Source organism: Tasmannia lanceolata, unplaced genomic scaffold, assembly GCF_043159265.1.
Source record: "Tasmannia lanceolata isolate RefF3 unplaced genomic scaffold, GAP_Taslan_0.1 ptg000003l, whole genome shotgun sequence".
In the NCBI taxonomy this organism is placed as follows: domain Eukaryota; kingdom Viridiplantae; phylum Streptophyta; class Magnoliopsida; order Canellales; family Winteraceae; genus Tasmannia; species Tasmannia lanceolata.
The window spans coordinates 34818144-34890232 of record NW_027518680.1 but is presented as its reverse complement, the minus strand read 5'-3'; the positions used below and the strand labels follow the sequence as shown (position 1 = coordinate 34890232).

At 40.3% G+C, this 72089-nt stretch overlaps 1 protein-coding gene across 1 annotated transcript; it reads right to left on the bottom strand.

The window, feature by feature from the left end:
• Positions 1-55124: 55124 nt before the first annotated feature.
• On the bottom strand, positions 55125-55709 carry LOC143869736 (uncharacterized). Its single transcript, XM_077376297.1, has one exon. The coding sequence runs from the start codon at positions 55707-55709 to the stop codon at positions 55125-55127; it is 585 nt and encodes a 194-aa protein (XP_077232412.1).
• Positions 55710-72089: the final 16380 nt, after the last annotated feature.

The following is a 72089-nucleotide window of genomic DNA, read 5'->3' as shown; positions in this document are numbered from 1 at the left end:
CACTTAGCATCCACGAATAAAGAGCTTAACATGTCAATACTTTGCTAGATATAGGTCAAACATGTTTCACACACTCCATCTAACAAAAACTAACCAAGAGTATTCACATAGAAGTTCGATGGAAATTTATGTCACTCCAGCCACTTGATCTAAAATGGAAGAAAAATAGGAATAGATTTTTAGACGTCCTCACACGACCTATGGGACAAATTTACAAGCTCATTACAATCCCATAAAGAAAGGAAAAATAGGAGAAAAATGAATAGACCACAGGATCCCTTGAAAAATATCAAAAAATTGAAAACAAGAGAGTGGCGGTCGACCGAGTCTCAGAGGACGACCGCGGTAGGACAAAATCACAAAAATAAAAAGAACAGGTTATATGCGGAGGTCGACCAACCCACTGGAGGGCGACCGCGGATGGTTGTGAATCGAACCATTATCTCTGGAAGGAAAGTCATTCTCAGAGACTTTCAAGCCTATGATCTCGCCTCTTGTAAGCCCAGGGGCTCATCCACTTACCTTGTTTTGATGATTAACAAACCCAAATTGATTAGTTCTTTATGGGCTAATCGTTTGCCTTGAGTGTTGTGCTATGGATAGGAAAGTCACAGGTCAATCCAGGCTAGCACACACACAGATGGCCTATGCTTGAAGATGGACCAAGCAATGGACAAAGGAGCTAGAGCTCAACATCATCCACATCAAGCATTTGGACAATCAGAAAAAATCAATGAAGGCCAAAGCTGGAGGATCAATAAGCAATGCAAAGACAAAGGAGCTTGAACCAAATGGTGGCATCATCCTTGGAAGGTGTCAAAGAAAGAAGAACTTTGAAGATCCCAAATCAAGCCAAGCATCACATTGAAGATCAAATGAAGATTGGCTCAAAAGAAGTTTAAGAAAGTACTTAGAATGGTAGTATGTATCTCTTTTCTCTCTTATGTTTTCTCTTGATCAAGGCACATCTTAAAACCCTTAAAAATATATTTTTCAAAGAGACTAACACACCCTTCAAGGACTTAAATGGATAAGTGAATGGCCATGGTGGTGTACCAACATGTTGGGACCCATATGGCATTCAACACAACATTGAACAAAACAGAGTTCCAAGTGGACAACCTGGATCAGCAACTAAATCCTATCCAAAATTGTTTAAAATATTTTCAAATATTTTTAAAAATAATTTTAACAAATAGCTATCATTTTTCTCATATATGTAGAGTATAAGAACGTCAAACTCTGACGAGAAACGAAGGAGATATGATTTTTTGAAGGCAGGTGCTGAAACCTGAAATTCCAAGTACGGAACTCCGAGAATCATTCTCGGAGCTCCGAGATCGGAACTCTGAAAAATGTTCCAGGGAGTATAATCCCATACTCTATTTGATTCTCGGGACTCAGAGAATTTGCTTGGAACTTCAAGAATTTTCTCGAAACTCCGAGAACGGTGTGACTGCAAAAAAATATAGCCGTTGGAGGCCCAACAGCTAGTTATTTTTTTACCCAGAATTGACCAAAATACCCCCCAAACAGTCATATTGTGTTGGGACTCTATATATACCCATTGTATGGGTTCAAAACTTGATGATGAACATGTTCCAACCCTAAAGAACCCTTGAAATTCACTTGCAACTATTTTTGGGCAAAATCTCTCACCAACCTCTTGTGCCTTGATTTTGGAGAAAATCATTTGAGATTGGTTAGGCTATAATTTGTATTATCTTTGAGAGTATTCTTGAGAGCTTAAACTTGTAATCAAACCTAGTGAAAGGCTACTACATCTTCTTCTTCTTTGTTCTATCGGTGGCAAGGGCATCCGGTGTTAATTCCCTTGGGAAAAGGGCTTAGTTCTCGACCGTGTAGGAGAGACATTATGGGCTTAGTTCTCGGTCGTGTAGGAGAGACTTTGTAAAGGTGGCAAGGGCATCCTCATTTAATTTCCTTGATTTGTAAAAGCCTCGGAGCTGGGCGTCGTGAAGGTCTTAATAGTGAAAATCCTCAAGTGTGACCTTGAGAAGAGTGGAGTAGGCCATTGGCCGAACCACTTAAAAATCCTTGTGTCACTTGTGTGATTGGTACATTTCTCTCGCTCCCTCTCTCTCTCTCACTTGTATGCTTGCTTGCATTTACTTATCTTGTGTTGAGTCAATAGTTAGCATTTTGGTTTTGACTGAATAATTGTACCTTGCTAATTAGGCTATTAATCACTTAATTTAAGTTTACTAATCAACAAGGGTTTTGAACTTATATTAATTTGTAATATTATTTTTAAGTTCAACTATTTCAAACTTAATTAAATAAGGGATAAAACTATGGTGAAATTGGTAAAAGTTTTAAAAGGCAAACGTTTTATAAACATCTTATTCACGCCCCCTCTAGGTTGCCAAACCGGGTTACTCTTTGGATTTCACCTCTCTCTTCGTATCACAAGGTTGGTGTGGGACCCGATCCCGAGAGAGGGGCGGCGCTACCTGCCCCCCTCTCTCTTGGTCTCTCGTACCAACGCGGTTGGCATGTGCTTTTTATTAGTGATATAAATCTTCTTTCCCGTGAACTTAGGATCACTAAAGCAATCTGAATTCCACCAAAAAAGAATAACAGAGTCGCCACCTAGATAAGATATCTAGGACTCATAAATGATCAGAAATCTAGATTCGCTACCTAATTACGAGAATGGAAGGTATGTGAAATTACCACCACAAGCACCATTATTGCCCGATAATCCGGTCTTCAATTCCAAAAGTTAACTCTCTTGAATTTCTTTTAAATTGCTCATTTAACTCTTTATTAATGTGCGAACTATGTGACATACATCCTAAAATCTAATTTCAATATATTCCCTAATGTGTATCTTGATTTTCCTAATTTGTTTGGATCCAATCTAAGTGAATGTTCTCCTAAAATTCTAATTTGAGAAAAAACCTATATATTTTAATTAATTCAATTAAAAAAAACTAATATACAAAACCCCACCATTTGTGGTGGGCCAACTCGTGCTCGGTATGTCATTCAAAGCTGCCTACGTATCCAAGCCTCACTGGAATCAGAGTCGATCGTAGTTCGGTGACCTAAACTAAGCTATATGCCTAAGACATCTAGGACACCAATATAGACTGGATTGACTGTTTCAACAGTTTTCAAGAGATTATTTAATTCAAGTTGAGTAGATTTTATTATCGTAGGACTCCATCTAAGATGTTATATGGTCATATCTAAGTGCAAGACATTCCTTAGACAAATGCAGGTGAACCTACATCCTAGGTAACTAGGCTTGTCCTATGGGAAAAGGGGGTAACTAGTGTAAGTAGATCTATGACTCAATTGCTAATAATAGCAATTGGTCGTGATGAGGCTGAACTTCCTAACTCTAGGATATCGTAAATCCTAGAATACACCGTGACGTAAGTGTTCCTATGGGGCCTTAAAGGTTCCTACGATGGGAGGCCGCAATCCAACGGTTCCCAAAAGACATGAATTAAATTAATTCAATTTGTTGAAGATAATGATTTCAGATCTTTAAAGGTTTTCAAATCCTAAAATCTAAGGAATACCAATGGCTCTAATATTGGCAAATTTCAGCCTTGAGTTGTATTCACGGAAGGAAATCGTGCTTTCCACCATTGCATAATTTGGCACGTAAGTTATAGTACGTTATTGCCTGGCATAATTCTCAGGATTTCTGTGGACAGTGGACCTCGGAGCCAACAACATACGATAATTTAAATGCTCAAATTATCAAGGATTGATCGCAAATTGGATATGATAATGAACACAATCTGGGCAGTTAAACTATCATAGCATTGCAAATTAGAAAAGGAAATCAATGACTCCTAAAGTTTCTATTTCGATAGTTTAAAGATTAAATACATGATAGAGCATTAGAATTTTTTTGGAAAATTTTGATAACAATTCGAATTTATTAACAAAAGAAATCGAAAGAGAATCATAGCTACACAAATAGATCAGAGTGCGAACGTACCTGATCAGCTTGATTGAAATTTGTAGTAACTTGTAAAAAAATGATTAGATCCAGCTGTTGTTGAATAGAATTCTTGCCGGAAAACAGAAATTGAGGTCTCTTGGGGATGTGATCCAATCCAAGTGAAGGTAACAACAAGATAATAGAGATAAGGATAAAAGAGATTAGATCTAGGGTTCTTGCCTTAGACTTAGGGTTTTTTGCAGCAAAAATTAAGAGTTTAAGGCAAAGAGAAACAAAAACAGATTTGCAAAGGCCCTGGACGGATCTTGAGCTCTCCGAAGAAGGTAAACCGGCTAGAAAAGTTGACCAGAAAACAATCGGAAAAGAATGAAAAAGGGGTTAGGTGTTTCAATTTAAGTGGAAAAAAAACTCTGTATCTCTCTCAAGCTCTCTCTCTCTCTCAATCTCTTTCTAAAAAATTCAAAAAATGTAAACCCTTGCCTTCTCTTGCAAGCCACTCCCTATTTATAGAGATTTTGGAATAATTTTTATCCCCTTAAGTTGGTTAAGACACCCTCATGTGATATTTGTTCTTTGCTTTGTTTGGATAAAGGGTGGTCCACAGGAAAAAAGTTAATGAAAATTAAGAAGATACAATCAAACCTTTTCAGTTGTCTAAGGAGAACCTCCTACAACTAATTACTTTAACTAGTCCACCCCCAAGTTGGATAAATAGGCTGTTGGAAAAATAGAAGCTTCTAAAAATGGTGACAATTATCAACAACGTGTATGCATGTGGCTGCTAATCATAGATCCCTTCCACTTGCAATTCAATTCTTTCAAACTTTTGGGCCCACTAACAGCTTTGGCAACAACACTTTTCCTTTTATCATTCTTCTAAATGTTGACAATGGGCCTTCCCAAAATAAAAAGAAACATTGGACAACAAGTGCAAGTGGGTCCCACCAAGGTGGACAATTTTGGTACTCAACCTCTCCATCTTTAATTTCAGCTATGAAACCTTCAAGCTAAAAATAAACTTGTCAACTCTCATTAGCAATCTGATCTTTTATGAGTTGGACCAAATACTTAACAAATATTCCTTCAAAAATCCGATCTTTTAAACCTCGGCGAATCCTACCAACTTGGGTAAATTCCCAACGCTTCGTGATTGTATATTAAATATTTAGCGAGCCTCACTTTTAAGCTTTGCCGAAAATGCATGGAATCCATCAAGAAAATGGTGGGCCCCCTGATCCAATTTGCCGAGGAATGATCCAACATTGTCCATTTGATGGGGCCACTTGACAATCTTGATCGTTCAAATAATGGGTTGTAAGGTGAATTGGTTGACGGCACCCTTAACCCCTTCTATAGGATGATCCTAGCTATTCAATTGATGGGCCGCGACGTAAATTGGCCTCCAAAATCATTTCCTTTGAGTGATCAGAACTGACGGACAACAATGCGAAATGATTGCACACCCCAAAGTCATTTCTACAAGCAATTCGAATCATTCATTTGCAAGGCCACAATGGGATGCGCACAAAAATTAACTCCATATGATCCGAACCATAGATTCATTAGAATACATCAAAGACAGTTTCCCCCTCACGAGCAACCTCAAGTATTGGATCAAAGTAAGCCAAAATTCATTTCTTCTCTAAAAAACTGCGCCGGTCCATTCGATTGACTCTTCCCGAAGCAACTTATCCCAAAGCTCTCTCTCTTATTTAGATTCCTGTGAATAACCCTTCTCAACACCCAGCGAAAAAATGCGAAACACGGCGGAAATGACCGAAGAGATCGAGAAAACATAAAAAGGCGGACACGGAAAGAAAAAACACTAAAAAACAGATAGGAAAACACTAACTTCTTTGTCGATTAACGCGGAGAAAAATGGGGGTGTCTACAGAACCCAATCCAATGAACCCAAATAAAAGTAGATGGAATCCAATCCAATGTAAAGGCAGTTTACACTTACCAATCACCACTACTTACACCCAATCCAATCACCACTACTTACACCCATCAACTACTATTTACACTTACCAAACACTATGTAAAGACCGTTTTAGCCACTATTTACACTTACCAAACACTATGTAACCACATCAACTACTAGATAGTGGTTCACTATCAATAAATAGTGGTTCAAAACGGTATTATCTCAGCCCATTTTGAAGTCTAGATTGAACTCTACATAGTGGTTCACTATAGCTACTATCAATAGATTGAACTCTAATAGTGCTTCATTATGACACATGGCTCTACATAAAACAGTAGTTGAACTCTAGATTGAACTCAGCCCATTTTGAACTCTAGATTGAATTCTACACAGAGGTTCACTACCACTAAATAGTGGTTGAACATAGGTTTAGCCTCTACACAACACAAAACCAAACATGAAGAGAGATATAGATATATATTAGAGAGAGAAAGAGAGTACCTACACAGCAACCTTGAAACGCCTCTCATGGAAGGGGAGAAGTGAAAAAGAGAGGAGGTAAAAAGCAAAAGGTTGAAGATGATACATGAAAATGAGATGAAAAGAGATAAAATCCTACTTTTTACCTACTGACAAGATGTTTGTCAGTGGGAATGGGCGGGAAGGGCATTTTCGTCTTGCAAAACTCATGAACAATAAAAAGCACTACTCTTTGGTCTTTTTCAATCAGCATTGCTTTCTTAATATTCGTGCAAAAGAGAGCTTTTTTTTGTCATTTTCCCAATATTTTTCCTTTCCAAACTTTTCCAGAAAATTTCTGCAATCCAAAGGAATTCATATTAAGGCCCTGTTTGTTTTAGATTATGCCAACCGATTGTTGAGTCCCCAACTGATTGTTGGACCGAAAATTGCACTAAACTTGAGACCAATAATCAGCTGGGGACTCAACAATCCGCTGTCATAATCTAAGACAAACATGACCTAAGAATGGTTCTTTAACTTTGCATTTAAGGTTATAAAGTATTGAATGGTTCTTTAACTTTGCATCAGCACCACCATGTTTTGATTTCTGCACAAACTCATCTTGTCTTTTCTTTTTTAATTAGTTTCTAGAACTGTAATAACCTTTGACAACTGCTTAAATAATAAAGCATAATATGAGTTAGTAGAATTATGAAATCATGGTAGTGCCATTATCAGTACTTCATTAGCATTTAAAGTATTAAATGATTCTTTAAAAACGGCTACTGTTATTTGCACTACAATTTTTCATAATTGCACCGACTCTCATTCTCTTTTCTATTTTAATCGGCATCTGGGAGACATTTTAGAATTGTAATAATCTTTGAAAGCTGGTTAAGCAATAAAAGACAAGGCAATTTCATGCAATTATCAAAATATGGTAGTGCCAATATCATTATCCTAAAAAATTTGATATAGAAGAGCTGATTTTTTAACACCCTCTTTGTCTTGGTAGCTGTAATTTTCAGGAGTCAACAAAAGTCACGTAGTGAGGAACTCGTGGTAGCAAAGAAAATGTGAAGACGAAGAGCTCTCCTTCTCAAAATCCTTCTCTCCCTCTTCGCCCTCAACATTATTTCCCTCTTCTTCTGCTTCTTCACTTCCCATTCCCACGATCTCCCTTCCAAAACCCCCACGGAAAACCACCAAACAGAAAACCTCCGTAACAAAACAAAAAATCGCTTTCCTTTCCATGGAAAACCCTGGCCAATTCTCCCCTCTTTCCTTCCCTGGTCTACAAACCCTAATCTCCTCTGAGATCCTGCGAGGCGTATTTCGGTAACAGATTTTCCCGCTAGATCGATCTCCTCCGGCCACCGGAGAAGATCGATCCGGCCTCCCTCATCATGGACTCATTAAGGATATTCTCCTCGTGAAGAGCCCATATGTTATATTTACGATTGGCGTCCATCCGGGGCCCTAGCTACCACCTCAACGGCCCAGCCAGGGAAAAATGTTGTGGACCCCTCGGCAACGTCACTACCAACACTCCCCTCTGCTCGGAGATAACTATCCGTCGGGAATGGAGTTGTGTTCAGATCAAGAATCACCTCGTCCAAATTCACCCCGTCCAAATTCACCTCATCATCACTATCTATGACCTCTACTCTAGCGTCGGGACTTGCCATTGTTGGCTCGAAAGTCCTAGTCGGATTATTTTGGGCCCTCCCTGACGAACTAGACCCTGAGCTACTGGAAGATGACTCCCCTGAGCCGGACTCCGAACCGGACTCAGAGCTAGAACTTCTACCGGACATGAACGTAGAAAAAAGAAAGGCTCAAGAAGATTACCGGTCATAACTGAGGGCTCCTAATCCGCAGACGAACGCTCACAACCACGAACTACGCGAGCCGAACTGGTAGAGCAAAAAGCAAGAAAAGAGAAGGCAAGAGTGAAAAGTAAAAAGTAAGAAATGAAGGGTGAAACCCTCCTTTTATAAGCCTTGGCTAAGGCGGTCTGCATTTAATGAAGGGCACGCACTTCGAAGGCGCTTGAAGGGTACCACATGTCCTTTCATTAATGATGGACACACACTTGAGGCGAGGGCGTGAGTAAAAATGCGCGTATTTCCAAAGGCCTAAGGACAACCGTGGAGCGCTCGTGTATGGGGATAGCCCTTATAGTGATTGTGCCAGTCACAAAAGTCAATCCGACCCAAGCCGGACTGGATATGATGCTTTCGCTAAACGACAAAAGTCAGTCCGGCCCAAGCCGGACTGGATATGACGCTTTCGCTAAACATCAGTCCGGCCCAGGCCGGACATATGGCCTAAAACCGGACTGATTCGCAGGCTGAACTGACAAATTTCCGGACTGATTTCCAGGCCGGACAGAGAGATTTTCCGGACTGATTCCCAGGCCGGACTGACAAATTTTCGGACTAATTTTCAGGCCGGACAGAGAGATTTTCCAGACAGACTCCGCCCGTTCTGGAATGTAATTCACCACACTTTCCCAAATCACTACAATGACTTGGAGAACTGGGGGGCAACTGATGGGGTATCAAAATAGCGACCTGTAGCAGGCCGCCACCTGTTCTGGAGTAGGTGAACTCAAACCTATAGCAGGCCGCCACCTGTCCTGGAGTAGGTGAACTCAAACCTATAGCAGGCCGCCACCTGTCCTGGAGTAGGTGAACTCAAACCTATAGCAGATCGCCAGCTGTCCTGGAGTAGGTGAACTCAAACCTATAGCAGGCCGCCACCTGTTCTGGGATGGGTAATCCCACGTCACCAACTTTCCCTCTATAAAAGGGGGTTCAAAGCTCAAACCAATGGGTAATGAAAAATAACCCTCTCTCCAAAAAAACTCTTAAAACTAGCTCTGCACTCCTGCTCATACTAACTTGAGTGTCGAAGGGTGTCGAAGGGCCTGTCCGGAGTAACACCTCCGGGTTGGTCTTCTGACCTCGTTTGCTTCTGTGCAGGACACAGTTCCTTCATTTCAATCTCGCTAAACTCGACTCCTTCACTTCGGTTCCTCTGGTCCTCCAGCTCAGTTCTTACGTCACTGCCGTACCTGTTACCGATTTTCGGCCTAACATGCCTTCTTTTGAGGCAAGTGCTTTTGAGATTGAGATGTGAGAGAAGAATTTTAATGATAAGAAATTTCTAGATAAGAATTTTCTTGATCGATTTGTGCCAGGTGGTGCTGTTTCGACACGTACAATGCGCGGTTTGCTCGATTCGATCCGTGTTGTGAGATCAGATGAGTTTAGTTGCTCTCAGGTACGGTTTTGATGCTTATGTTTATTAAATTTTGTCTTTTTTTTGAGTTGTTCAGTTATTTTGATTAATTAATGACCTCCAAGTTTCTAAATTTAATTGCATCTTGAAACATTCCATTGCATTTCAGTTTCTGCTAAAAATACTAAGATTTATTCGTGTTTTTGGATTTTTTTAAAACATTGGTTGGGTGTTAAATGTGACCATAAAAAAAAGTCCAGCTGTTACAATTTAGCATTTTAGCAAAGCTTGATACTTCCATGATACTAACTTGTTCGGAAATTGATCTCTCCCAAACGTCTAATAATGTTTTTTTAAAGATACCTGTTGGGGGTAAAATTGGTATGCCCGGTACCGAACCTTAGACCAAACCATGGCATACAAATGGCTCAACATAAACTCACATAGAGAACTATCGGTACCGACCCTCGAGAAGAACCAGATACGATCGCAAGAATCTCGCCGTTAAGCGATCAATCCGGGCAACCGTTACGCTTAAGGCGCCACATTCGAATTTGAATTCAAAACATTCCGCCAAGACCACCTTCCACGATATCCGCCCAAAATTCCAGGAAATCATAGCCCCAAGATTTTATCCTCCACCCAAATCATATCCCCACAATTTGATCCTCCACCAATCACGCCCCACATGGGTTAAATCAAAGGCCTGATTGGAACCATGGAGATCATGGGTCTACCCTTCTATAAAAAGGTACCCCCACGCTCAAAGGTGACCATCTTCCTCCACCCCCAAAATGCTCTCTTTCTCTAAGAATTGATATTTTGCTTAGATGTCTGTTGGCGCCGATTCCTGACTTGAGCGTCGGAGGGTGCCCCCAGAGTCCCCCTTCGGGGGGCCTTCTAACGTTGTTTTCTGTGAGCGCAGGCACCCAATGATCGGAGCTCTACCAACCCGAACAACTGCATCCGTCTACAACGCTCATCCGATTCTCAGGTACAAATTTTGGCGTCATCAGAATGGCGCCATCCATGTGACACGAAAGAAAAAATAAATCCGATCATGACATTGATTCGAAAGAAGGGTGCACTGGGGCACAGATTAAACCTCTCTCTCAAATCTCCATCCAGAAAAACACTGGGGGCAGAGATCGGACCTCTCTCTCAAAGCTCCATCCAGAAAAGCACTGGGGGGCAATTAGGCTCTGGAAAAAACCTCACATATAAAAATAGTACAGGGCCCTCCTCGGCCCACTGATGTCTATCTCCCAGCGACCGGGAAACGAAGCCCAAGGAAGAAGGTGATTGTATCACTTTCAGGCAAACTGATTCCTCTATTTCTCAATTAGCAACCAGAAGAACAAGATTAGAATGGAACACGAAACTCCCGAGAAATCTGATTTCATTGAGGAATTGCCAGACGATCTTTCATCTTCATCCCCTGCAAAATTGGCTCCACGGTTGAGTCGATTCTCCTTTCGATTTCATCATCGTCCTCATGAAGTGCAAGAGACCCAAAATCCTTTGTTGTGTTAAAACAAAAACTGGCTAGAATCTAGCAACTCTGGGCTTCCCTTCTGAGATCCGATCCATCATCAACTAGCGTTGGCGACTACGCTGAGAAAACCAGGTTCTATCTTTCTTTTTCTGGTCTTATTTTGCACCAATGGTATATATATCATATTTCTAATAAAATATTAACATGAAAAAATAACAAAGGATCAGGTTCAATGACTCTCTTTTACAATAAGAAAGAATTTGCACTCGCCGTAATCTGAGGTATCGACGATTTCCGACCACCAGTGCCTTTTCGGGCGGAGGTCCGGACCCGACGGAGACCGGATAATTTGATGCGTGATTCTTCTTCTTCTGACCTATAGTTAATATTTAGCTTGCTTCGAGGGAAGCTACACCTCCAATTTGCCATAAAAATAAATAGTTGCTTGCATTATTCATGAAAAAGAGTCTTTAAATACATATAACCCATTTCCAGAGACAAACAGAAATGGAAACTGCTAAACAGAAATAGAAGCTACTAATACTATCCTATTCAAATTACTAAAACTCAAAAGGAAATAACTAAGGAAATAATGCAACTATAGCAATAAAATAAACAGCAATATTCGCGAAATAGGATTCGTGAAATATTCCAGCTGGATCCGCAGGTATCATTCCCCCGGGTTTGAAACAACCTGGTCCTCCAGGTTAACTTCAGGGAACCGTTTCACCAAAGAATGGTAGACCTCCCAAGATGCATTTTCCTCTCCTATCCCCTGCCACTTGATTAAGACTTTTGTAACAGCATGCCTTCCCTTACGAACGATGCATCGATCAAGGATCCTTTTAGGTAGTGTCAGAAAGATGCCTTCTTCATCAACTGGAGGAAGAGTGACATGTGTTTCTATCTGAGCAGCTACTCTCTTATTTAAACATGAGACATGAAAAACAGGGTTCACTTTTGAATGCTCTGGCAGCTCAAGGTTGTAGGCAACTGCTCCTTGTAGACACCCTCATTTTGCTCCGCTTTAATCAACAAAGAAGTTAGTGTTCTTCTATCGGTTTTCTAATGTCTTCCCTTTCCGCGTCCATCTCTTACATTTTTAAATCTTTTCGGTCATTTCCGTCATGCTTCGTGTTGTCCTGCTAAGAAATGAGAAGGGTTATTCATAAGAATCAAAGCAAGAGAGAATTTGGACCCACTGGATGAGCCCGCATTGGACATTTCGGTTAGAATGAGATCAAGCAAGTGCGCCCTGCATTGATATTCAGAAAAAATGATTTGGGGATTTAGAGGTACAACTTGTTTGCGCCGCAGCTCCATTAATTTGATAGCTCAAATTTGCCTATAGAAGCGGCTTCGAATGTATAACCGATTTGCACCATGTGGCCCATCTAAATGGACAGTAAAGATCATGCTTCGGAACCAATTTGGGGGCACAACCAAGATACATTTTGGTCCCTTAAATTGGATGGTTTGGATCATTTTACGAAGCGATTTAGGGGGTACGACGCATTTACATCGTGGCTCGGCAATTGGATGGCTTGGATCATTCTAGGGAATGAGTCCCACCAATTTCCGAGATTTTTTATGCATTCGGCCACATTTGAGTTGGACCCACCATTATTTAAAACATGAAAAGAATTTACCACAAATGAGACCCATTATTTCATTTATATTCGGTCAAATTAAGGAAAAGGGCTATTAGTGTTTTGAAATAATTGTGGGGGGACTCATGTATTTGGGCAACATTGGAGTGGGCCACCATAGTTAAAATCTTGGTCGGTCAAGCTAAAGGTAGGTTCCACTTTGAAAAAAACAATATTATCACCTTGTAAGAAGAAAAGAAAGAGAAGTATCTTCATTTAGAAGAAATTCTTTGCAAGATATTATTGTGGAGGTAGATTGATTGTTCCTAATTTATTTTTATATTGAGTGTTGAGAAGTCAAAACTATGGTTGATTGAAAAAGAACGAATTTGGGAAAACTTTTACATTGAATATAAAATTCTTTCCCTTGTAACATCTCATGAGATAAATAGCTCATGATTTTTTGGAACCAAAATTCTCTTGCTCTGGAAACATGCTATTGTGGGAAGGACGTTTAGTGTGCGGTGTTGGGAAAGCCATGAAAAAAAAAAGTTTCTTTTTTTTTTGAAGGGTGGAACATCTCTCTCTCTTGCTTGGTTTTAATGAAAGCAAGTAGCTCTCTCAGATCTTTAAAAAAAAAAAAAAAAAAAAAAGCTCTCCCTCAACAGCAGCTCAGAAAAAAAAAAGAACAAAAAAACCAAGAACAGAAGATCCTCCCTCTGTTTTTTTCCACTCCCCATCACTCCCTCTGTTTTTTTCTCTATCTCCCGCACTCTCACCTTCTACCTCTTCCCCACTCTCCCTCTGTTTCTCTATCTCCCTCACTCACCCTCTGTTTCTCTATCTCCCCACTCATCCTCTGTTTCTTTTTGCTCTCCCCTCTATCCCTCTGTTTTTTACTCACTCCCTCACTCTCTATCCCTCTATCTCTCGTTCTCTTTCACTCTCTCCCATTCTGTTGCTCTCCATATCTCTATCTGTCTCTCTCATTCCCTCTGTATCACTCTCATCCTCTCTATCCCTCCATCTCTCGGTCTCTTTCACTCTCTCCCACTCTGTTTCTTTCCATATCTCTATCTGCCTATCTCGGTTTATTTATCTCACTCTTTATTACTCTCAATCACTCTCACTCTCTCACTCTCAATCACTTTCACTCTCTCACTCTCTCACTCTCTCCACTGAAAAAAACAAAACAAAACAAAGAAAGAAAAAGAGAAAGAAAGGGGATTGAATTGCACGTCGGCGAGGTTTTTTGGATCCTTCGGCTCTTGGATTCGGCGAGGATTTCAATCAAAGGTAGGTGCATTATTCTCAGATTTTTCCAGAATTGTTCTATATTTTTTTTATATATTTTTGCATGGTTTTAGCATTTAATTGTATTTAATTCAATATTATATGTGTGTGCTCAAAATCATGTTTTACATGAGTGTTTCAAGTTCGATTCGTCTCGAAATTTAATACACTGATCTATTTAAATAGACTAAAAGAACCATCGGATCGGATCGGACATTGGGTCAAAGGATTTTGAGAATTTGAGTGAAGAATGGAATTTCATTTAAAATAATGACCGAGAAATTAAGAAATTGGAAAAAATAGCTATCTCAAGATGATCTAGTTTTTAGAATTTTAAAATTTTTTTGTGTTCATCACATCATAACAAGGTTAAAGGACATTTTCCGAAGTCGTAATTTTCTCAAAAATCATGTTTTAAAAATAGAAAACTCTTCAAAAAAATATCTTTTTGACGAAGAAAAATGGCAAATATACTAAATAGGTTCCAAAATTAATACAATTTCGTGGGAAAATAATATGGTGCTGATACATTCTACCATGAATTTTTAAGGATTTTTAGATTTTGTTTGGTATATTATTTGATGCTTTCTTTGAAAACAATCAGATTTTGTGAGATTTTTTACTGACATCAAATCACAATTAAAATTCTCCAAATTTTTACAGTAGTCTTATATTCCATATTTCATGCTGCTGTAAACTTTTCAATTGATGTGGAATTTGTTTCCTAAGTGATGTAGTGTAAATTCATAATCTGGTCTGAAAATTCAAAAATCCGAAATTGTTTACTCATAGCTTACTACTGTAGAAATTTCGATGAATTTAGTTTTCTATTTCTAATAGTTTCTGTCTTATTTTAACAATCTGGTCGTATTGTTATTAAATCAGAAATTAATAGGAACTTAATATAAAAATCTGTAAAATTTTTCCAGTAAGCTACATTCCTTCATATCTTGTTGCTGTAGAAATTTCAGTTTATTTCGAATTTTTTTGCAATAAGTTCACTTGTAAAATCACTTATGCGGTCTGAAATTGTTAAAATCCACTAAAAATTGAAATTAATTAAAAATCCTTATGAAAATTTCTAAAGAACCTTAAATTTCTGTCACATATTCATTCCTTAATTCATTAAAACAGAAATCTTAGGAGTCTTAGATTTCCCTTGTAAAATGGCCATAGCGTCCATAATCGTATCCCAATTGCAATCGATCCTTGACAATTTGAGTATTTAAGTTCTAGCATGTTATTGGCTCCGAGGTGTACTGTCCATGGAAATCCTGAGAGATATGCCAGGCAATAAGGTGCTATAACTTAAGTATTAAATTGCACAAAGGAAGAGCGCACGATTCCCTTCCGTGGGTGTCATTCGAGGTCGAAATTTGTGAACCGTAGAACCTTTGGTATTCCTTAAATGTTCAGAAACCGAAAATCCTTGAAATCTGAAATTTATTAACTTCAAGAACTCGAATCAATTTACTCCATGTCTTTGGCACCGTTGGATGGCGGTTTCCATCGTAAGAACCATTAGAGCCCTATTTAGGAACACTTACGTCATGTCGTGTCCTAAGTTTTAGGGAGTCCTAGAGTTAGGAGTCCAGCCTCATCACGGACGTTTGTTATGGATAGCAACCGTGCCATAGGTTTAGTTACACTAGTCACCCAAATTTTTCCTAGGACAAGCCTAGTTACCTAGGATGTAGGTTAACCTGCATTAGTCTAAGGGACAACTTGCACTTAAATAGGATCATATAGCATCTTAGATGAAATCCTAGGATAATAAAATCTTCAACTTGAATTAAATAACTTCTCTTAAAACTGTTGAAACAGTCAATCCAGTCTAGATCGGTGTCTTAGTTGAGTTAGGCATAAGTAGCTTAGCTTAGGTGCACCGAACTACGTTGACTCTGATCCCAGTGAGGCTTGGGTACGTAGGCAGCTTGGATGTCTGATGGCATACCAATCATGAGTCGGCTCCACAACAAATTGTGGGGCTTTGTATATTAATTTTATTATAAATTCTTAATTAAATCATTTAGGACCTTCCATGAAATTAGAATTTTAGGAGAACTTTCACTTAGATTGAATTCAAACAAATTAAGAAATCAAGATACACATTTAGGATCTACATTGAAATTAGATTATAGGATGCATGTTATGTAGTTAGCACACTAACATAGAGTTAAATGAGCCATTTAAAAGAAATTCAAAAGAGTTAACTTTTGGAATTAAAGACCGATTATCGGGCAGGAATGGTGAATGTGGTGGATAACTCCCCATACCTTCCATTCTTGTAACCATGTAACGAGTCTAGATTTCAGGTTAATTATGGGTCCTAGATCCCACATCTAGGTGGCGACTCTGTCACTCTCTTTTGTGTGAAATTCGGATTGCCTTAGTGATCCCAAGTTCATATAAAAGATGAATTAAAATCAATAATAAAAAAGCGCACGCCAATCGCATGGGTACGAGAGACCGAGAGAGAGCATGGCGGCTCGCGCCCCACCCCTCTCGCGGGATCGGGTCCCACACTCCTATACGTTGTAGAATCTTATAGGGGCCATAATACTTGGGTGATAATTTGAATGCTTTCCTTGTCACCACCGATTGCTGCCGATACGGTTGCAGACACAAATAGACATAATCTCCTATCTGAAATTCTCTCTCCGTTCGATGTTTATCTGCTTGTTGCCTCATTCGTTCTTGTGCCATTGAAAGATTTTCCCTAAGAATCTTCGATACAGATTCGCTGCTCTTAAGCATGTCTTCCATGGCTTGGACCCTAGTGGTTCCCTTGACATAGGAGAGAAGTCGTGGAGGAGTAACACCATAAACAGCTTCATACGGGGTCATTCCAATTGATCCATGAGTAGTAGTATTATACCACCACTCAGCTAAAGGAATCCAAGTAGACCAGTCACGTGGCCGTGCTCCAGCAAAACACCTCAAATAGCCTTCAAGGGTACGGTTCACTACCTCAGATTGCCCATCTGTTTGAGGATGATATGCTAAAGATAATTTCAATTGAGAGCCTTGCAAACGAAATAATTCTTGCCAGAAGGAACTAGTAAATGTGGCATCCCGATCAGTAATTATAGAAGAGGGCATACCGTGCAACTTGAAGATGTGATCCAGGAATAATCGATCAACCGACACAGTTGTATAGGGATGAGATAAAAGTAAGAAATGAGCATATTTAGAGAGGCGAACCACCACTACAAGAATGACATCGTGGCCATGTGACCGGGGCAATCCCTCAATAAAATCCATAGTAATGTTAGTCCACACACGTTGTGGTATAGGAAGAGGCTGAATTAATCCTGCCGGAGATACATTCTCGGCCTTATTACACTGACAAGTGTCACATTCTCTGATAAATTGATGGACAAAAGATCTCATTCCTTGCCAATAAAAATCCTTCTTGACTCGAGCCCATGTTTTGTTGAATCCTGAGTGTCCTCCCAAAGGAGATGCATGAAGTTGTTGCAATATTTGAGTGCGTAAGGGAGAGTTCGAGGCTATATAGAGGCGTCCCTTATAAAACAACAGCCCGTTACGATGCGTATAACGAATGAGGTCGAGGAACCCATTACCAAAATCATGCATCTTATTTTGTAGCTCTAAATTTATAGCATATTTCGAACGAACAGATTCCAACCAAGAAGGAACTGACGTGATGGCCATGAATTTCTCATCCTCATTTCTCCAGGAGAGTGCGTCTGTAACCTTGTTTTCTTGTCCTCTACGATATTCAACTATGAAGTCATATCCAATTAGTTTTGTAAGCCATTTCTGTTGTGCAGGTGTGCCAATCTTCTGCTCCAAAATATATTTAAGACTTTGATGGTCAGTTAAGATCTTAAATCGGCATCCCAAGAGGTAAGGCCTCCATTTTTGGACTGCTGACACTAAGGCGAGGAGCTCCTTGTCATAAGTGGAGAGAGATATATTCTTACCTGATAAGGATTGATTGTAGTAGGATATGGGTCTCCCCTCTTGCATAAGGACAGCCCCAATCCCATTGCCAGAAGCATCGCACTCGAGAGAAAATTGTTTAGTAGAATTAGGGAGGGCTAAAACTGGCGGCTTTGTCATAACCCCCTTCAATTTCTCAAAAACCTCTTTAGAACTAGAAGTCCAAATAAAGTTATCCTTTTTCAACATCTCCGTCAATGGAGCACCTAGCTTTCCATAATTTTTTATAAATTTCCTAAAGTAGCCAGTTAAGCCCAAAAACCCCCTTAATGACTTGATATTTTTGGGAAGTGGCCAACTAACTGTGGAACCCGATCCTGAGAGGACGAGTGCGGCAAGGGACGCGAGGTCCCCCCTGCAATCCTCAAAGATCTCCACATGTGAAGGAGAGCTCTACCAAGGAACTCTCAAAATAGGTGCCACTCTCACAGCATAGCATGAGTGGCGATACAAAACGACTGAGATACATCCTGATCAGGAGCCAGGCTCGAAACCGAGATGTACCTAAAAATAACTCAGAGTCGCCATCCATGGATACGCCATGGAACCAAAAATAAATGCTCTGCTTGCAACAAATAACCAGATATACAGAAGGTTCGTGCCTGATGACGAATGGGGAAGGTCTGAAGAGCACCCCCAATTCGTCCGAGTGCAAGCACTTGGTCTCTTATGCCATTTTCATTAACTCCAAAGAATTTTGAGCAAAATCATGTGAAATGCGAACAAATATCCCCGAGTGGACGTCTGACTAATCATGCATGACCCGGGGATGAAATAATAAGCATACACAACATAAATGGAAGAAGTGTGTCACCTAAGCATCGCTAGGTTATGTGTGACATGCCTAATGGGTGTCTAAGTTCTGGTGGGCAAACACATGCATGCTACAGCTAAAGGTATAAGGTCTGCGCATAAAAGTAAGAAAACATAGCAAAACACACAACATAACAAAACAACAAAGGGGAAACTACTTTTCGCCCAATCTTCAAAATCACGGGGAAACTACTTTTCTCCCAATTTTCCAATCAAAGGGGAAACTACTTTTTGCCCAATCTTTCAAACAACGGGGAAACTACTTTTCGCCCAATCTTTCAATCACGGGGAAACTACTTTTTGCCCAATCTGCCAATCAACGGGGAAACTACTTTTCGCCCAACTTTTCGCCCAATCTTTCAATCACGGAGAAACTACTTTTCGCCCAATCTGCCAATCCACAGGGAAACTACTTTTCGCCCAATCTTCCAAATCAAAGGGGAAACTACTTTTCACCCAAACTTTCAAATCATGGGGAAACTACTTCTCGCCCAATCTTCCAATCAACGGGGAAACTACTTTTCGCCCAAACTTCCAATTCAAAGGGGAAACTATTCTTAGCCCAATCTTTCAATCAACGGGGAAACTACTTTTTGCCCAATTTTTCAATCAACGGGGAAACTACTTTTCGCCCAATCTTTCAAACAACAGGGAAACTACTTTTCGCCCAATCTTCCAATCAACGGAGAAACTACTTTTCGCCCAATCTTTCAATCAAAGGGGAAACTACTTTTCGCCCAATCTGCCAATCCACGGGGAAACTACTTTTCGCCCAATCTTCCAAATCCTTTTTCGCCCAATCTTCCAAATCAAAGGGGAAACTACTTTTCGCCCAATCTTCCAAATCACTAGGAAACTATTTTTCGCCTGGTCTTTCAATCAAAGGGGAAACTACTTTTCGCCCAATCTTAAAATCAAAGGGGAAACTACTTTTCCGCCCAATCTTTCAAATCACGGGGAAACTACTTTTCTCCCAGTCTTAAAATCAAAGGGGAAACTACTTTTCGCCCAATCTTTCAAATCAAAAGGGAAACTACTTTTCGCCCAATCTTCCAAATCACGGGGAAACTACTTTTCGCCCAATCTTACAATCAACGGGGAAACTACTTTTTGCCCAAACTTCCAATTAAAAGAGGAAACTACTTCTCGCCCAATCTTTAAATCAAAGGGGAAACTACTTCTCGCCCAATCCGAAATCACGGTGAAACTACTTTTCACCAGGCGATAGCTATACAGACCATTGCTGAAAATCCATCTGTTTAGCTATCTGGGTAACTCTGACTCCTCTCTTTCAAGGTAGCGAATAACCCAAGATTTATATGGTTCTGCCAAACAGTTCCATATAAATCCACACAGATATACCTGACTCCTAACTGGTTAGGTAGCGGTACATTGTGAAGCGATGACTAAGCAAGTCACTACTTGACATTTCATTGCTAATCATCTCGGTATTCAAATATTTGAGGAAACTACTTCTCTCCCAAACATTCAATACCAAGGCGAAACTACTTTTCACCAAGCAATAATTAAACAGGCCACTACTTGGCACCTCACTGATTAACAATCAAAAGATTTTTTCTTCTTAAAAAAATGCCTCTTGTTTGGGTTTAACAAAGAAAAAGATTTTTTTAGGCCCAAAAGGCTTGCAAACATGATTGAAGGGTTTATCGATCTTATATCGAGCTCATTGATAGCATAGCTATCTCCTGCCGAGAACAAATGGGAGTGCATGATCATTGCTGAAGACCAGACTCGAAAAACTTGATGGAATTTTTGGGTATTGACTCTTTTAAAGAGAAGAAAAGCATTCTGCTAAAATTTGCAGATTGCAAAAGTGAATTCTAGACTCCGTTGGGTACTAGATTTTCTAAAACATTGAATCTTTCAAAGAATGAGTCCAATGGAGGAATTTGATTCAAGAGAGTGTTCAAGCTTCGCTTGTCTCTATCTGCTGAGGATCTACTCTAGATATCCACAATGGATGAGTCTGAGAATTTTTTCTTTCATTGCTCACTACTTGAGGCTCTGATGTCTCTAGCAAGTTTGAACAAAATGTCTCTTGCCCTTTCCTTGATTTCTAAACCAGGATCTACTCTGGATTTTCTTCACATTTAAAAAGGTATACTCTCGCTCTTCCAGTGACAAACACTTTGGACATTGAGAGAGAAAATGATAAAAATAAGAAAAAGACTTCCAATGACTCAACCAAAGAAAACTCAAATTACTCAAGGGACTTTACTCACTTTTGATTCACCCTTAGATCAAATGTGTTATTTTATTATGGTAAGGCTAGCCACTCTTAGAGTACTCTAAAAAAAAATGTCAAGAGCCTCTAATTTCCTCCATCAGAAATCCGTCATGGTTATTACCCCTTTGGGTTGCTCGGTTTTAATGCCCCTAGTTTAAAAGGATATCAAAGTAAGTCTTATCGACACTACTCGGATTCTGGGATTCTGCCCTGTGTAGTGGTTGCTTCTCCATCTCCTTGATTTCTCTTTTCGAAAGAAGTCAAAACTAATGCCTTCCAATTTGCGGTCTAAAAGACCACTTGTCTCAACTTTTGCTCTCCAAGTTTTCAGTCTAAAAGACCACTTGTCTCAACCTTTGCTTGTTTCCACCAGAAAGACTTTCTAGGTGAGCTTGGGTTCAAAAGGGTAGGATATTTAAAGTTCAAACGATTTGGACCGAATCTGGTTTAGCCAGACTACCTACGTACCCCAAAAATGGAGGATCAGATCCTCGTAGTTCCCTTTGGGGTTTTTCAAAGAATGGTTTAGCATTTAGCTTCAAAATTTTGAAAGGCATTTTATCCCAAGGTTTGACCGAACCTGAATTAATCAGGTTGCCTACGTACCCCTGAAGAGTTAGGGATCAGGTCTGACGTAGTTCGGGTGCATAAATGCCCCGGGTTTATAATATGGTTAGAAAAAAATATGGTTTGATTTGACTTTTTGGCCCAAAGGGTTTACAAATGGATTTTAAAACATTAGGATTTTAGCTATAAAAGTTCAAACATCCAAGGATGGCCTTCTGATGTATTTGATGTACAAGCTCTTTTGCTTAAGGTTCAAAGACTTAGAATTTTTTTCGAGGAGTCTGACGGCATGTCAGGCAAAACTTCAACCACTGTGCTCCACTCCCATCTCGAAGATCTTGAATTTATGCTCAAGGTTCCACAACTCCTTGTCTTTTTCTTCTTCTTTTTTTTTAGGGCTCAAATTTATCATACAACTTCCTTGCCAGAAAGTCTTCTCTCAATATTTCATCAGCTCCACAGGATGTCTGATGCTCATGTCTTTAAAATTTTACCCTTCAACTGAATCTCTAAAGCTGATGAAGTCTTGCTTTGCTCAATGATAGGGCATTCCCCTGGTTTATCCTTATAGGATCAAGAAAGACTACTACAAACCCCTCTAAACAGGTTTATCAATTCTTCATGCTCCTCGGGAGATAAAGTTTTGCCAATCCATCTTTTCCGAGTTTCAGATTTCAATACCACTATCAATGGCTTCGATTTCTTCTTCAAGTGGCTATGCTCGACGCTTTTCCTCCTGTTTGACTTTTTTCAGATCTCGAGGGAAATTTAGTTTGCATTCTCATCCGAGAAGGGGTATTTAGTTGTTTAAACTTTAGACCTAAAGAGTGAATCAAAAGAACATTGATAACATTGATATCAAACTTTTATTAAATTGAAAACTTCTAAGTACATTGATGACTCACAGACACGCCTCTATGGGCTTTACATCAGATTTAACACAGGACCAAATACTGACTCGATGAGAAGATTGACAGACACAACACTTCTTTTTTTCTTTTTGACATTGACACTGCACGACTCACCAACTTTCAACCTAGGAGTTGGTATAAACTTGACAAAATACGAATCTTGAAACAAGATACTTGACATATGACTCTTAAAACATAACACTTGAACAGAGGCAAGGAATTGGCACTGAAGTTCACAAGTAGCACGCCTTCTTCCATGATAATGCTGGCTAAGGAGTTCGACCCTGGTTCAGAAACCTTGGAAAGGGTGGTCCTCTGAAGTCCTGTTGACTTGGCCCAAATTGTCTTTGAAAACCTGCTGGTGACAGCACCTTCTCTGCCTCAACATTTTCAAGATATTCAAACTCTGACATTTTTTCTTTTCCCTTCAACTTATTCCCTGGCTCTGGAGTGACATAAGTGACGGGATCTCTGCGAGGTGAATGGTTCTTTCAAGTGTCTGGTTCGCAAAAGCATAGATTTCAGTAAGAGCAGAAAAGTCTTTCTCTATCCAGTTCTGGACTGCATGCTTCAAAGCTAAACAATTCTCTGTCAGGTGACCCAGGCCTCTATGATACTCACAGTATCGATCCATCCTCCAATTGTTGAGGAATGGTTCAGGCACAGGTTTAATATCTGGAAGTCTCAAACAACCTTCACTGACCCATTTCTTCATGATGGCTATAAGAGAACAAGGCATTTGAGTGAATTCTCTTTCCCATTTCTGACCCATCTTTTCTTCCTCTACGACTGGCTTCTTTAAAGGTTGGCGAGAAGGTCCAACATTCTTAACCTCTCTCGGAGCAATGAGAGGCTTCTTAAGAGGTTGGCGAGAAGGTCCAACACTTTTAACTTCCTTTGGAGCAATGTAAGGCTTTTTCCCATTATACAAATCAACATATCTATCAAGGATTAAACTCTGAACCGAGGCCTCTTCTGTCATAGTACCCATATCAACAAGTTGCTTTGGAACAGAGTTACATCTAATGGACAAGTGCTGCATCTGAATTTTCATCTCCTTCACCTCCTCAGTTAGCATAGCCATCTGACCAAAGAGCTTGACCATCCAGTTTTCCATTCTGACAAGTGTAGTCTTCTCAACAGATTCTTCTACAGATCGGGTGCTTGATGGGACAAGTTGGGTCTCAGAAATAGGGTGAATGAGAGATGCAGGATCCAAGATTGCTCCTTCAGTAGAAATGACATTTATCGAAGCTGGTGGCGGGACAGCATGAGTATCGAAAGGCTTTTGAGGATCACCAGATTCTTCAATAGTGAGCTCATCTTCATCGATCATATCTTGCACTTTATGCTTCAGAGTATAACATTTATCAGTCGTATGACCCGAACCACGATGATATGCACAAAATAAATCCTTTCTCCAATTCTTAGGCAGAAGATTAGGTAGGACTCTTTGTTCAGGCAATTTGATCTTGCTGTCCTTGATCAATCTCCTGAGAAGGTAGGATAACGAGCAAGGAAGCGGAGTAAATTTTCTTGTTTTCTTTTCTGCTGTCTCTTCCCCTTCCAATACTATTTTGACTGGAGTCCTAACAGAATTAACATTATGTACCTCCTTTGGCTCTGTGGGACCCGATCCCGCGAGAGGGGTGGGGCGCGAGCCGCCACGCTCTCTCTTGGTCTCTCATACCCATGTGATTGGCGTGTGCATTTTTAGTATTGATTTTAATTCGTCTTTTATGTGAACTTGGGATCACTAAGGCAATCCGAATTCCACACAAAAGAGACTGACAGAGTCGCCACCTAGATGTGGGATCTAGGACCCATGATTAACCAGAAATCTAGACTCGCTACCTGGTTGCGAGAATGGAAGGTATGGGGAGTTATCCACCACATGCACCATTCCTGCCCGATAATCGGTCTTCGATTCCAAAAGCTAACTCTTTTAAATTTATTTTAAATGGCTCATTCAACTCTCTGTTAATGTGCTAACTACGGGACATGCATCCTATGATCTAATTTCAATGTGAATCCTAAATGTGTATCTTGATTTCTTTATTTGTCTGGATTCAATCTAAGTGACAGTTCTCCTATAATTCTAATTTTTTGGAAAATCCTAAGTGATTTGATTAAGCATTTACAAGAAAATTAATATACAAAACACCACAATTTGTTGTGGTGCCGACTCGCGGTTGGTATGCCATCAGACATCCAAGCTGCCTACGTACCCAAGCCTCACTGGGATCAGAGTCGATGTAGTTCGGTGCACCTAAGCTAAGCTACTCATGCCTAACTCATCTAAGACACCGACCTAGACTGATTTGACTGTTTCAACAGTTTTAAGAGGAGTTATTTAATTCAAGTTGAGAATTTTATTATCCTAGGATTTCATCTAAGATGCTATATGATTCTTATCTAAATGTAAGTTGTTATTTAGACTAATGCAGGTTAGCCTACATCCTAGTTCACTAAGCTTGTCCTAGGGAAAGATTGGGCGACTAGTGTAACTAGACCTATGGTACGGTTGCTATCCATAGCAAGCGTCCGTGATGAGGCTGAACTCCTAACTCTAGGACTCTCTAAAACCTAAGACTCCCTAAAACCTAGGACATGACCTGACACCAGTGTTCCTAAATTGGGCTCTAATGGTTCTTATGACGGAAACCGTGATCCAACGGTTCCGAAAGTCACGAAGCAAATCGATTCAAGTTCTTGAGGTTAATTAATTTCAGATTTCAAGGATTTTCAGTTTCTGGACATTCAAGGATTACCAAAGGTTCTAGGGTTCACCAATTTCGGCCCAGAATAGCATCCAAGGAAGGGAATCGTGCGTTCTTTCCTTGCGCAATTTATTACTTAGGTTATAGCATCTTATTGCCTGGCATATCTCAGGATTTCCGTGGACAGTAACCTCGGAGCCAACAACATGCTATAGCTTAAGTATTCAAATTGTCAAAGATCGGTTGCAATTGGGATACGATTATGGATGCACTGGCCATTTTTCCAAGGAAATCTAAAGATCCTAAGATTTCTATTTCAATGGATTAAGGAGCTAATATGTGACAGAGATTTAAGGTTCTTTAGAGATTTTTAGATGAATTTCAATTAATTTCAATATTTTAATGGATTTTATCAATTTTAAACCATATGAGTGATTTTACAAGTGAAACCGTTGCAAACGAATTCAAAATGAGTTGAAACTTCTACACCAGCAAGATATGATGAGATGTAGCTTACTGCCAGATTTTTACAGATTTTTACATTAAGATCATATTTAATTTTGATTTAACAATTAATTGACCAGATTGCAAAAATAACACAGAAACTACTAGAAATAGAAATCTAAATTCAATGAAATTTCTACAAAAATAAGATATGAGTAAATATAGCATGAAGTGAGGTTTCCATGAATTTTAGAAACTATTTACTATCAATTTCGGATTTTTCAATTTTCAGCCTAGATTATGAATTAACACTACATCCCATATGAAACAAGATCCAAAGCACTTGAAACGTTTACAGAAAAAAGAAATATGGAATATAGGACTACTGTAAAAAGGTTGAGAATTTTATCTTTGATTTGATATCAGTAAAAACTCTCCCAAAATCTGATAATTTTCAAAGAAAACATAAAATAATATACCAACCCAATTCTAAAAATTCTCAAAAATTCATGGTAGACTGTATCAGCATAATATGATTTTTATACGAAATTTCATTAATTTTGGAATTTGTTTAGTATATATTTTATTTTTCTTCGTTGAAAAGATATTTTTGAAGAGTTTCCTATTTTTAAAACACGATTTTCGAGAAAATTACGATTCCAGAAAACGTCCTCCAACCTTGTTCTAATGTAATAAACACAAGAAAAATTTTAAATTCCAAAAAATAGATCATCCTGAGATGGCTATTTTTTCGAATTTCGTAATTACTTAGCCAATATTTTAAATAAAATACCACTCTTCACTCAAATTCTAAAAAACCATTGATCCAATGTCCGATCCGATCCGATAGTTATTTTACTCTATTTAAGTAGAACATCGTATTAAATTTTGGGACGAAACGGATTTGAAACACTCATGCAGATCATGATTTTGAGCATACACATTTAATATTACATTAAATTCATTTAAATGCTTAAAAATCATGCAAAAATCCGAAAATATACCAAATCATCCGAGAAAAATCTGAGAATAGTGTACTAACCTGTGATCGAGTTCCTCGCCGCATCCAAATGCCGAAAACTCTGAAAATCACGCCGACGGACAATCCGCTCGCTTTCTTTCTTTCTCTTTTTTTTTTTCCTTTGCTTTTCCCGCTGTGGATGGGGGGTGGCTGGAGAGAGAGATGGAGAGGAGGAGATTGAGAGAGAGAGAGAGAGTGAGCAGATAGGCAGAGAAAGTGAGAGAGAGACCGAGAAAGAGTGAGAGAAAGGCCGAGAGAGAATGAGAGAGAGACAAAGAGTTGAGAGGAAACGTAAAAAAAACAGAGAGGGATACAGAGAGAGTGTGAGAGTGAGAGAGTGAGACAGAGAGGAATACAGAGAGGGATATAGAGAGAAGCCGAGAGAGAGGTGGAGTGAAGGACAGAGAGAGTGAGATTAAGAGCGAGGGAAAAACAGAGAGAGAAGCTAAGGGAGAGTGAGGAAGAGAGAGAGAAGGATTAAGAGAATGGCAGAGAGGGATGTAGAGATAGTGGGAGAGTAAGAGGGGTAGAGAGAACGAGACCGAGAGGGGTAGGGAGAGAGTGAGAGAACGAGAGGAAAACAGAGTATACAATACTCTGTTTTCACGTTTTTTTTATTTTTTAAAAAAACAAGAAAAAAAACGAGAAACAGAGCTTGAGGAAGATGGAGAGATGAATAATGAAAGAGAGAGAGAGAGAGAGAGAGAGAGAGAGAGAGAGAAGGGAGAGAACGAAAAAACAGAGTATTGCGATACTCTGTTTTTTCACGCTATTTAGTTTTTTTTTTATATGAGTGCTGTTGATGAAGGGATGGGAGATGAGAGATAGGTGGGCGACAGAGGGAGATTAGTGAGAGAAAGAGACGAACGAAAAAACCGAGGGAGGTCGGGAGATGGAGGAAACAGAGGGTGGTCTTGTGGGGAAAGCCAAGAAAGAAAAAAAAAAAACGAGGGAGAGGGTGCTATGACAAGGCTGCTGTATTGGGTGGGTGTAGAGGTTGAGGAAGATATGAGGGTGGTGAGAGGTTGAGGTGTAGATGGGAGACAGAGGAGAGGAGAAGAACCCGAGCAAGCTGCTATTCCTCCAAAAAACCGCCCAACAGAGCCTCCCTTTTTTTTTTTTCTTTTTTTTGTTCGTTTTCCTCCTAAAAAATCTTTCTCCTCCTTTTTTTTTTAGAAATTCCTCCCTTTCTATAACAGAACCGCCCCCTTAAAACCCGAATCCCCTACCATCCTCATAGCCAGAGAGAAATCACTCCTTTTCCCTCCTTTCCTTTTAGAATGAGAGACCTTCCCTTATTTAAAAAGAGATTAACTTATTAAAATCGTGTTTCCAAGGGAGAAAATTGCCGAGATTTAGAAGCTTCTATACTGCGAACAAGAAAGAAGATTGATTTAAGATTCGAGAGCCGAAGATAGAATGCCATAGCTTGCTTTATTCCAAGCTTCTCTCTTGCCTTTTTTTTAAAGGACGGAAAATTGGTATGCCTGGAAAAAAAATCGAATTCTTCTCTTGGGCTCCACCTAGTTTCCATAAAAGTCAATTTTCTAAAAAAACAAAAAAAAAAAAAAAAAACCTTGCTGCCACCTTTCAATGCATGTACATATGCCTTATTATCATCTTTTTGAATGAGAAACAATATTATACGAGGTCTTATAAGTTGCATGGGGGTTGTCCTTGTAATATCTTTTGCATCCATGTACGCATGCCTATGACTCAACAGATGGTGTTGTCATGCATGGGTATATTTTTTTTACAATATAGAGCATGAAATGATCCAATCCGTCCACTTGATAAGCTGCAAAATAAATGGGCCGTGCCCCTTAGTTCAATTCCGCAAGATGATCCGAACCTCCCGTTGATGGTCCATATTGCCCCAACAATGGCGATCCCCTTGATGGATCCAAACCGTTCAATTGATGGGCTACGGCGTAAATATGTTGCACCCGTGAAATTATCTCCTTAAGATGATCCGAATCACTTAATTGGATGGGCCACAATGAGAACGGGCTGGGCTCACAAACCATTTTCATGGGAAGATCTAAACCGTACCATTGATGGGTGAAATTGGATACTAAAATGCGGCCGAATCCTTCTTAGATTTTCATTTAGAACTCTATACGATCCGAACCGCTCAAACAATGGGCCACAAGGTAAATTAGATTGCGTCCCTTTGAACTATTCCCAAAGACTGATCCGAACCGTTCCCTATGGTAGGCCATGGCATGGGCAACCTGTATCCTCCAAATATCACCCGCATGGGATAATCCAAACCAATAATTCATAAAGTTATGCCTCAAAATTATTTCCGAGAATTATCCGAATAATTCAACTTGATGGTCGCAACCAAATTGGTTGTTAAAACGACATCTCTGAGATCATGACAGCTCCCTTGATGGGCATCTTTATGCATTAGATCGAAGTAGGCTCAATACTCATTTTTCATTAAAACCACATGCGGGCCCTCTGATTAGTCTAAATTTAAGCAAATGTTCAATGCGGGCCCACCCCAAACCGGTCCAAATTTCAATAAATGCTCAATGCGGGCCCACCGAATGGGTCCAAATTCTCTTTTGCTCGGATTCTCGTGAATAACCCTTCTCAACACTTAGCGAAAAGAAAAATGCAGAACATTACGGAGAAGATCAGAAAGATTGAGAAAGCATAAGGGACGGACACGGGAATGGGAAGCACTGAAAAAAAGACTGATAACACGAACACTAACTTCTTTGTTGATTACATCAGAGCAAAATGGGGGTGTCTACAGATGCCCCTCTTTGGTAGAGATGTCGTAGTCATCGAATACCAAAGTAAAAAATGACAGAACCATTTTGCGCAGCTTTAATCAACAAAGGACTCTACACAAAACGGAACCTAGACGCAAACATTTACTACCTAATGCAAGACCCTAAACGAAGTCCTAGAATTGGAATGCAATAAAAAATCCCGCTGCGCTGCCGCTCACAAACGGGCAACGAGAGAATGAGATATCATTTTCGAATGGATATTCGGAGGGAAAATGAGACATCATATTTATATGATGCTTCAAGAAGAATACAAGACTATAGTTGTATGGACTCGAAGAGAATGAAATACCATATTTATACGGATTCCAAGGAAATGAGATATCACATTTGTGTGCTGCTCAAAGAGAATAAGAGACCATAGTTGTATGGACTCGAAGAGAATGAAATACCCTATTTGTACGGATTCCAAGGAAATGAGACATCATAGTTGTATGATGTTCAAAGGGGATAAAAGACCATAGTTGTATGGACTCGAAGAGAATGAAATACCGTATTTGTACGGATTCCAAGGAAATGAGACATCATAGTTGTATGATGTTCAAAGGGGATAAGAGACCATAGTTGTATGGACTCAAAGAGAATGAAATACCGTATTTGTACGGATTCCAAGGAAATGAGACATTATAGTTGTATGATGTTCAAAGGGGATAAGAGACCATAGTTGTATGGACTCGAAGAGAATGAAATACCGTATTTGTATGGATTCCAAGGAAATGAGACATCATAGTTGTATGATGTTCAAAGGGGATAAGAGACCATAGTTGTATGGACTCGAAGAGAATGAAATACCGTATTTGTACGGATTCCAAGGAAATGAGACATCATAGTTGTATGATGTTCAAAGGGTATAAGAGACCATAGTTGTATGGACTCGAAGAGAATGAAATACCGTATTTGTACGGATTCCAAGGAAATGAGACATCACAGTTGTATGATGTTCAAAGGGTATAAGAGACCATAGTTGTATGGATTCAAAGAGAATGAAATACCGTATTTGTACGGATTCCAAGGAAATGAGACATCATAGTTGTATGATGTTCAAAAGGGAATAAAAGACCATAGTTGTATGAACTCGAAGAGAATGAAATACCGTATTTGTACGGATTCCAAGGAAATGAGACATCATAGTTGTATGATGTTCAAAAGGGTATAAGAGACCATAGTCGTATGGACTCGGAGAGAATGAAATACCGTATTTGTACGGATTCCAAGGAAATAAGACATCACATTTGTATGATGCTCGAAGAAAAAATATTATTTTCAAATGGATTCAGAGAGATATGATAATTTGAGCTTTGAAAGAAATTGAAATTTCCAATTAACAACTTTAGAAGCAAATGATTTAACAACACCATGCAGCAAAGGACTTTCATGGCTTAAATATGAGATGCCACTTCATTAGCAACCTGCCCCAGTTTGAGGCATTCTAACCTCCTTCTATTCATTGACCAGAGATCATCTTTTCAAAGATTTTTCGCCATTCGTGACATTCTCACCTTTTTCAAGTTTCTCAGAACCTGTTAATGAACCTGCCTTCAGAGTGATTGCACCCTACAACAATTCTAAAAATAGAGTTCGTAAAATATTTTTTTTCTGAAAAATAGAATCACAGACACTTGTAAGAAAAGGACAAAACAAGAGAGATTACTCCAGTAATCTCGTGATGCTTCTGACTTATCAGTATTTTCTTTTGGGTTAGACTAGCCTCTTTTAAAGAACGTTTCTCCATTGATAAACATCTTCACTTATTTTTAATACAGTGATACTTCATATATCTTTCTATCAACTTTCGGATTGCTTTGGAATTAATGTCCATAGTTTCAGGAATTGTTGTTATTAGCTTTGCCTGACCTACTGTGATTTCAGAGATTGTTGTAATTCTTCTGGCGTGAACCCCATCTTACCACGACCAAGTCTTCCTTTCTGGATTTTCAACTTGGCGGACCGCTCGGCCTTAACTTTTGCCTGAATCGCCTTTTCAGGTTTTCGACTCAGCAGGCCACCCCCTTAACTTTTGCCTAAGCCGCCCTTTCAGGTTTTCAACTTAGTAGGAGAATGATCCTAAATTTTGCCTAGATCGCCTTTTCAGGTTTTCAATCTAGCGGATCTTCAAGCTCCATTTCTTTTTTTTTCTTTTTCTTTATTTTTTTATTTTCTTTTTCTTTTTACCTGAACACCAAAAGGACTTTATAGGTGGGGTAGGGCTTTTCAAATAATGACTTAAGGTTTTGCAAGAGTTTCGACCGAACCTGTGAACAGGTTGCCTACGTATCCCAGTGTAGGAATCAGGTCATGCGTAGTTCAGGGCGAATGCCCCAAATTCGAAGGTATTTTAATTTTTCTTTTCTTTTTGCATGGATTTTTTTTCTCTTTTTTTTTCTTTTCAACTTCTGTTTGGAATAATTGATTTTCTTCTTTTGGAACAACCGAACTCGGTTTGACCGAGCTGCCTACGTACCCCAGTGTAGGGATCAGGTCATGCGTAGTTCAGGGCGAATGCCCCTAGTATATTGGGTTTTGAAGGAAAATTTTATTTAGGCTCAAAAGGGTTTGCAAAAGGTTATATATATCTTTCTTTTTTTTTTTAATCTTAGGTTATGAATTTGGAATTTATTCGGCCAAAAGACGGCCTTCTAATGTTCAAGCATAGAACCTCTTGAGTTGATCAAGATTTGTTGGTTCCGGTAATATTTCTCCATTTAAATTACGGAGCTTGACGGCTTTTCCGGGTAAGATTTGGTCCACACTATAGGGTCCTGACCAATTTGGCTTGAACTTGCCCCTTAGGTCAAACACTGGTGCTCTGGTGCTCGGTTCTCTTTAAGAACAAGATTGCCTTCTTCTAAATCTCTGACCTTAACCTTTTTATTAAAAGCCCGAGCTATTCTACGCTGGTAACCTTGCACATGGTAAAGCGCCTTTAACCTTTTCTCATCTAGCATGTTCAGCTCTTTATATCTGGCATCTGCCCATTCATTTTCTGGCAACTTGACCTCAGTCAATACTCGGAGCGAAGGTACACGGATCTCAACAGGTAGCACTGCTTCCATCCCGTAAACAAGAGAGTAAGGGGTTGCCCCAGTTGAAGCTCTAATTGATGTTCTGTAAGCCCACAAGGCGTACGGCAACTTATTCGACCAATCCTTATAAGTTTCTGACATTTTACTTATGATAGTCTTGACATTCTTGTTTGCAGCTTCTACCGCTCCATTTGTCTGCGGCCGATAAGGTGAGGATTTATGATGCTTAATCTTGAACTCTTCGCAAAGAGTGATTACTTCTTTCTTGAAATGAGATCCGTTATCTGAGATAAGCTCGTGGGGGATTCCATATCTGCATATGATGTTGGTACGTATGAATTTAGCAACTGATGCGGATGTAAGCTTTGCGTAAGAAGCGGCCTCGACCCACTTGGTGAAGTAGTCAATTGCAACGAGTATGTACTCGTGACCATTGGACGACTTGGGAGAAATCTTGCCAATTATGTCAATTCCCCATACCGAAAACGGCCAAGAAGAGGTAAGAGAATGCAATTCGGTGGGTGGTACATGGATGAGATTCGCATGTATCTGACATTTATAGCATTTCTTCACGAATGTGTGACAATCTGCTTCCAATGTTGGCCAATAGTACCCCAGACGTAGGATTTTCTTTGCCAGCATCCTTCCATTCATATGAGGCCCACACACCCCTTCATGAATATCTGCGAGAATTTCTTCTGCCTGATCTTCATTGACACATAAAAGTTGAATTCCATCGAAAGATCGCCGATACAACTCTCCTCCACAAATGACAAAATTAGCTGCCAATTTCTACAGAGTCCTAATTTCTTTATTCGACGCCTCATTGGGATGTCCCTGGCCCGAGATGTAGTTCTTTATATGCGTGTACCATGGTTTACCATCGGGGCATCTTGCAGCTATCTCTATAGCATCAACATATGCGGGAGCCCATTGCTCTTGAACCGTGATGGGCCTCATCTTCATATTGTGAGGTATGTCAATCATAGAAGCTAATGTTGCTAAGGCATCGGCGAATCTATTCTTCAACCTTGGCAGATAACTGAAAGTGATGCACTGGAATTGTTTAGCAAGAGCATCCAAGTACTCATGATATGGCAATAGCTTTTCTTCTTTGGTTCTCCACTCTCCTTGAGTTTGGCAAATGATTAGCTTCGAATCTCCATATACGTCAAGATTCTCTATGCCTAAGGCCAATGCAGCCTCAAGCCCAACAATGCATGCTTCATATTCTGCCATATTGTTGGTGCAATTGAATTGTAACTTAACGGCAAGGGGAACATGCTCATTTCGAGGTGACACCAGCAATGCCCCTACTCCTTGCCCTGTTTGATTTGCTGCTCCATCAAAATAGAGGGTCCAACCAGTTTCTGGATATTCATCTTCTATCATCATGATCTCTTCATCTGGGAACATTGGTTTGAAAGGCTGATTTTCTTCTCGGGGTGCTTCTGCCAATTGCTCAGCAATGACTCGGCCTTTTATTGATTTTTGGGTTACATGGGTGATGTCAAACTCAGACAACAACAATAACCATTTGGCGGTCCTGCCTGTCAAGGCTGGTTTTTCAAAGAGATATTTCAGAGGATCCATCCTTGACAGGAGCAAGACCTTATGTGATAAAAGGTAATGCCCGAGTCGCTGAGTAGCCCAAACCAGAGCTAAGCAGGTTTTTTCTAGGACAGTGTACTTCTGTTCATACTCGAACATTTTCTTACTGAGATAATACATAGCCTTTTCATGCTTGGTTTCTGGATCTTGCTGTGCTAACATACAACCCATTGTGGTTTCTGTTACTGACAAGTAAAGCAGCAAAGGATGCCCCGGTATCACTGGTGCTACTATCGGTGGTTCAGCCAAACTTTGTTTTATCTTCTCAAAGGCCTGTTGACATTCCTTCGTCCATTCTTTAGAAGAGTTTTTCTTTAAGAGCTTAAAGATAGGTTCACAAGTTGATGTCAGATGAGCGATGAATCGCCTTAGGAACTGTATCCTTCCTAGGAATCCTCGAATTTCCTTCTCGGTTTTAGGCGGCGGCATCTCCTGGATAGCCTTAATTTTCTAAGGATCTACCTCTATGCCCCTTTGACTCACCATAAATCCAAGCAACTTACCGGAGGTAACCCCGAACACACACTTGCTAGGATTCAGGCGAAGCTGGTATTTGAGAATTCTTTCAAAGAACTTCTTAAGGTTTGGGATATGATCTCTCATTTCCTTGGCCTTTACAATCATATCATCGACATAAACTTCGACTTCTCTATGTATCATGTCATGGAGTAAGGCCGTAGCTGCTCTTTGGTACAACGCACCAGCATTCTTAAGACCAAACGACATTACTCGATAGCAATATGTCCCCCATTGTGTAATGAACGAGGTCTTAGCCATGTCCTCGGGTGCCATCTTAATTTGATTGTAGCCCGAGAAACCATCCATGAACGATAGTAATTCATGCCCGGCCGTATTGTCTACCAGGATATCGATATGTGGTAAAGGAAAATCATCTTTTGGACTTGCCTTGTTCAAATCCCTGAAATCTACACACATTCTCACCTTTCCATCTTTCTTCGGTACAGGTACTATATTTGCGAGCCATTCTGGATATTCCACCACTTGAAGAAATTCAGCATTCAACTGCTTAGTAACCTCTTCTTCTACTTTCAAGACCCACTCGGGCTTCATTCTCCTTAGCTTCTGCTTTTTAGGTTTAATTTCTGGCAACAAAGGTAGCTTGTGCTGAACAATGTCTTCACTCAGCCCGGGCATATCTTTGTAGGACCAGGCACAAACTTCTTTATATTCCTTAAGTAGGTTTATTAATTCATCGCGCTCTTCAGAGGATAGAGTATTTCCAATTCATATTTCCTGTATTAAATCTTCTGATCCGATGTTTATAACTTCGATTTCATCTTTAAGAGGCTGGGCTCGGCGCTCCTCCTCTTGTTTGAGCATATGCTGCAATTCAAGCGGAGTTTCATCGATCCCTTCTTCCTCGTCTGAGGAGGGAGTGTTATCATTATTATTAAAGTCAGAAGCAAACACAGAGACATACTGAGAATCAGATTTCATTGAATTGAAAGAAATTACATCATTATTATCGGACTCATCTTGAACAGGCTCAGGATTCACATAGTAAATAAACTCAGAAAATGACTCGCCTGGACTAGGCACTGACACTGATTCAATCGACTTGACTAGACTTGACTTAGCAATAAAATAAGATGGAAAAACATCAGAACTCCAGTTTGAAAGATTTTCTGTTGCAGGTGCAATCTGACTCTGAGGTTCAGTAAAGGTATCATTACTCTGAATAACTGCCACCAGCACATCTTCACAATCTGTCTCTTCTTGTTCTTCAGAATAGTAATCAACATCTGGCACATTTTCTTCAAACAAAGATCCCAGCACATCTGGCTCAAGGTAGACTAACCAGTCCTCAACAGCTTTCTCAACATAATATATCGGCGGTTCTGTTTCTGGGAGAGCAAGGCCACTGAATATTTCAAAACCGGGTATCATGATCCCTGTCACTGAGTCATACCATGGTTCAGAAAACCCATAGTATGTAGAGGTCTCACCTTCTTTGATAAAATGACCATTCATCGATAAGGAATATGGAGCCATTGGGAGTACCCTTCCGGTGCGGCGGACTTCTTCCTTCAATTTCAACAATTCTTCCATGGCTTCCTCCTCCTCAGTAGGTACATATCCAAGACCAAAAATTTCATGGTTTGCTTTGATTGGGCGCCAGTGAGATGCCTTGCTTGGATCACGGCCCAAATTCATACCAGGGAAGTAGCTCATTTTCCTCATCAACTTGGCCACCACAGGACTGATGGCAAAAGGCAAATACAACTCCTCTCGAGAGGCGTCCTCATAAGAAATGGCAGCAACGTCGAATGCAAAACCATTCAAGTTGTAGTCATCTGCTTTTGCAACTGGAAGGATCAAGGTTTCTCCTGTTATCTGCCCTATTTCTGGCTCTTCGTCACCTCTGACAGTGAACAACTTCCCATCTTTGATGAACTTCAGTTTTTGGTGAAGGGTTGAAGCAACAGCACCTTCCTTATGCAACCAGGGACGTCCTAGAAGCATATTGAACGAGGCTTTGATATCAATAACTTGAAACTCAACCTCAAATTCTTGACCGCCTATAACGATCTTGGTGGTGAGGACTCCGACCACATTTCTACGGGTGTTGTCATATGCGAGGATACCAAGGGTTGATTCGGCAAAATCAGTGGGACCGAAACCCAAGGTAATGGCAGTTCTCAATGGACACACATTCAAGGCGGATCTGTTATCTACCAACACAGATGGTACTTTCTTGCCTCCACAGACAATAGTGACATGAAGAGCTCTAGCATGATTCCGACCTTGAGGAGGCAGCTCCTGATCTGAGAAACTAATGGCCCTGGTGGCCTGGGTTAGAGCAACAACTTCAGCCAGTTGCTCCGGAGATATCTCTGAGGATACCTGTGTGGTATTCAACTCTTTCAACACAGCCTCTCTGTGTTTCTTTGATGCTATCAATAATCCCCATACAGATATAACAGCCTGAGTTTTCTTCAACTGCTGCACAACTTCATCATCTGGATCTTTCACATATTGCGGCTCCTCTCCTCGAGCCAATGCCCCTGGATTTTCGACTCTCAATTCAGCAGGTTTGAAAATTCTTCCGCCCCTTGTCACATGTTTGACTTCATCCAATTCAAGCTCATCATAAGTGATAATTTGAGGGACTTGTGGCTCATAGGTGATTACCAAGGGAGGTACTGACTCTCTTGGGTATGATTCATCACAGAAGATGATTTGGGGTTCAGAAACGGGTTCTAAAGCACATATGAGAGTGAGAGGGTCAAACTCAGGATCTCCTATGATTATGGCATTAACGGCAGCAGGAGGATTTGCATGACCAGGTAGCGGGTTTTGGGTGACATTGGGTCTTGGCTGGAAGGCAATGACTTTCTCATCAATGAGTTTCTGGATTCTATATTTCAAGGCAATGCAGTTGTCAGTAAGATGACCAGGACCTCTGTGGTACTCACAGTGTAGGTCAGCTCGCCAATTTGCAGGTAGAGGATTGGGTGGAGGCCGGATGGCAGGTAGGGTTATGCGACCTGAAGTTAGACACTGCTTAAGCACCTCCGAAGATGGAATGGGAAGAGGGGTAAATTCTACCTGGGTTTGTTGCCGAGGTGCGGTCGCGGGTTGAGCATAGTCCATTACTAGAGGTTCTTGGGATTTGGAGGACTGAGCATTGGAACGGGAAATGCTATTGACTTGGGCTGGAGGGGACTTTTTGAAATCTCTGGGGTTTGGGTTGCTACGGTTGAATACACCTTGAGCCATAGCCTCCTCTATCTGGGTACCTGCCACTATGAAGTGTTTGAAGTCTGGATAGTATTGCAAAGACATGTGATACTGGAGCTGGGGGGAAATATTTTTCATGATTATCTGGACTTGCTCTTCCTCAGACGGGCGCTCCATCATCTGAGCTGCTATTCTCCTCCATCTTTTCCCAAAAATCAGAAAGGATTCCCTCGAGTCTTGCTTTGTTCTCTCTAAATCCTTTCTGGTGATTTCTGTCCCATCATCATATTTGAACTGCCTGATGAATTGCTCGCCGATATCCTTCCATGTCCTGTAACGAGTCTTGTCCAAGACCATGAACCATCTCCTAGCAATCTTGGTTAGGGAAAATGGGAACAATTGAGCCATTTGCTCAGGAGATAAGCCTTGAGGCTGACACATGATGGTGAACATTTGCAAATGTGTGATTGGACAACCCACACCATCATATTTGTCGAAATCGGGCATTTGAAAATTAGCAGGAAGGCGGATTTCGGGAAATAGAGTAAGATCACTGGGATTGAAACCACCCTGATCTTGAAACTGAATGTCTTGAAATTTCCTGGTAAGAGTCTCTAATTTCTCCATAACAGACTTATCAACCATGGACTGAGAAGGCCTACTGCGGTCCTCACTGTACTGCTCTTTTTCTAAGTCTTCTTCGGCTTTATCAGGGATATTGATGAACACTGGTTGGGCAGGTGCTGCTGAAGTGGCTGCTTGGTGCATAGGCCCTTTATCTTTGGACAACGACGGTCCGAACTTCTCAGAAAGCTGAGCCTTGATAACTTGGTTCTCTTCTTTGAGCTCTTGAAGCTGCCGGAGAATCAAGGTAAGAGTATCGGTAATAGCAGCGGGTGGAAGACCATCTTGGTTGTCTGCCATTGGTGAGGATGAGGACGGGAAAGAAGGAGATGCTGGGGTTCTTAGAGAAGGTGGCGGAGAGACAGATTTCCTCTCTAACCGCGAAGAAACCCGAACCCAAGGACTAGTAGGGTTAGCTATGATGTTTACTTCCTTGTAATATCCAAAAGACATTTTAAAATCAGAAAGAATGATAGACGATGATGCACACAAAGACAAAGATAATGAAAGAGAAGGATGGACTTTATTGATTAATCATTAAAATTTGAGTACATGGTTCAATCTTTCAAAGATAAACTGGTAAGATAAAACATGGAACTAAGCATTCTTTTTAGACTTCTTCTTCGGACGACAATCTTGTTCAGCTGACTCTTTTAAAGGCTTGATGATTTTGACATCCCAAGCAGATGAAACGCCTTTGACAATCTTGGGCTTGAGATCCTCAGGCGGATAGAAATGACGAAGGGGAGGCACAATGGATTGCTCCCTTCCATACTGACGCAGAATTCTGGCAGGAACATAAAAGGAAGTCTTTTTGAGACCAAGAAGGCGAACGTAATTAGCTTCTCCAATGTTGAAGACAGCTTCTTGGATTCCAGGAATTTGCCAATAAATTTGATCTTGTTGGCGAGAATTTAACCATTCAACCCAATCGCTTTTATGATCGAAAGAAACATCATGACGCCATTCACTGAAGGTATATAACGTATGATCAAAATGGACAGGAGCTGCGATTTTTAGCTTGTGGCGTAACCACACTTGAAGTAATGCAGGACATCCTGAGAAAGAACCAATGAAAGAGCGAACATAAGAACCTGGATCAGAGCTGGCACGAAGACGAGCCATATCATCCAATCCATTGAAGGTTTCTGCAAGCATAGTAGGAATTGGATTGGCACCATGATCCATTTGATCAACGAGATCCAAAAGAACAGCTGACGCAAAGCGAGAAGGCTGGACAGTGAGGAACCTAGCAAATGAGCAGAATCTCAAAGCATGATGACGGGCCTTTTGAATATCAACAGCACCAATGTGTCCAACAGGAGGGTAAATGTCAATCAGTTGTTGCATGGACACTTCTTGGCCTTTCATGAAAGAGTTCATGGATTCATCTGGATTATTCATCAAGCGAAGGAACAAAGGACGATAATCTGGAACACAGGATGGCTTCACTAGGGGGCCATCCACAGGATATTCCAATAAGGCACACCATTCTTCAAAGGTGGGACACATTTCTTGGTTGCCAAAACGGAAGATATGATGATCGGGATCCCAACACTCTGATGCGGCATAGAGTAATCCCCAATCGAGCTTGATGGTTGCCATGTAGCCGAAGAGATTCTTCTCTTGCTCACTTATGACATAGATGTGAGATTCTCTTAATGTACCACGGATCCAATCAAGAATTGTACGAGTAGACATGGTGCCTGTAAGCCAAGAGAAGGGATACAAGAATGATCAAGATTACTTGAACACAAGATTGGGATAAGTTCCTGCCAGTAAAAGAAAGTATGGATACATGATCGAATCACATGATAGAAGATTGAAAATCGTACGATCAAGAGATGGGATGAGATAGCATAGGATTGCTTTCAACGGATAGATCATGAATGACTAATCCTATGAGATCTTTGGAAATGATGGGATTTATATCTTAACCCCAAAGGGAAAGTTTTTAATCTTCGCACATTTTAACAGTGTTACCTGAAGGCATCAACCCTAATCCTAATCTAGCAGAGTGGAGAGAGGATCTCGACTCATGACTTTGTTTGTGTACCTAGGACCGATCGTAGCCATTGGAAGATGGACTACGGCCTAATCTAGACACAAATGGGTAGGATGTCCTAAGCTAGGCTCACACACGTGATGTACATGTATTCGTATACTACATGCATGTGTGGGTTAATCTAGGGGTAAGGCCAAGAGTTCCCTTAGCGCGAATCCATGTTCGATATACTGTACCAGTGTCCGGCGTATCAGTACTTGAACAAGAGATCCGTTTACGTACCATAAAGGTACTAGGCTAAGGGTGGAATGCTTCTCTAGCACAGAGGCACCAAGTGATGAAATTCCAGTCAACCATGCTAGATAACACTCCGGGTTCCTAAAATAGAACGTGTGCATGTGAGATGCAGGGTTTAGATGCAAGTGATGTAAGTGTGTGCAATAAGTTCGCGCAATCTATGATGCCTTCAGGTTTTGTTAGATTAAGTTCAAGTAAAATGTGATGAGAAGATAAAACAAGATAAACTAATCTAACAAGTATAGAGTTTTTATGAGCCAGTTAAATTAAATCCAAATGAGTTATCTTTTGAAATTTTAATGAAGTTAGGTGGTCCCCAGCAGAGTCGCCAAACTGTGGGACCCGATCCCGCCAGAGGGGTGGGGCGCGAGCCGCCACGCTCTCTCCTGGTCTCTCATACCCACGCGATTGGCGTGTGCATTTTTAGTATTGATTTTAATTCGTCTTTTATGTGAACTTGGGATCACTAAGGCAATCTGAATTCCACACAAAAGAGACTGACAGAGTCGCCACCTAGATGTGGGATCTAGGGCCCATGATTAACCAGAAATCTAGACTCGCTACCTGGTTGCGAGAATGGAAGGTATGGGGAGTTATCCACCACATGCACCATTCCTGCCCGATAATCGGTCTTCGATTCCAAAAGCTAACTCTTTTAAATTTATTTTAAATGGCTCATTCAACTCTCTGTTAATGTGCTAACTACGGGACATGCATCCTATGATCTAATTTCAATGTGAATCCTAAATGTGTATCTTGATTTCTTTATTTGTCTGGATTCAATCTAAGTGACAGTTCTCCTAAAATTCTAATTTCATGGAAAATCCTAAGTGATTTGATTAAGCATTTACAAGAAAATTAATATATAAAACACCACAATTTGTTGTGGTGCCGACTCGCGGTTGGTATGCCATCAGACATCCAAGCTGCCTACGTACCCAAGCCTCACTGGGATCAGAGTCGACGTAGTTCGGTGCACCTAAGCTAAGCTACTCATGCCTAACTCATCTAAGACACCGACCTAGACTGATTTGACTGTTTCAACAGTTTTAAGAGGAGTTATTTAATTCAAGTTGATGATTTTATTATCCTAGGATTTCATCTAAGATGCTATATGATTCTTATCTAAATGCAAGTTGTTCTTTAGACTAATGCAGGTTAGCCTACAGCCTAATTCACTAGGCTTGTCCTAGGGAAAGATTGGGCGACTAGTGTAACTAGACCTATGGTACGGTTGCTATCCATAGCAAGCGTCCGTGATGAGGCTAAACTCCTAACTCTAGGACTCTCTAAAACCTAAGACTCCCTAAAACCTAGGACATGACCTGACACCAGTGTTCCTAAATTGGGCTCTAATGGTTCTTATGACGGAAACCGTGATCCAACGGTTCCGAAAGACACGAAGCAAATCGATTCAAGTTCTTGAGGTTAATTAATTTCAGATTTCAAGGATTTTCAGTTTCTGGACATTGAAGGATTACCAATGGTTCTAGGGTTCACCAATTTCGGCCCAGAATAGCATCCAAGGAAGGGAATCGTGCGCTCTTTCCTTGCGCAATTTAATACTTAGGTTATAGCATCTTATTGCCTGGCATATCTCAGGATTTCTGTGGACAGTAACCTCGGAGCCAACAACATGCTATAGCTTAAGTATTAAAATTGTCAAAGATCGGTTGCAATTGGGATACGATTATGGATGCACTGGCCATTTTTCCATGTAAATCTAAAGATCCTAAGATTTCTGTTTCAATGGATTAAGGAGCTAATATGTGACAGAGATTTAAGGTTCTTTAGAGATTTTTAGATGAATTTCAATTAATTTCAATATTTTAATGGCTTTATCAATTTTAAACCATATGAGTGATTTTACAAGTGAAACCGTTGTAAACGAATTCGAAATGAGTTGAAACTTCTACAGCAGCAAGATATGATGATATGTAGCTTACTGGCAGATTTTTACATTAAGATCATATTTAATTTTGATTTAACAATTAATTGACCAGATTGCAAAAATAACACAGAAACTACTAGAAATAGAAATCTAAATTCAATGAAATTTCTACAAAAATAAGATATGAGTAAATATAGCATGAAGTGAGGTTTCCATGAATTTTAGAAACTATTTACTATCAATTTCGGATTTTTCAATTTTCAGCCTAGATTATGAATTAACACTACATCCCATATGAAACAAGATCCAAAGCACTTGAAACGTTTACAGAAACAAGAAATATGGAATATAGGACTACTGTAAAAATTTTGAGAATTTTATCTGTGATCTGATATCAGTAAAAACTCTCCCAAAATCTGATAATTTTCAAAGAAAGCATAAAATAATATACGAAACCAATTCCAAAAATTCTCAAAACTTCATGGTAGAATGTATCAGAATTATATTATTTTCCTACGAAATTTCATTAATTTTGGAATTCGTTTAATATATATTTTATTTTTCTTCGTCGAAAAGATATTTTTGAAGAGTTTCCTATTTTTAAAACACGATTTTCGAGAAAATTACGATTCCAGAAAATGTCCTCCAACCTTGTTCTGATGTGATGAACACAAGAAAAATTTAAAATTCCAAAAAATAGATCATCCTGAGATGCCTATTTTTTCGAATTTCATAATTACTCAGCCAATATTTTAAATAAAATACCTCTCTTCACTCAAATTCTAAAAAACCATTGATCCAATGTCCGATCCGATCCGATAGTTATTTTACTTTATTTAAGTAGAACATCGTATTAAATTTTGGGACGAAACGGATTTGAAACACTCATGCAGATCATGATTTTGAGCATACACATTTAATATTACATTAAATTCATTTAAATGCTTAAAAATCATGCAAAAATCCGAAAATATACCAAATCATCCGAGAAAAATCTGACAATAGTGTACTAACCTATGATCGAGTTCCTCGTGGCATCCAAATGCCGAAAACTCTGAAAATCACGCCGACGGACAATCCGCTCGTTTTCTTTCTCTCTTTTTTCTTTTTTTTTCTTTGCTTTTCCCGCTGTGGATGGGGGGTGGCTGGAGAGAGAGATGGAGAGGAGGAGATTGAGAGAGAGAGAGAGAGAGAGAGTGAGCAGATAGGCCGAGAGAGTGAGAGAGAGACCGAGAAAGAGTGAGAGAAAGGCCGAGAGAGAATGAGAGAGAGACAGAGAGTTGAGAGGAAACGTAAAAAAACCAGAGAGGGATACAGAGAGAGTGTGAGAGTGAGAGAGTGAGACAAAGAGGAATACAGAGAGGGATATAGAGAGAAGCCGAAAGAGAGGTGGAGTGAAGGACAGAGAGAGTGAGATTAAGAGCGAGGGAAAAACAGAGAGAGAAGCTAAGGGAGAGTGAGGAAGAGAGAGAGAAGGATTAAGAGAATGGCAGAGAGGGATGTAGAGATAGTGGGAGAGTAAGAGGGGTAGAGAGAACGAGACCGAGAGGGGTAGGGAGAGAGTGAGAGAACGAGAGGAAAACAAAGTATACAATACTCTGTTTTCACATTTTTTTAATTTTTTTTTTTAAAAACAAGAAAAAAAAACGAGAAACAGAGCTTGAGGAAGATGGAGAGATGAATAATGAAAGAGAGAAAGAGAGAGAGAGAGAGAGAGAGAGAGAGAGAGAGAGAGAGAGAGAGAGAGAAGGGAGAGAACGAAAAAACAGAGTATTGCGATACTCTGTTTTTTCACGCTATTTAGTTTTTTTTTTTTTATATGAGTGCTGTTGATGAAGGGATGGGAGATGAGAGATAGGTGGGCGACAGAGGGAGATTAGTGAGTGAAAGAGACGAACGAAAAAACAGAGGGAGGTCGGGAGATGGAGGAAACAGAGGGTGGTCTTGTGGGGAAAGCCAAGAAAGAAAAAAAAAAAAAACGAGGGAGAGGGTGCTATGACAAGGCTGCTGTTTTGGGTGGGTGTAGAGGTTGAGGAAGATATGAGGGTGGTGAGAGGTTGAGGTGTAGATGGGAGACAGAGGAGAGGAGAAGAACCCGAGCAAGCTGCTGTTCCTCCAAAAAACCGCCCAACAGAGCCTCCCTTTTTTTTTTTTTTCTTTTTTTTGTTCGTTTTCCTCCTAAAAAATCTTTCTCCTCCTTTTTTTTTTAGAACTTCCTCCCTTTCAATAACAGAGCCACCCCCTTAAAACCCGAATCCCCTACCATCCTCATAGCCAGAGAGAAATCACTCCTTTTCCCTTCTTTCCTTTTAGAATGAGAGACCTTCCCTTATTTAAAAAGAGATTAACTTATTAAAATCATGTTTCCAAGGGAGAAAATTGCCGAGATTTAGAAGCTTCTGTACTGGGAACAAGAAAGAAGATTGATTTAAGATTCGAGAGCCGAAGATAGAATGCCATAGCTTGCTTTATTCCAAGCTTCTCTCTTGCCTTTTTTTTTTAAGGACGGAAAATTGGTATGCCTGGAAAAAAAATCGAATTCTTCTCTTGGGCTCCACTTAGTTTCCATAAAAGTCAATTTTCTAATAAAAAAAAAAAAAAAAAAAAACGTTGCTGCCACCTTTCAATGCATGTACATATGCCTTTTTATCATCTTTTTGAATGAGAAACATTATTATACGAGTTCTTATAAGTTGCATGGGGGTTGTCCTTGTAATATCTTTTGCATCCATGTACGCATGCCTATGACTCAACAGATGGTGTTTTCATGCATGGGTATATTTTTTTTACAATATAGAGCATGAAATGATCCAGTCCGTCCACTTGATAAGCTGCAAAATAAATGGGCCGTGCCCCTTAGTTCAATTCCGCAAGATGATCCGAACCTCCCGTTGATGGTCCATATTGCCCCAACAATGGCGATCCCCTTGATGGATCCAAACCGTTCAATTGATGGGCTACGGCGTAAATATGTTGCACCCGTGAAATTATCTCCTTAAGATGATCCGAATCACTTAATTGGATGGGCTACAATAAGAACGGACTGGGCTCACAAACCATTTTCATGGGAAGATCTAAACCGTACCATTGATGGGTGAAATTGGATAAGCTAAAATGCGGCCGAATCCTTCTTAGAATTTCATTTATAACTCTATACGATCCGAACCGCTCAAACAATGGGCCACAAGGTAAATTAGATTGTGTCCCTTTGAACTATTCCCAAAGACTGATCCGAACCATTCCCTATGGCAGGCCATGGCATGGGCAACCTGTATCCTCCAAATATCACCCGCATGGGATAATCCAAACCAATAATTCATAAAGTTATGCCTCAAAATTATTTCCGAGAATGATCCTAATAATTCAACTTGATGGTCGCAACAAAATTGGTTGTTAAAACGACATCTCTGAGATCATGACAACTCCCTTGATGGGCATCTTTATGCATTAGATCGAAGTAGGCTCAATACTCATTTTTCATTAAAACCACATGCGGGCCCTCTGATTGGTCTAAATTTAAGCAAATGTTCAATGCGGGCCCACCCCAAACCGGTCCAAATTTCAATAAATGCTCAATGCGGGCCCACCGAATGGGTCCAAATTCTCTTTTGCTCGGATTCTTGTGAATAACCCTTCTCAACACTTAGCGAAAAGAAAAATGCAGAACATTACGGAGAAGATCAGAAAGATTGAGAAAGCATAAGGGACGGACACGGGAATGGGAAGCACTGAAAAAAAGACTGATAACACTAACACTAACTTCTTTGTTGATTACATCAGAGCAAAATGGGGGTGTCTACAGGCTCAACCATAGGTCTTTTCCCTTCTTTGATATCAGATAAAGTCTTGGCCCTCAGGCCTTTTGCTAAAGCATCTTCAGTCTGGGTTCCCGTCTTTATCAGATGGTCAAAACTTGGGTAGCGCTGAGGTGCCATAAAATGAAAATATTCGGAGGATAGGCTCTTTACTACCAGCTTGATTTGATCTGCCTCTGAGAGTGCTTGACTCAATTGTGCTAACTGTCTTTTCCATCGTCTGATAAAAGAGGTAAAGGTCTCATGCGGCCCTTGTTTCAACTGCTTCAAATCCCTCTTCGTAACCTCTATTCCGTCCTCCATCGAAAATTGTTCGACAAGTTTGTTTGATATGGCCTCCATAGTTCTGACTTCTTCGGGCTTCAAGCGCAAGAACCACTGTTTTGCGATTCCCACAAGGGACACAGGGAATAGTTGTGCCATCTGCTCGGGGTTGAGTCCATGTTGTTGGGAAAGCTTTATGAACCATCCTACATGACCCCGAGGACACCCAGTCCCATCATATTTATCATAGTCAGGGGTTTTGAATTTGGGTGGCAGAATAGCCTCAGGAGATATCATAAACTCAGAAATGTCGAACTTCTTTGGCCCCTGAAATTTCATATTCTCTACATCTTGAGCCAACTTTCTGAACTTGTTGTACATCTCCTTCTCTAACTTGTCATCCATCCCTTTCTCTTTACTGACCATAGGTACACAATATTCTTCTGCATATCGCCCATCCTCTAAATTGATTTCCAATGGTGAAACGGTTGGTCTGTTTGAATCTGGAGACGTAACTTGAGGAAATTGGGGGATTGGCTCTTTAGAATTGGGGGCCTTGTCAGTACTTTGAACTTTTAAGTGGGTCATCTCTTCCTTCATGCTCGCCATGTCGTGAGTAAGATTTTTCAGCATCTCCTAAATGGCTATCATAGGATCAACTGGGTCAGCCATTGGATGAACCTCTGGTAATTCAAATAGTTAAGACAAAGAGAGTAAAGGTATTCTCGATGAAGTGGGAGAATCAAATGAGTCTAGATACCGAAGATAGTCTAGACCAAGCAGGTTTGGCTAGGATTGTATTTTTAGGAACAGTGATTTGCACTCTTTAGAATCCTGAAATGGAGGTTAAAACACTAGGTTAAATGGATGATAACGGGGATAAAATATCTTGTACAAATAGAGACAAAAACAATCATGAACATGTTTGAATTAAAAACACGTAGGTCAATCTATGAAGGTCAAAAGAAAGGTAGGCACTGATAACATGACCTAGACCAACAAGATCTCAAGGAATCCTCAATTTATCTCTTTAAGTCTTTTTGAGATATGGCTGCTCTCCTTTGAGGTATGAAAAAGTTAGGAATGATAAACACCCCTAATCTAAATGAGTTTGGACCTCAGCAACAATCCTGCACTCGTGACAGATAGGCAAGATTTATCTAATCCATCAATGATTATGATATAAGAAGGGTAAATCCATGATGGAAAATATGAATCAGTTATATGTACAAAAGATCAAAAAATAGATTATGACCAAAGTCAAGAATCTGATGATAATCCACAAATGGATAAATAGGAATAAACAAAAGGATCACGATACAACAAATTCATGGTTTATCCCTGACTTTAAAGAATAGCAGTCATGCTCAAAATGTTCCAAGTAAAATCCGGCAACATAAGAGCTATACAAGAAGGTCGAAGTAAGATAAGCTCATGGTTTAACTAACTTTAAAGGATAGCGGTCATGCTCAAAATATTCTGCGAAAAATTTGGCAGCATAACCACTAGACAAGAAAGTCAAGGTAAGGTAAACTCATGGTTTAACTAACTCTAAAGGATAGCGGTCATGCTCAAAATATTCTGCGAAAAATTCGGCAGTATAACGACTAGACAAGAAAGTCAAGGTAAGGTAAACTCATGGTTTAACTACCTCTAAAGGATAGCGGTCATGCTCAAAATATTCTGGACAAAATCCGGTAGCATGACGACGCTAGAAGCGATTCCCACAACTCAACCAAAGGTATATGAATAACGGTGGTAAGATAAGCTCGGAATATAGTTCCCCGAGAAAGGTGACCAAATGAAAGATCGACCAAAGGTGGGAACATATATGACAACGGGTCAAATCCTATAATCAACAGATCAAAGAACAAAATATGGCCAAGGTAATGGCGATCAAAAGCCACTGACTAGATCTAGATCTGAATAAAATATGGATATAACTGATTGAAAAGAATAAGGAACTCTAACTAAGAGGAGAACCCTAATATATATAATCAGTATATATAAGTATATATATACATACACATATATCCTAACCAGGGGCACCAGCCCTAATTCTAATCTAGCGGAGTCAAGGAAGTCTCGACTCAAGACAGACTGATGAGTGTGCTACGACCGTGTTGTAGCCATATAAAATGAGCTACCCTAGTCTACAAATGGGACAAAGCTCCTAACTCTAGGCTCCACTTGTGTGAGCAACACATGTTCGACCCTACATGAATGCAATATACTTATATAAACACGAGTACTTCCTAGTTGAGTTTTACTAGGTCAGTAAGTATATACATAATATATAAAACAAAGTAGGGCTCCAGACTCAATCTATCGGGTACTATGCGTATGAACCATACTTAATATGTATAACTCAAGTGCACCGAGTGTTATACATAGTATGCTTCATTGCTCATCGGCTGCTGTAAACACAAGTGCACCGAGTGTTTACAGCTGCAGCGCTGGCGCATAGCTTGGAAATAGATTCAACAGTACCATCAGGGTGTAATGACATCCCAGTCGGGCACGCATTGAATCTATCCCGTGGAGCCAATAATGAAAAACGATAAAAAAAATAATGAAAGAAATAAAAAATATGATAATGCATGATGTGCAGTGTGTGAATCCCTTGTTTTAATTACGCACCTATCTGGTGCCCCTGGATTCTAAGCGAAAAGGTTCCCATTTAAAATGATTTTAACCCAAATTCCTCCAAAGTTAGTAAAAATGGCATTTTAACAGAGTTAGGCAATGTTTCAAGAACTCCCCAGTAGAGTCGCCAGCCTGTGGACCCCGATCCTGAGAGGACGAGTGCGGCAAGGGACGGGAGGTCCCCCCTGCAATCCTTAAAGATCTCCACATGTGAAGGAGAGCTCTACCAAGGAACTCTCAAAATAGGTGCCACTCTCACAGCATAGCATGAGTGGCGATACAAAACGAATGAGATACATCCTGATTAGGAGCCAGGGCTCGAAACCGAGATGTACCTAAAAATAACTCAGAGTCGCCATCCATGGATACGCCATGGAACCAAAAACAAATGCTCTGCTTGCAACAGATAACCAGAGATACAGAAGGTCCGTGCCTGATGACGAATGGGGAAGGTCCGAAGAGCACCCCCAATTCGCCTGAGTGCAAGCACTTGGTCTCTTATGCCATTTTCATTAACTCCAAAGAATTTTGAGCAAAATCATGTGAAATGGGAACAAATATCCCCGAGTGGACGTCTAACTAATCATGCATGACCCGGGGATGAAATAATAAGCATACACAACATAAATGGAAGAAGTGTGTCACCTAAGCATCGCTAGGTTAGGTGTGACATGCCTAATGGGTGTCTAAGTTCTGGTGGGCAAACACATGCATGCTACAGCTAAAGGTATAAGGTCTGCGCATAAAAGTAAGAAAACATAGCAAAACACACAACATAACAAAACAACAAATCCTAAAACTCTAAACGATTTAGCCCGAGTCCTTGGATGGTCTGATGTTCATCCAAAGAAGCCTACGTATCCCCGCCTCCACGAGAATCAAGTCAACGTAGTTCTTCGCACATATTCTAAGCTATGATGCTTAAGACACCTAGACCTCTATCGTAGACTCGACCTAAAAGACCGGACTAGTTATTAAAACTTCTTGTACGATTATTTAAATTCCAGTGGATTGTGGATTTTAGGACACCCTATATGCCCTAACTAAATGCAGGTTAGCCCTAAGCTAATGTAGGTGGTTCCTACAACCTATGTGTAACTAGGCTGTATTTCCTAAGGAAAACAATGGGATCACTAACGCATCTTATTCTAGTCATCAGTCGGGGATGTAGATCGTCAACTGACCGGACGGAGGCGCTCCTATAACTTTAGGACAAACCCCTAACTCTAAAACAAACACAAACAAGCACACAACAAATCAAAGACAAACTCCTAACTCTAAAACTCTCTATCTAGGACAAACTCCTAACTCTAGAGGAAGATCTTGTCGAAAACAAGGTTATGAAATACTTTCACTTTTTAAAAGGTTTGAAAAGGTTTTTATTTACAAAGTTTGGCTGGACTTGGGATACAGATCCCAAGCTGCACTACGTACCTCGCGGAAGAGGATCAAGCCAACGTTGTTCGAAACAAACTTTCCTAATATGCTATAAAACTCAAGACTTTAGATTTTTTTAAAGGTTTTTGATGTTTTCAAATGTTTTTTAAGTGCTTTTTATATTTTTGACGTTTAAAAGTGTGTTAACACCCTTTCGGCTAAAGGGGGTCCGATAGAAGAGCCTCTATACCCACCATATCACGGTAGGGTATTAAAGAGGGAAACGGGATCCCTAAAGCCTTGGGGGAAAGAAGACAAACGAGGGAACTAAAATTCCAATAAAAAAAATAATCTCAAAGAGATGACCACAAGCTGATGAGGCTTAGCTAGTATTCAAAAGTGACGAGTTCTAACCTGCGAGGGAAAACCGTAAATAAACGAGAGATAAAAAACCTCTAACCCAAAGGAAAAACTTCTAAACAAAAGGGACAGACAAGAACCCTATAGGAAGAACTACTGAACAATCAGCCACTAAGGAAGGGTCCTAACTAGTTAAGCACTTTGAGAGAAGGAAATCCCTTAACCTGCGAAAACTCTAAGGCAAGAAGGGAAGATATTGGCTCAAGAAACGTTCCATCGTCGCCAAACCCAAGAGAAGTGTTCCCAAAATCGATAGAATCCCGAAACTCAAAAAGGATCCCGAGGAACGTGCGAAGAATAGTCCCGAAAAGAAAGGAAACCCCTCAAACCCTGTGAAGACCCTAAGATGGGAAAAATGATAAGAAGGGCAAGGAGTTAGCTCAAGAAACATTCCATCATCGCCTGAGGCTGAGAAGAAGTTCTCGAAAAATGATGGTAAGATCAAATGCTAATGACTACCCTGAACTCCAATGAATGTCCTGACAACAAGAGGAAGCTCCAGGGCTCCGAAACTAAATTTTAATAACGACAAAGAACTCGGGGGGAGAGACAAAGAAAAGAAAAGAAAAGTATGAGAAAACTCTTGTTAGTCTCGAAAAAGAATCAAGGTGGTCAATTTGACCTTAATGCAGACATTGCATGGGGGCCTTGAAAAGAGATCTCACACCTCGCTTCACTTAGGAAAGGAAAAGGGGCCTCTGGCTTAGTAATTTGCACTTGCTATTATCACCTTAGTGGATTAAGTCATGTTATTGACTTGTAACCCGAAATCCCACAACCTATTATTCCTTTCTTATCTCTCCTGCTCATAGATCGAAGTAGAGCAAAATGGACTCCAAATTTGTTCTAACTTGCAAGCCCGAAACAAAGTGAAGCAAGCCCTAAATAATGCAGATAACTGCGACATTGAATTGGCAACCTATTAAAAATCATTTTTAATTTTGCAAACCTAAGATCCCAATCGAAATGATTTGACAGGTTCACAACCACTTAGAAACTATATGAGAATCGACTCACAGAGCATTGAATGGGCAGACGTAATCAAGTACTCAAAAGTATAGACTCAACGTTTTCAATGAAAGTCATTTGATGTGCTCAAAGCTCACTTGGCAATACTGTGAAAATCACAATGGAATTCATTTGAGACAGGCAATAAATGAATTTCTAAATGAATGAATTCACCATATTCAATAAGCATAATTTGACAGATTGAACCGGTAAAAATTTGCAAACTCAATAATGAATTGCCACTAGCTAAACTAGTTGAACGGGGAAACCAAGCATATCAATTTCTAGAGTCAAGTCCTATTTCAGATAATGAAGCGAGATGGAATCTCTTTTATGGAACTACCTATTCAAAATCATTTACATTTAATTTACTAAGCCACGAATGTGCAAAACATAAATTCGCATTAGAACAGAATACAGGTTTTATGAAACCTGCACAACATGACAAGATGCCTTATAATTTTTCTTAACTGCGGAGACACAACCACCTACAGAAACAAGAGAATCAATGCTTACATCCACCTTCCTCTACAGTAATTGCCTAGAGAATGACATTAACACAGCCACAAGAGGCTATCTCCATATCTCTCCTGCTACTCAGCTTAGAACCCAAAAAAAAGAAAATCAAGGTAACACATAAGTACGGAATTGAACCCTATCTATGCCTTACTCTCTAGTCCCCGACATGAAAGCTAAAATCAACCAGAAATTGAATCAAAGAGCCGAATTAAACATGGTCCAAATTTAAAGATAAAACTCCATTTCCAAATTCTTCATGAACAAGATCCATAGATATGCATTATCTCAGCCCCAAAGAACCAAATCATATTTGAATTAAACAAAAGAAAGGAGAATTACCAGAGAATATGGGCGACAAATCCGATTGGAATTGCTCCTCCCGAGCTATCTGTTACAATTCTCGCCCACGAATAGGAGATCGGAGGTGACTTTGGAGCCTACGGCGGCTTAAAATGGGTTTTGAAAATGGGTTTGGGATGGAGGTAGGAAAGGTTTAGGAGGTGATAGTGGAGAAATCGGTGTTGGATTTGGGTTAAAATGGTGACGTAAATGGTGAAATATAGGAAATGGAGTGGGTTTGGTGATGGTTGATGGAGTGGCCGAAGATGGGAGAGGTGGTAAAGATGGAGTTTGAGAAAAAGCTATGGCTGAGATGGGTTTGGGTTGAAGAAAACAGGGGAAATAAAAAAAAGTAATGGTGGTACTGAGGGCTGATGGAGGTTTGACTTGCAGGGGAAAGGGTTTGGATGGGGTTTGATGAGGGAAGAAGAAATGGGTTTTAGAGGGGGTTAATAGAGATGGTCGGAGCTCCGCTGAGCTTGTCGGAAGGGTTGGAGAAGATGGATTTTCCTAGGGGTCTAGGGATCTGTTGGAGAATCTTGAGGTATGGGTTAGGTTAGTAGAGGGTCTAAAGGGCGACAATGGATATGGATTTTTGGTTCGGAGTGGGTTTGATGGTCGGATAGATGGAAATGGTGGAGGTGGAGACAGATCTGGGCGGGACGGGTTCTGGTCGGAGTTGGTGGTGGCTGAGGCTGTGAAGGTGGTTGGGTGTGGCTTTGATGGAGGTGGCCGGCCGGAGTTGCAGAGAAATGGGGGATGCGGCTGGAGGTAGAAGATGAAGAAGAGGAAGGAGAAGATGGTGGCGCGGATTTGGTCGGAGCTCCATTGGGGTTGCCAGAGAAGAAGTACTCTCCCTCTCTCTCTGGTTTCTCTCCCTCTCTCTTTCTCTCTGTTTTTTTCTTCTACGAAAAAGAGGCTCCTCCTCGACGATCGATTTTCTCCTCTCTTTTATAAGATGCGATTAGGGTTTTTTTCATTAGATTGATCCTCACCCTTGGTTCTTTCTCTCTTAAGGGATGCGACCAGCCCATTTGCCTCCTTTTTAGGGTGAAATAAACACCCCCTTGATCTCCAGATACAACCCCCTTTTAATATACTTTGCCCTGGCCTTTTATTGCAGAGGGTGATTCAGGGAGAACAAGAGAATAGCACTTGAGCCTTGCTTTCTTTTCTTTTTTTTTTCTTTTTTTTACATGAGGATTGGTAACGACACTCCCTTGTTAGAGATATCACTCTCCTTTACAAATAACCTCACAAAGCCTTGTTTTGATACTTGTGTAAACTTGACCCAATTTATTCAAAATTTCGCGGACACCATATTGAGGTTCTAAACTATGCTAGGACAAAATTTGATATGCTAATTCCATCATTTAGAAGAAAATTATTCAAACCAAGATGTTTAAGGGTTATCTGGGGTTCGGTCAAAATAGGGTGTCTACACTAACCATAGATGATATTTTGTCAGGATCTGCCTCTACACCGTTCTGTGATATAAGGTGGCCCAAATATTCAATTTTCATGCATCCAAATTGACACTTTGATCTTTTTGCAAATAACTGATGCGATCGTAAAATACCATGCGCTATGCGTAGATGTGAGAGATGATCATCCTAGGAAGGGCTGTATACTAGTATATCATCAAAAAATACCAGGACGAGGAACTGGTTTAAATACCTGGTTCATCAAACTTTGGAAGGTAGATGGAGCATTCGATAGTCCAAATGGCATGACAAGGAACTCGTAGTGGCCTTCATGCATACGGAAAGCCGTCTTTGGAACGTCTTCTGGGGCAACTCAAATCTGATGATACCTGGAACGTAAATCGAGCTTGGAGAAGATTATTGCACCATGCAACTCGTCCAACAACTCGTCCACAACTGGAATCGAATTTTTATCTTTGACGGTGACCTGGTTGAGTGCTCGGTAATCTACGCACAGTCTCCAACTGCCATCAGCTTTATGCACTAGTAAGATGGGTGATGAAAAAGGGCTTTGGCTAGGCCGCACAATTCCGGACTGCAGCATTTCTCGCACGATCCGTTCGATCTCACCCTTTTGATAATGGGGGTATCGATATGGCCTAACACTTAGGGCCGTTGTTCCTGCGTGCAATTGTATGCGGTGGTCATGTGGCCGAGGAGGTGGATTCATGTGGCCGAGGAGGGGGTAATCCGCATGGTTCCTTGAATATATCTTGAAATTCTTGCAACAAGACTTCAACCCTTGGGTTGGAATAATCAGTGGGTGTGCTAACAATGCTACATAGTTGCAACAACACCCCACGACTTCCCTTTTTTAACGGTTTTTTTAATTGGGAATCATCCACAACTGAAATCTCATTGGAGGATGGACCATTTAAGCAATAAGAGTCCCCCTCTAACGAAAATTGCATCGAAAGATTGGCGAAATCCCATAAAATAGGACCTAAAGGTCTCAACCAATAAGCACCCAACACAGCATCACACCCTCCTAGAGACAAAACATAGAAATCAGTGGTTATCTTCTTATCTTGGATGTTAATCTGAACTCTGGAACACATGCCCAGGCTTGATAGCTTCTCCCCATTGGCCACCACTACATCTATCTTGCCTATGTTTGAAATCTTCAATCCAGCCCTTTTGACAATGGTAGCATCTAAGAAATTGTGTGTACTACCACTATCAATAAGAATCACAAGAGGAAGCCGACTCAAGGTGCCAGTTACCCTCATTGTTTGTGGGCAGCTGCCCCTGCAATAGCATGGAGCGAAATTTCAGGGCGTGGTATTGTGTCTTCAACATTTCTATCTTCGATTTCCTCCTTAGCATCCTCGAACCTTTCCTCCTCGCAGGGCCATGACCCTTCCATAAAAATCAATGTCCTATTTTTGCATTGATGTCCGGGCTTAAACTTTTCATCACAATTGTAACATAATCCTTTACTTCTTCGCTCCTGCATCTCCGCGGGTGTTATGCGTTTGATGAATGGAGTCGTCTTCGGCACGTTCGGGGCGGCACCGTTACTTACCGTACTGTTCTCAAATCGATTTTGCCTTCGCCGTCCCACCACCTTTTCTTCCTGTAGACGTGCAAGCCCAATTGCGGCGGAAAGAGTAGTGGGCCTAAACATCTGAACATCCACCTTAATCTCATCTTTAAGACGCCAAAGAAAACAACTCACCATGAAGGACTCGTTGAGACCCTCGGTTCGGTTGGCGAGTGCTTCAAATTCAGATTGATAATCCTGCACAGAGGTAGTTTGCCGTAGCTTTGTGAGGGCTCCGGTCGGATCTTCATAAGCAGTGAGCCCAAAACGAACTTCTAATGCTCGCTTGAAATCATCCCAGCCTTTTACTGCTCCGGATTTTTTCATCCACTGGTACCACTGCAACGCCTTGTCTTCCAAGTGAAATGAAGAGATCATTACCTATTGATTATCAGGAATTTGATGAAAATCAAGAAATTGTTCCGCCTTGTAAATCCACCAGAGTGGATTGTTCCCATCAAATCTAGGAAAATCCAACCGCATGGCGCGAGTTTGGATGGTTCCGGAAAAGGGGTTTGGTGGAGGATCGACCGGACGGTTGATAGACCGAGGTGCAGAAAATTCCCCCTTATCCGACTGTATCTGGTGAGGTAATTGATCATACTTGGCATCAATTGCTGAGACCTTGTGGATAAGTTCATTCACCAACTGACTTTGCTCCGCAGCCTTCTTCATCTTTGACAGCTAATAATCATATTTTGCCATAAATGACGAATTTGAATGCAACTCTCACCAAAATATTAGGAATGTATGATAACCTCAAGATAGCAACTGCCACCTATTACCAAAATATTAGGGACGTAAAACCGTGTGTATCTTTAGTAATTAATACTTTCTTTTATTCTTGGCATCTCTTTGTGGTGAAAGGAAAATCAAACATAAACCCCCATTTCTTATTTGTTTTCTTGATTTCAAAGAATATATACCACATGTATAGCATGTGTGGGACACACCAATTTATGCCCACTCGTGATATGGGTCAAACCCACCATTTTACATACCATAGTTTTGATGGTTTGATGTAGTGGGCCCTCCGTTTTACACCCATGCATACAGGAATGATAGCATAAAAATAAAGAGAAAACTCAATGCCGTGTTACACACTTACACTCACACACGGCATGAGAAAGTTCCTGTTACAATAAACAATGGCCCTTTGTATGGTTGTGATGACACGCATCTATCAGATGAGAAGGGACTAGTTTTAATGATTAAGGAGACTACTATCTCCCTATTTCCAGCTTTTTAATAAGAAGGATACTTATCTACGTGGGTAAATTAAATCTATTAGAAGTCTTATTGCTTTGGGATAACGTGGACGAAGATGGTGGGCCCCACCCATTGACGTGGTGATACAGATTGTGGGCACCGCACAACCCAATGTGTAAGATGATGGCTGCCCCTTCCATCAAAATCCGAGGTGATCTCAACACCCCTGTTTTAATAAATACACCCCCTTCTTTTACTCTTTGCTTTTTGATCGGTTACAGCTCATTAGCAAAAATGTTGATGATCACAACTGCTGATTTCCTCATGCTTATTGGAGAATTCATCTGGTGGTGATCTGGAAAAATTTTCTTGATTACACTAAAAAAAAGCTCCATTAAAACAATAGAGTATAAATCAACGGACCAAATCACTCCCCGTGTCTATGCATGCCGAAGTGGGCCAAGCCTCTCCAAATTAACACCCGTATTGAATGATCCAGCCCTTGGATTAAAGACGTTTTAGCCGATTTCAAAATTTTGGAGTAATTTTCTTATGATTTGTGTGGCTCCCTTGAGGCATCTAGCACATTCAGGGCCTGAGGAAAGATTGTTGGTTCTATACAAAGACCAATGTGTGCAAACCACGGGCTTGTAGATGGCCATCCAAAAGCACCTCCAAACATCGGAGATCCAAATGCTCAAAAACAGCATCTCTATGAAGACATTCTCCGGACATCTCTCCCTCTACGAAGCACAATTCTCCAGATTCCCCATGGATCAACATCCACGGGCATGCCTATGATTGCACCGATCCCCACCGACATGTTTTGCCAAAACCGAACTAAAAAGGATGACATGGTGGAGCAGATCATCAACTTCAACTGTGGCATCACCAGTATCTACACCACTCCTTCCTTCAACACTGTTCTTGGGATTAGCATTTGTGTTGAAGTCCTTCCTCTAAGCCGAGCTTAAAAGTTTCGCCAAGGATAAGCTATAGAGCTCAAAGTCGAGCTTCAAACCTCCGCCAAGGAACAAGTTGAGAAGCCCTAGACCGATCCTTGCTGAGGGTCTCCTTCAAGACCGAGCTTCAAAGCTCCGCCAAGCAACAAGTTGAGAAGCTCTAGACTGACCATTGCCGAGGATCTCCTTCAAGGCCGAGCTTCAAAGCTCCGCCAAGGAACAAGTAGAGAGGCTTTAGACTGACCCTTGCCGAGGATCTCCTTCAAGGGCGAGCTTCAAAGCTCCGTCAAGGAGCAAGTTGAGAAGCTCTAGACCAACCCTTGCCGAGGATCTCCTTCAAGACCGAGCTTCAAAACTCCGCCAAGGACAAGTTGAAAAGCTCTAGACCGAACCTTGCCAAGGATCTCCTTCGAGGCCGAGCTTTTCCAACAAGAACCGACCTATGTCCTCTCCGAAAATCGAGCTTCGCCGACAAGCTCTAGACCAACCCTCGTCGAGGATCTCCTTCAATGCCGTGCTTTTCCAACAAGATTCTACCAATGTCCACTCCGAAAATCGGGCTTCGCCGACAAACTCTAGACCGACCCTCACCAAGTGTCTCTTTCAACACCGAGCCTCAAAGGTCTACCAAAGACAAGTTAAGAAGCTCTTGACCTACCCTTGCCAAGGATCTCTTTCAAGACCGAGTTTCAAAGCTTCGCCAAAGACAAGTTAAGAAGCTCTAGACCGACCCTTGTCAAGGATCTCTTTCTAGACTGAACTTCAAAGCTTCGCCAAAGACAAGTTGAGAAGCTCTAGACCGACCCTCTCCTAGGATATCCTTGAAGGCGAGCTTCCCTTATAAGATCCGACCGAGCCAATGTTCTCCCCTAAAAACCGAGCTTCAACGATATGATCCGGCCGAGCTAAAGGAAATTCCTTCAGTGGATGAAGCTTCATCCATCAAAAGCAGCAAAATTATTCAGGACCACGGTATCACTTTCCCTTTTATTTCGTTTAACTCTCCTTTTTGCAGGAAATTATTATTCTAAAAGAAACACTCTTCTTTTATTAAAAGCTTGGTGGTTGGTTCAGATGTGAAAGCTTAATCCATTTTAAGTGTGTTTTTTGTGAAAGATTTTTCAGCTTGCAGGTCTGCAAAACAATATCTCCAAGGGTAGATCGACCATAAACCCAAGGGACGCCTTGAGGTAAACGGTCACCGACCCTCACCATCGTCAACCATCTTCGTACCTCGGACGACCCGACTTAGGGCGGATCGACCATACACCCAAGAGGTAAAAGGTCACCGACCCCAATTCTCTCCAAGTTGCGTACATTTCCAATACTTCTCCGAGTATCTCCAAGGGCGGATCGACCATACACCCAAGAGGTAAAAGGTCACCGACCCCATCTCCAATGTTTCTCCGGGTATCTCCAAGGGCGGATCGACCATACACCCAAGAGGTAAAAGGTCACCGACCTCATCTCCAATATTTCTCCAGGTATCTCCAAGGGCGGATCGACCATACACCCAAGAGGTAAAAGGTTACCGACCCCATCTGCAAAGTGTCTCTGAGTATCTCTAAGGGCGGTTCGATCATAAACCCAAGAGGCTCGGTAGAGCATCTATCTGCTTAAAGATAAGACCCATAAATTGACGCCCCAAGAGGCTCGGTAGAGACTATCTAATTAAAATATATGACCCATAAATCGACGCCCCAAGAGGCTCGATAGAGAGTCTATCTACTTAAAAGATAAGACCCATAAATCGATGCCCCAAAAAGCTCGGTAGAGAGTCTATCTACTTAAAAGATACGACCCATAAATCGACGGCCCAAGAGGCTAAATAGAGAGTCTATCTACTTAAAAGATACGACCCATAAACCAATGCCCCAAGAGGCTCGGTAGAGCGTCTATCTACTTGAAAGATATGACCCATAAACCGACGCCCCAAGAGGCTTGGTAGAGAGTCTATCTACTTGAAAGATATGACCCATAAACCGATGCCCCAAGAGTCTCGGTAGAGCGTCTTTCTGCTTAAAAGTTAAGACCCATACACCGATGCCCCAAGAGGCTCGGTAGAGCGTCTATATGCTTAAAAGATATGACCCATAAACCGACGCCCCAAGAGGCTCGGTAGAGCGTCTATCTGCTTAAAAGATAAGACCCATGAACCGACGCCCCATGAGGCTCGGTAGAGCATCTATCTGCTTGAAAGATATGACCCATAAACCGATGCCCCAAGAGGCTAGGTAGAGCGTCTATCTGCTTAAAAGATATGACCCATAAGCCGATGCCTCAGAGGCTCGATAGAGCGTCTATCTGCTTAACAGGTGAGACCAAAAATTGACGCCCGAGAGGGTCGGTAGAGGGTCTACCTTCGCCAAATTCTAAAATAGGTGAGGCAAAAAACTGATGCCCCTTGAGGCTCGGTAGAGGGTCCCCTTGAGGCTCCGTAGAAGGCCTACCTTCGCCAAATTCTACAATAAAAGGTGAGGCAAAAAACTGATGCCCCTTGAGGCTCGGTAGAGGGCCTACCTTCGCCAAATTCTACAATAAAAGGTGAGGCAAAAAACTGATGCCCCTTGAGGCTCGATAGAAGGCCTACCTTTGCCATATTTTACAATAAAAGGTGAGAAAAAAAACCGACGCCATTTGAGGCTCGGTAAAGGGTCTGCCTACACCAAATTCTCCGGCAAAAGGTGAGACCTAAAACCGACGCCCTACGAGGCTTGGTAGAGTGTCTACCATCGTGAAATTCCTCCAACGTAAGGTACGCTCTAAAACCAATGCTCTACGAGGCTCGGTAGAGTGTCTACCATCTCTGAATTCCTTCAATGTAAGGTAGGCTCTAAAACCGACACCCTACGAGGCTCGGTAGAGTGTCTACCATCGCCGAATTCCTCCAACATAAGGTACACTATAAAACCAACGCCCTATGAGGCTCGGTAGAGTGTCTTCCATTGCCGAATTCTTCCAGCGTAAGGTACGCTCTAAAACCAACGCCCTACGAGGCTCGGTAGAGTGTCTACCATGGCCGAATTTCTCCAGCGTAAGGTACGCTCTAAAACCGATGCCCTACGAGGCTCGGTAGAGTGTCTACCATCACCAAATTTCTCCAACGTAAGGTACGCTCTAAAACCGACACCCAAGGAGACTCGGTGGAGTGTCTACCTTCTCCGAAATTCTCAAACGTTAGGTTCATTCAAAACCCGACGCCCAACAAGGCTCAGATAGAGCATCTACCTTCTCCATCATTGATTGCCCATCCTCAAGGCCAGTCAACCTCCAAAGGTTGAAGGATACACAACTTGGACTCCAACAAAGGATCTCCGCCAAAGTTCGGAAACACCAAGGATAGACTCTACACTTCCGAACTTAATATTGCCGAACTTAAGTAAGCTCGACCGAGCATCTAAAAGCACCTTATTAAAGGTCAGTACGGGCTACCTCTCAAAAACTTATCTACTTCCTTGACCCACATAACGGGACAAGAAAGTAGGGGGGCGGTATGTTGGGGGTAAAATCGGAATGAACGGTTCCAAACCTTAGACCAAACCATGGCACACAAATGGCTCAACATAAACTCACATAGAGAACTATCGGTACTGACCCTTAAGATGAACCAGATACGATCGCAAGAATCTCACTGTTAAGCGATCAATCCGGGCAACCGTTACGCTTAAGGCGCCACATTCGAATTCGAATTCAAAACATCCCGCCAAGAACACCTTCCACGATCTCCGCCCAAAATTTCAGGAAATTATATCCCCAAGATTTTATCCTCCACCCAAATCATATCCCCACGATTTGATCCTCCACCAATCACGCCCCACGTGGGCTGAATCAAAGGCCTGATTGGCGCCATAGAGATCATGGGTCCCCCTCTTATTAAAAGGTAGTACCCCCACGCTCAAAGGTGACCATCTTCCTCTACCCCCAAAACGCTCTCTTTATCTAAGAATTGATATTTTGCTTAGATGTCTGTTGGCGCTGATTTCTGACTTGAGCGTCGGAGGGTGCCCCTGGAGTCCCCCTTCGGAAGCCCTTCTAACGTTGTTTTCTGTGAGCGCAGGCACCCACTGATTGAAGCTCTACCAACCCGAACAGCCGAATCCGTCTACAACGCTCATCCGATTCTCAGGTACGAATTTTGGTGTCATGAATACCCATAAAAAATGTTTTTTTAAGAATTCAACTTTCGTTACTAGAAGTAAATCTGAGATACAAGAAGTGGATAGCGTTGCCCCAATACCAAAAATGTCTTCAGCAACAATCATATCATGAAGACATATCATAGCCACAGATTTAGTTTCCTATACCTACAGGTGCAACATTGGTGGGGTTCGACCCGAACCCGATGGGTTCAACCCGATTTTGGCTCAGATTGGGTTGCATCTTCTTAAAGGAAGGTTATCCCCTTCCGGCAAGATCGCTATGCATAGCAGAATAAAAATCACATAGAACTTTAAATTTTCTTTTTGATCTTGCATTTGCCCAAGAACCTAGAGTCTAGATTAGTTAATTATGTTAATTAAACATAAAGAAATACCTCTGTCGATGAAGAAATCAAGGAACTACGCTACTTGATCTATTCTTCGAACGGTTGCGATCGTTCTCAACGCCCCGAATTTTGCAAGTTGAACCAATGGATTCTTTTCTTTGCACCGTTTATCGTGGATGTGAATAACACTTATTCACTTCTTTAAGGTCTGATCTAATCAGTACCTTTGATATAAAGATCAGAGAATTATATTGGAAGGCTTTCTCTATAAAACTATAGAGTGAAATTCCAACAATTGGAAGAGATGAAGAGAGAGAAGTGGTAACGATTTTTCCAAGGAGAGGAGAATTGGCTGATGAATTTTGGAGATGGAATACTCTACAAATTCGTTCAACCCTCTCTCTTAAATAATAATAAGAGTTTGATTTGATCTTCCCCTTGTTTATCTTTCCCAATTCCTATCCAATACGAAGACTAGTTGCATTAAGACTCCTTGACAAATTGGGACTCTTCCCAAACGTCCAAGGCTTTGTGGGGACACTCAAGGAACCTTGGAGAATGTGTATTGAAGTTACACTCTAGATCTCTTTGGTCTTTATCTCATAAGAGTTGGTGTTGGTGATGAATTGCTTGCTTTCTAGATCCTACATTTTAGCAATTCTTATCCAAAGAGGAGTTTGAGTGCAACTCAAAGTCCTTGAGCAATTGGAACGTTTTCCCCGGCTCTCCAACTGTTTTGGGCATGTGGTGGGCCCCACCAAGCTTATCTAAATGTGCAGCCCTATCCAAATTCCCAATTTCGTTCCAATTCTGCAACTCCTGCAAAACCGGTTTGGGAATAACTATCCTCATTTGGATTTCACATTATTATACTTATCACTAATCATGTTAATAATATATAAAAATGTATAATAAATGAATAATTAATTAATAATTAATTATCAATTTAATTAATTACTAACTCGTATCCAATGGGAGTTATTTTGGCTCCAATTTGTCTTCGAAAAATTCTCTCCTTGTCTCTTGTTAACTATTAACAAAGACATGTATATATATATATATATATATATATATCAACATATATACTATGATTTGTGGACACGGACACGAGTGTCGCGTGTCGACACTGACAGGGAGTGTCGGACATGGCAAACCCCCAAGATTTAGAAACGGGGACTCGGCTAAAATAGAAAGTATATTATCATAATTTGTCGATATGGATACGTGTGTCGAGTTTCAACACGGATACGAGTTGTCTGACATGGCAACATCTAATAATCTAAAAATGGTGACACGTACATTCACATAAAATTATTGATTATTACACAAATGCATGTCCACACACCCACATTAACTCTAACACTCCTAGTAATACATTTAAAAGTGTCCAAAAGAATGTCGACATGTGTGGACACACGTGTCGTGTCAGACACAGCAGGACACGTATATCATCAATAAATTCAAAGTGTCGGCTAAATCATAGCATATATATATTTACTTAATTTCCACATTAATCTATCGAATCGTATCCGTCCTTGCAATTACATAAAATGCAGAACCCTGATTTGTCTGGATGTTATCAGGTCATTCAGTTATAAGTGGGATCATCGTAGAGATCAGACGGTCGATCCTGCAGAACCCAATGGTGGGTCCCACTGCGATCTCGCTCTGTAGTCTTACTACACTCGCATTAGGTCAGTGGCCTCCATCGAGATGTAACCCCGAAGATGACCGTCCGATCATCTTACCCCTAATCACGTCTTGTAAGTGCAAGTCATTTATTCTTGACTACATCTACTGAGTTGAATCATACGGGGGGTGGACACCTCTTACCCCTTGGCCCACTCTTGGTATACCATTTTGGTCAAGCGGTGTTCGGCCTCTAAATGCATTTATAAAATCATTTGAAAACATTTCACCGTTTCATAAAACATTACGATAAACCTTTTATCAAGCCCGCCTAGTCAGGCTATTTAATAGGCATACCGCTCTGACAAAATTGTAGATTTCAATCTCTAAATTTTAGGGTGAAGAATCTCTTGTTGAGTATCACTATTGATCTCAAGGGTTTGCTCTAGGATATAGCTCTATCCGAATGTGACTCTAAACTAGAATCAATATGAGATAAGACTAAGACCTTAGAACGGGCCAACACGGGCCAACAGACCAATAAGATCCCTCAGGTTTAAGGACATGTGAAGGGTCCTGTATGGAAGAACAACTTTATACTCTATTGTCCACAGGTTGTTCTTTGTTTGATCCGGTTCGGTTGCGCGATCCAATCGTCGCACCCACTCTTCTTGCTTAGGGTCCCCTACCCAGATGACCAAGGTAAGTCACCTCACGACATGTGCATGTAGGCAAGACTGATGCCATATCTGTACAGAAAGAGATGTCCAGTCTCTTTCCCAACTAAAAACTATTAAGGTTTGCATAGAACCGAGATGCCATATCTCCTTGCTCCCTTGGATCTTGGATCCTTTGAGCATGACATTTCTACTATGCTACCTAATGACGAAAATGTGTCATAAAATAATCACATCAAACACATTCATTAATTTAATTACCCATTCATGTCATGAAATAAATCTTTATTGATTAATAAATGTCATTCTAACGGCTTTTTAGGGTATTGTGGACCCCGATCCGAGAGAGGCGGGGGACGGGCCCCACACGAACAGTCTCAGGATCATCCACGTGAATGGAGAGCTCTACCAAGGAACTCTCGAAAGAAGTGCCTCTCACAGCATGAGTGGCGATACAAAGGGAGATACCTCTCGATTCAGGGACTAGCCCAGATTCGAGGCGTACCTTAAACAAAGAAGAGTCGCCATCCAAGGAAGTGGGCCATGGATCCCATACTATGCTCTGTTGCAACGGATAACCAGAGATATAAAAAGAAGGTTCGTGCCTGGTTACGAATTTGGAAGGTCTGAAGAGCACCTCGTCCGCCCAAGTGCAAGCACCTAGTCTCTTATGCCATTTACTTATTGATTTTGAAGAATTTTGGGCGAAAGTCATATGAAATGGGAACGAATATCTCTGAGAAGATGTCTATCTAATCATGCATGTCTCGGAAGAATAAAAAGCACACACAAAATAGATGAAAGTAGTGTCGCCTAAGAATATCTAAGTTATGAGTGTCATACCTAATTGGTGTCTCACTTCTGGTGTGCAAACACATGCATGCTACAGCTAAAGGTATAGGATCTGTACATGAAAATAAGAAAACACAGCAAAACACACAACACAAATCAATTCTATACATGACTGGACAAGACAAATCCTAAAACTCTAATGCAAGACTTGACTCAGACCAAGATGGCCGTCCATCCCAGCTGCTCTACGTATCCCGGCCTCAGGAAGAATCGGAGTCAACGTAGTTCGATGACCTATTCTAAACTACGATGCCTAACCATCTAGAACCGCTATCCTAGACTCGATCCACTAGACTCGACTGATTTTTAAAGCTTTTTGTGCGATTGCTTAAATTCAAGTGAATTGTAATTTTTAGGACTCTCTATATGCCCTAACTAATACAAGTTGATTAACCTTAAGCTAATGCAGGTGGGCCCCACATTCTATGTGTAACTAGGCTGTGCATCCCAAAGAAAACCACGAACTGACTATATGCTTCCTAGTCTAACCATCGGTTCGACTAAATGTCTAACCGATTGACTCGAGGCCTCCTAACTCTAAGGAGACTCACACGACAGGACACACCATATCAATATAAATCAGGACAGACTCTTAACTTTAAAACACCTCGAATATCTAGGACAGACTCCTAACTCTAGGGGAAGATCTTTTCGAAAAGGTTTTGAAGAAGTTTTGTATTTTTGGAAGATTTGAAATATTTATTTTTAAAGGTTTGGCTGGACTCGGGATATGAATCCCAAGCTGCACTAAGTACCCTGTGTAAAGAGATCAAGCCAACGTAGTTCGGAACAGATTTTCCTAACTACTTTCTTAAAGGCTCAAGATTTTTGAGATTTTTGGTTTTTAGATGTTTTTGAAATTTCAAGTGTTTTTGAAATATTTTTGTTGTTTTTGACACAAGAGGACAGAATCCTATCATCATAAGGGGAGGACAGATTCCTGATATCCCGCAAAGGTTAGACAGCATCCTATGCTTTGCGGGGGAATGAACAGAATAACAACTCTGCAAGGGTTGGACAACATCCTATACCTTGCAGGAGCGGATAGAAAAATACATGATTTGATGAAAGGTTGGATAAAATCCTAACCCCTATGATGATAGGACTGACTCCTGAAAGAAAAACTGACTCTCTAGCTAAGGACAGACTCCTTTGCTAAGGACTGACTCTGAAATTAGAAATTCTAAAAAAGAGGTGCTAATGAGACAAAGCCTGTCTCCGAATGATTTGACATTTTTCTTGAGACATAGCTTGTCTCTTAAAACATGGGTGGACTCTAGATGACTCTTTCATTGCCCTTGCAATGAGAGGGGATTCTAGTGTCAAAGATGATACACACCTAAAAGACTGGGTAAGTCTTTTAAATAAAAGAGGGGAGTGCTACCCGGACTATGCAAGTCCCCTAAGGATGGGCTTGGGCTAACGCCTTCATCGCCACTGCGATGAATGAAGGAGAATCAAAATATCCAAGATACAATGCCTAAAAAGACTTAGAGAGTCTTCTAAATGAGAGGGGAAAATGTTATTTGGACTTAGTTAATCCCCTAAGGATGGGCTTGGGCTATCGCCTTCATTGCCCTTTTGCAAGAGAAAGAAATTTCTAACTAAGAGATAAAACTCTAAACTAGTGAATTAAATCCTGGCTAAGTGACACTTCACAAGCTACATTGCGGACCACCCAAAAAGTGGGCTCCACCAATCCAAGGTCAGATAGGACTAATGATCCCACCAATTCTGATACTAATCATACCATACACTATATGCCATGCCCATAAGGGTCACGACTTAAGAAACAAATGCTGGAAATAAAACCCCTCTTTTTTCTAGATAAAACACAATAGGATACTCATTTATCATGCTATACACTATCCTTCACACTTTGCTCTTCCAATAATAAGAACGCTGTATGCGAATCTATCTAGAGTCCCAAGAAAATCCTGACATACAATGCTTTTTAATAATGAACATGTGTCTACATAAAACAAAAGAAACAGCATTTGAATTTGAAGATGCAACCCAACCCTACAAAACTAGTATAACTTATACTCCTAAATTTCAACAAAAATAAATGTTAAACAGGAACTCACATACTTACAAGTTTTTCAAACACAAAATCAAATTTTAAAAAATTCATATGTACATATATTATATTATTATTTCTTGTTTCTTCGAAGAGTGAGACCGAATGAACCAACAGGAAAGATGAAACCAAAAGAGAACAAATATCTCAGGCTCTAAACCCAATCATCATATATCCATAGAGAAGCCGAGAACACAAATATGTTCAAAATCTGAAATATTTAAGTGTCCTTGGATAAAAATGAAGAATTAATCTCTAACACAAGAAAAGGAGTAAAGGGACAAAGAGACTTACTTCTATTTTTATACATACAAAGTAACATCCCTAAGTGGAAATCTAAGCAAATTGGGCTCATTACAAATTCCTTTTAAACGATGTGATCATGGAAATCAACACAATCTTCACAAAAGGCAATGCTAACAACACTTAATAATGACAAACACTAGTAGCACAAACATCCAAAACAACACCATATAGCTTATAAAAGAAGGTAAAAATAATTCAGGTCAATATATTCAACAAAATACAATAGTGCCTATATCAGGAACATAAAAGTAATATAGCTAGTATAAATACTACTCCAGTTGTTACATTGAACCAGTTTTGTAACAGATGAAGAAAACAATCCACACACTTATAAAGTTCTACTTTAATAAAATATGCTTATCTGGAACTAATTAAGGATACAAATGTAATACAATGTTTGATACAAACAACATAAAAGGCTAATAATATTTGTAAAGCCATGTAAGACCAAAACCAAAAAAAAAAAAACCTGTAAAAATATGAGAGCCCAAAACTGGCTAAAAATAAAAAATAAAAATAAATAAATGAACAGCCCTTAATGTCAATAACCCTTTGTTATAGAGTAAGGCCTAATTTACAACTAAACATTACAACCCGTGTTAGACTGAATCGACCACTTTCCAAAATGAAAACATAACAATCAAACAGATTTAGACCCCATTCATGTTTTCCGAAATAATCTAATGCACAAACTTGCATTGTTCAACTACACTACACATTATTTAGCACTTGAAACGTAGTGAGCTCACTATGTCTTGAATACAAAAGAAAGAACAGCTATAATTTTTTTTATTTTCCAGCATAATGAAAAACAACTACAATAGTTGTCAGTTCAGCACTATGAAATGGGCCATAGCAATTTTTATTTCAGGCGTAATAAAAATGAACTACCAGTGGGTTAACAAACAGTCCTACTTAGTGAACTAAAATGTTCAAGACACCTATCAGTACATGGCACAACCATACAATCTTGAGAAATGAAAGGGAAATAGAATTACCTCAATCTGTTAAAGAAATTTAATGAGAATTATAAATGTGTAATCTGAACCAAACTGTACTGTGTGAAAATACGTGGAATTTAACAACCAAATCACACAACTTTTCCTTCTCTTGTGTGTGCAATAATGGTGGCTGGTGATGATTTGAAACAAGGATGAGAACTCATATATTTGACGCAAGGCATGGTATCATTTGAAACAAAGATGAATCACATCATGAGTAACTCTCATGCCTCCATGTGGCCAACCCCATTAGTCAACAAGCAAACACGATTAGTAATAAAGGAAAAAAAAAATCTAGAAAGTCTCATTTCTTCTATTCTTCTATAGATAGATGAGGGCTGCACTATGGACTAGTTCTTGTGTCAAAACAGGGAATGACTCATGGGGTGAATTATGCCACACAAGGAGCATTGCCATGACTGAACTTATTCAATAACAGAGGGCTAATTTATAGACAAAATTGCGCCAAAACTGAGGCCAAATCATGGACAGAATTTGTGTTCAAACAAAAGCAAAATCATGGACAGAATCTGTATTAAAACTGGGTTGAATTGTGAGCAAAATATGCCAAGACTGGGGCTGATTTAAAATTTTTAACATTCCAACACTACATAGAGGTTTCTTATCATCATTTTTAGGACCATAAAATTAGGATAAAAGCAATATTACTAAACTAAATTCTAACTTGATATTATGCACCAAGATCAGTACAAACATTATTTAATTCAAGTAAATACAAGAAAAACCTATTTTTACACCCATTTCATCATTCAAATTATTAAATAAAATGAATATAATTCACTACAAAAAATATAAAAATGAAATCCCGAATTTCAATCATATAATACAAATGATATAAACACCATCCATGACTAACATGTACTCAAGACATGAGCTTAGAACTTCTTTACATAACCACATCATACTCCAAAATTATCAAAACAATTTCTACCAGTCCTCTGAATCATAGATTTCCTTATATAACACTCGGATTCAAAGCAAACAGATATGATTTTCTTAAATTCAAAGTTTAAGTAAAGATAAATATAAATTCTAGGCTATTTCCTGAGAACAGACATAATTATTTAATAGTAATTATGTAAGATAATCGGTACATAAAAGAACTATTATTAATTACAGCAAAGTCATCACAAAAATCTAAGAAATTCACATCAGTAAATTACTGAATAATTGCCAATCACAACATTATTGCAGATCATGAAAATTTTCACTAAATCTATGTATAATCTCAATTGCAACATTAGATATGTATCTTTAAAGGAGTATTACCACAGATCATGCGAAACTCACATTAGAACCTCAGTGAGATCAAAATCTATAAAGAAGGAATCAATACTTTTTCTCTCTTTATGTATATATATATAAAAAAAAACAACCGGTCTACTCAAGAACTCTAGAAATAGCAATATCCATACCTTGCAGAGAAGGTAAAATAAGGTAGCTTGAGGAAGAAATGGTAGCCGGAGAAGAAGACCGGTAGGTTAGGGTTTCAGCAAAAGGGATTTTCTCCTCTCTCTCTCTCAAATGAATTTTTTTCTTTTTTTTTTTTATGAATTTTGTAAATAAATCAAAAATCAAAAATCAAAAATCAAAAACTTCATTCATGAACTCTCATGAAAACAGAAAAATCCAGTGCATCACTACACAAAATTCTTATCAAAATCAAACAAATACATAACGTTATTTATGAAATTATAATAAAAGCTAATAGATTCAGAGCTTTGCTCACAAGTTTCTATAATATCAACAGATCCAAAGGAGTATTCACAAATTTCTAATGCTTAAATTTATGTGGAAACAGAGTAATGTACCTGAACAATTAATGAGGAGCTTGATTACGCAGATGATGACAAGGAAGAGGATAATCAGTACTCCTTTCTAGCACACTTGAATAAAACTCCTTGGCCGGAGTTCGGACAAAACCTCTGGAAGAGTTAGCCGGAAAAGATGAAGTGATTGATTAGGGTTTTGAACTAAAGATCTAAGATCTTAAGGCTTATATGGCCAGATCTAGGGTTTTGATGGACAGATCTAAGGTTTTGAGTGACAGATCTAAGGAAAAATGAGGAAAGAATTAGAGAGATCTCTTGACCGGAACTCTACCAGAGCTAGGCCGGAGTTAGGGTTTCAAATCTGAAATTAAAAGTTTCTGTAATGAGATTTGGGAGAGAATAGCAAGGATCTAAAGTTTCCTAGTTGAAAAGATGTAGAACAAGCTAATGGCTGAAGGATAATCGGAATTTGACCGTAGATTGGCCGGAGAATGGCCGGAGATTGACGGAGAAGATGAGAATAGGGTTGATCGGAAAAATGGGTTTGGGCGAGATCTGTTTTCTCTCTCTATCTCTGCGAATTTTTTTAAAAAAATAAAGCTTAAGTTTTGTATTTATAGCAAAATAATGTTGTTGATATTGGCAACACCAATTGATGGGCGCGTGGTTGCGCGAATTTTTGATGGGCGCGCCGCGGAATCGTGACCCATTCAGATGAAAATCGCACAGTTCTAGGATAAATTCGCCCCCCCCTTCAAGATAAAATCACCCCCCTTTCCAGCTTATACTACGACACTTACCTCGGCTCGTTCGCTAGGCAAAAACGCTCAGATTTTGACGAAATTTTGCAGGGGCCTAGCTGGGACCTTAAGCTAGCCTAGGGTGAACTTTGGGGTCTTAAACCACTGGTTTGATAGGGTTTTACTCAATCATGAAGGGTTTAGGCTACGGTCAAAATGGGGTGTCTACAGGCATATACTCTAACACTTCTCAGGTTGGGTTGGGTTAGGATTGGGGAAATCCAACCCGATTTAATTTCGGGTTGGGTTAGGGTTGAGGCTTTGGCACCCC

Coding starts and splice junctions, on each gene's coding strand:
- LOC143869736 (XM_077376297.1), bottom strand. CDS start 55,709: ATGAGGGTAACTGGCACCTTGAGTCGGCTTCCTCTTGTGATTCTTATT.